The 70,229-nt window shown below is 51.6% G+C and overlaps 2 protein-coding genes across 7 annotated transcripts in view; both read left to right on the top strand.

Moving 5' to 3' along the window:
* The first annotated feature begins 19,888 nt into the window (after positions 1-19,888).
* dpf2 (double PHD fingers 2) lies at positions 19,889-52,418 on the top strand. 2 transcript variants are annotated; one of them, XM_063036532.1, is made up of 13 exons: positions 19,889-19,979; positions 25,781-25,941; positions 27,484-27,591; positions 30,375-30,538; positions 32,874-32,966; positions 36,576-36,660; positions 40,187-40,228; positions 43,652-43,783; positions 46,946-46,984; positions 49,099-49,227; positions 50,354-50,466; positions 51,020-51,101; positions 51,238-52,418. In XM_063036532.1, exons 1-13 carry the CDS (start codon positions 19,930-19,932, stop codon positions 51,318-51,320), a joined length of 1,281 nt encoding a protein of 426 aa, XP_062892602.1. In that variant the 5' UTR covers positions 19,889-19,929; the 3' UTR covers positions 51,321-52,418. The 2 variants fall into 2 exon arrangements, with proteins under 2 accessions (XP_062892602.1, XP_062892603.1); XM_063036533.1 differs by lacking the exon at positions 40,187-40,228 and having other exon boundaries at positions 51,238-52,417.
* A 9,397-nt stretch (positions 52,419-61,815) lies between these two features.
* The window catches only part of LOC134339602 (galectin-12-like), a 23,477-nt gene continuing 15,063 nt past the window's right edge, over positions 61,816-70,229 (top strand). For all 5 annotated transcript variants that reach the window (XM_063036258.1, XM_063036255.1, XM_063036257.1 and 2 more), the window contains exons 1-2: positions 61,816-61,916; positions 62,679-62,767. In XM_063036258.1, coding sequence (XP_062892328.1) covers positions 61,869-61,916; positions 62,679-62,767 — 137 coding nt within the window. In that variant the 5' untranslated portion in view covers positions 61,816-61,868. The remainder of the gene's footprint in view (positions 61,917-62,678; positions 62,768-70,229) is intronic.

Here is a 70,229-nt window from a genome sequence, read left to right as displayed (position 1 = left end):
GGAATCGGAACCAGGTTTAATATCACTGATAAAAGCCGTGAAAGCTGCTGTTTTACGGCTCAACTTACCTACTGGCCATTAAGACGCTGGCATTTAAGGCAGCGATGAAATCTCTGGCGGTGTTCGGGGCCTCCTTCATCGTGTCAGGAGCTTCCTCTCGGTTTTCAGCACTGTCAGTCATGCAAGTCCCGGGTGGAGACTCAGGAATACTGTCACACTCTGATGTAGAAGGATTCTTCATTGCTGTTTCTAGAACAATTTTGTTTGACCAATCAGGGTTGTTAGCCCTGAACCTGGAGGACTGGTGGACCACTCTCAGTCTGACCTCTACCCTTTGACCTGTTTGGCATGGGTGACCCTACCAAGGGCCAAAGCCCTGACTCCAGCCGACATTGCTCTCTGGATCATTGCGGCCCGCAAGCCTCCAAATCCTACGATGAGGTCGTGGTCCTCTCGGAGGACATTGCAATACATAATAATACAAAACTGAGAATTACAGCAAGTGTATTTACCTCAGGAATGGGAAAAGAGATGAGAATTCAGGGTAAGGAGGAGGGGGGAGGGGGGAAAGAAGTACAAGGTGGTAGGTGATTGGTGAAACCAGGAGAGGGGGAGAGGGTGAAGTAAAGAGCTTGGAATTGATTGGCGAAAGAGATAAAGGGCTGGAGAAGGAGGAATCTGATAGGAGAGGACAGAAGGCCATGGAAGAAAGGGAAGCGGGAGGAGCACCAGTGGGAGGTGATGAGCAGGTAAGGAGATAAGGTGAGGGATGGGAAATGGTGAAGGGGGGGCATTACCGGAAGTTTGAGAAATCAATGTTCATGCCATTGGAATGGAGGCTACCCAGATGGAATATAAGGTGTTGCTCCTCCACCCTGAGTGTGGCCTCATCAGGGCAGTAGAGGAGGCCGTGGTCTGACATGTCAAAATGGGGATGGGAAGTAGAACTGGAGTGGGTGGCCACCAGGAGATCTCGCTTTTTCTGGCAGATGGAGCGTAGGTGCTCGGCGAGGTGGTCTCCCAATCTGCTTCCGGTCTCACCGATATACAGGAGGCCACACCGGGAGCACCGGACACAGTATATGACTCCAACAGACTCACCGGTGAAGTGTCGCCTCACCTGGAAGGACTGTTTGTGGCCCTGAATGTTGGTGAGGGAGGAGGTGTAGGGGCAGGTGTAGCACTTGTTCCGCTTGCAAGGATTAGTGCCAGGAGGGAGATCAGTGGGGAGGGACGAGGGGACAAGGGAGTCACGTAGGGGGCAATTCCTGCCGAAAGGGAGAGTGGGAGGGAAAGATATGCTTGGTGGTGGGATCCCTTTGTAGATGGTGGAGGTTTCGGAGAATTATGTGCTGGATGTGGAGGCTGGTGGGGTGGTAAGTGAGGACAAGAGGAACCCTATCCCTGGTGGGGTGGTGGAAGGCTGGGTTGAGGTCAGACATACATAAAATGGAAGAGATGTGGTTGAGGACAGCGTTGATGGTGGAGGAAGGGAGGCCCCTTTCTTTGAAGAAGGAGGACATCTCCTTCATTCTGGAATGAAAAGCCTCATCCTGAGAGCAGATGCGGTGGAGACGGAGGAATTGAGAGAAAGGGATGGTGTTTTTACATGTGGCAGGGTGGGACGAGGTATAGTCTAGGTAGCTGTGAGAGTCCGTCGGTTTATAATAGATAAGCTGTCTCTGGAGATAGAGACAGTGAGATTGAGAACGGTGAGGGAGGTGACGGAAACGGACCAGGTGAATTTGAGGGCAGGATGGAAGTTGGTGGCAAAGTGGATGAAATCGACGAGTTCAGCACGGGTGCAGGAAGCAGCACCAATGCAGTCGTCAATGTAGTGTAGGAAAAGTGTGGGACGGTCGCCAGTGTAGGCTTGGAACATAGACTGTTCCACGTAGTTAACAAACAGGCTGGCATTGCTGGGACCCATGTGGGTGCCCATAGCTACCCTTTTTGTTTGAAGGAACTGGGAGGAGCCAAAGGAGAAATTATTAAGTGTGAGGTCAAGTTCCACTAGGCTGGTTGGGTCTGGTGTCCAGAAAGAAATGGAGAGCTTTGAGGCCTTCCTGGTGGGGGATGGAGGTGTATAGGGACTGGACATCCATAGTGAAAATAAGATGATCGTTGAAAAGATCAAGAATGTGTGAAGTGTCGCAGACGTAGGTGGGAAGGGACTGAACCAGGGGGGATAAAACTGGAGCTGTGGGAGAGTGGCGCACCCTCTCAGTGCCCTGTCATGTGGTGTGAGGTCAGGTGACCACATCATGTGACGTGAGGTCAGGTGACCAGAGTCCAGGCGGGAAGGGCTGCTTTTGGAGGGAGTTGTAGAGGAGGTGGGAGTTCAGACTTCGGACACCTGTCACTGATGGGAATCTGAACAGGGAGAAGGGAGAATTCCTGGGATGCAGAGATCACAGAAAGGTGCAGATGACCGAGGGAACTGATTTATCGGCTCGTTACTACGATGTGCCCCAATGTACAGAAAACCTCATTTCGCACGCCGTCCATACAGACCGTTTCATCTCATTGGTACATGGAAAGAGGGCAAGGGAAAAAACGATAACAGAATGCAGAATAAAGTGTTACAGCTACTGAGAAAACTGTGACAAACTGCTATCGACGTGTGATAGAGAGTGTATTGACTGGCTGCATCACGGCCTGGTATGGAAACACCAATGCCCTCGAACAGAAAATCCAACAGAAGGGTAATGGGTTCGGCCCAGGACATCACGGGTAAAACACGCCCGGCCATTGAGCACATCTACAAGGAACGCTGTGGTAGGAAAGCATCAGAGATCCCCCCCGACCCAGGCCATGCTCTCTTCTCGCCGCTGCCATCAGGTAAAAGGTACAGGAACCTCAGAACTTCCACCACCAAGTTCAGGAACAGTTATTACCCCCTCATCCATCAGGTAGAAGGTACAGGAGCCTCAGAACCCACACCACCAGGATCAGGAACAGTTATTACCCCTCAACCATCAGGTAGAAGGTACAGGAGCCTCAGAACCCACACCACCAGGATCAGGAACAGTTATTACCCCTCAACCATCAGGTAGAAGGTACAGGGGCCTCAGGACCCACACCACCAGGTTCAGGAACAGTTATCACCCCTCAACCATCAGGTAGAAGGTACAGGAGCCTCAGGACCCACACCACCAGGTTCAGGAACAGTTACTACCCCTCAAACATCAGGTTCCTGAACAAAAGGGGATAACCACACTCACTTGTCCATCCATTGAGATGTTCCCACGGCCAATGATGTCACTTTAAGGACTCTTTATCTCATGTTCTCGTTATTTATTGCTATTTATTTATATTTGAATTTGCACAGTTTGTTGTCTTCTGCACTCTGGTTGATCTTTCATTGATTTTGTTATAATTACTATTCTAAGAATTTGCTGACTATGCCCACAGGAAAATCTCGGGGTCGTATGTGGTGACAGATATGTACTTTGATAATGAAATTTACTTAACGGTTTGAGCTTTTAGTTACAGCGAGGATGCAGTGCTGGCAGCCAGTAAGGTTGGAGGGCCACAGCAAGGTAGGATGTGAGGGTCAAAACTTTAATGTACTAGAAGAAAGACTTAAATTGAAAGTAACACACAAGATACTGGAGGAACTCAGCAGGTCAGGCAGCATCTACGGACGGGAATAAACATATAGTCCTGTGCAAATGACTTTTTTTTTTCAGGCATCTGTTAGTCTTGTGAAACCATGGATTTGCGCCTTGGAAGGTTTCCAGGGCGCAGGCCTGGGCAAGGTTGTATGGAAGACCGGCAGTTGCCCATGCTGCAAGTCTCCCCTCTCCACACCACCGATGTTGTCCAAGGGAAGGGCACTAAGGCCGATACAGCTTGGCACCGGTGTCGTCGCAGAGCAATGTGTGATTAAGTGCCTTGCTCAAGGACACAACACACTGCCTCAGCTGAGGCTCGAACTAGCGACCTTCAGGTCACTAGACGAACACCTTAACCACTTGGTCACGTGCTCAACACAACCTGCAAATGACTTAGGTGCGTATATAGCAGGGAGCCAAAGACTTTTGCACAGTACTGTAATTTTATGTATTGCACTGTACAACTGCGGCAAAAAAAAACCAAACTGCATGACATATGTGAGTGATGATAAACATGATTCAGATATGGCTCTCTTATGGAGTGAAGTGAGAAGGAGGCAGGGAGAGGGGGATCTTGGGTGGGGAAAGGGGGAAGGGAGAGGGGAAGGGAGCGGAAACACCAGAGACACATTCTGCACTTCAATTCAAGTTTAATTGGCATTCAACCATACATGAATACAGCCAAATGAGGCAGCATTACCCCAGGGTCAAGGTGCTAAACACAACACCAACAGTCACACACAGCACAAGATCACAATAAGAATCCTCCCCCCTCCCAGAGTGACACCACGGCTTGATGCCCAGTCCCCCGCACATACAAGTCAACAAACTCATATAGAATATCAGTAAAATACTGATGAATCCAGTCCAGATCACCCAGCTACTGATATCACCTCTCGACCAGGCCCCGACTCCCACAAGGCAACTCCGCGGCTTTGAGGCCCAGCCCCCCAGTAGAGCATTCCAGGTTGGGCGCCACTTCCCCAGCGGCAGAAAGCAGGCAACCCCACGGCTTGAGGCCCCCAGTCCACTGAAAACCTGCAGCTGGCCACGACAGAGCCTGTCTTCTGCCAAGCGAAGCCCTGGGAGGGCAGCAACGCCGCGCCAACCCAGTGAAGCGCCAACGGCTTCATCCGCTCACTCCGGCGGTAGTGGGGGGGGGGGGGCTGCAAAGAGGCAGCACTGAGGCTTCGGGCCTAGTCCTCACAGGGAGCTCCCCCCGCCATCTGCCCCCTCGCTCTCATCCGCAAATCGAACTTGCGGAGTATCAGGTTAGCGATGTCCAACACAGGGGTCCTGCCATCACAAGAAAGGCAACCCTGATGGCCGCTCGTTATTTGACTGTAAACCCCCCCCCTTCCTTTTCTCTGCCAACGAGCAACACATTGACGGGGCAGACCTGCGGTACTTTAAGTTCTTAAAGTCCAGCGGGACATGGTGTAGGTCAGAATCAAGCGACCTTTCCCAGTGTCTCAGGGCTGGGTGTGTCTGCACTCCTCCACTGCCACCTGTCCCACACCCCTCCCACCGGCGCCCCACCCTCGCCGCTCCCGCCAGGTTTGCAGACTCGCTCTCCGCTCCACGTTGGCAAACACGGGGCCGTGTGATAAATATTTTCCTGAGAGCATCGGGCAGGACTGCCTGACCTGCTGACCACGTCCAGCACTTTGAACACACTTCTCTGGATCTCCAGCGTCTGCAGGACCTCTTCTGTTTAAAATTAAACATAGTCCGACAAGAATCGAGAAAAAATATATACTGTATTTAAACCCGGATAAAAATAATATTTAGAAGCAGAAATACGAGGAAATCTGCAGATGCTGGAATTTCAAGCAACACACATCAAAGTTGCTGGTGAACGCAGCAGGCCAGGCAGCATCTCTAGGAAGAGGTACAGTCGACGTTTCGTGCTGTGACCCTTCGTCAGGACTAACTGAAGGAAGAGCTAGTAAGAGATTTGAAAGTGGGAGGGGGGAGGAGGAGATCCGAAATGATAGGAGAAGACAGGAGGGGGTGGGATGGAGCTAAGAGCTGGGAAGTAGATTGTCAAAAGGGAAACAAAGCTGGAGACACGGAAGAAAGAAAGGGGCAAGGGAGAACCAGAGGTAGATGGAGAGCAGGCAAGGTCCCTATGTTGGACATCGCTAAACTGATACTCCACAAGTTCGATTCGCGGATGAGAGCGGGGACAGATGGCGAGGGGAGCTCCCTGTGAGGACTAGGCCCGAAGCCTCAGTGCCCCCCCACCAGAGTGATGGAACGAAGCCATTGGCGCTTCACTGGGTTGGCGCGGCGTTGCTGCCCTCCCAGGGCTTCGCTCGGCAGAAGACAGGCTCTGTCGTGGCCAGCTGCAGGTTTTCAGTGGACTGGGGGCCTCAAGCCGCGGGGTCGCCTGCTTTTCTGCCACCAGGGGAGTGGCACCCGACCTGGAACGCTCCACCGGGGGGGGCGGGGGCGGGCTGGGCCTCAAAGCCGCGGGGTTGCCTGGTGGGAGTCGGGGCCCAGTCGACAGGTGATATTGGTAGCTGGGTGATCTGGACTATATTCATGAAATTGTATTTTTACTGATACAGTATTCTATATGAGTGTGTTGACTTGTTTGTGCGGGGGACTGGGCATCAAGCCGTGGTGTCACTCTGGGAGGGGGGAGGATTCTTATTGTGATCTTGTGCTGTGTGTGACTGTTGGTGTTGTGTTTAGCACCTTGACCCTGGGGTAACACTGCCTCGTTTGGCTGTATTCATGTATGGTTGAATGCCAATTAAACTTGAATTGAAGTACAGAATGTATTGTGATTGTGAGAGGGAAAGAGAGAGAGAGAGAAAAATATAATAAATGAATGAATAAATAAATAAAATGGGGGATGGGGTAAGAAGGGGAGGAGGAAACAGACTTTTTATTTTAGATTAGATTATGTGGACACACAGTCCTCTTTTATTGTCATTTAGTAATGCATGCATTAAGAAATGATACAATATTCCTCCGGTGTGATATCACAAAACACAGGACAGACCAAGACTGAAAAAACTAACAAAACCACATCATTATAACATATAGTTACAACAGTGCAACAATACCATAACTTGATAAAGACAGTCTGTGGCACAGTAAAAGAGTTCACAGTCTCTCGAAAGTCCCACATCTCACGCAGACGGGAGAAGGAAGAAAAACTCTCCCTGCCATGCCCGACCACAGTCTGACTCTGAGTCGTCCGAAAACTTTGAGCCTCCGACCAGCCCTCCGACACCGAGTACCGAGCGCCATCTCTATCCGAACAATTCGACCTCAGTCTCGGTCGCCAGCAGCAGGCAAAGCCGGGGATTTTGAGGCCTTCCCTCCGGAAGATTCCCGACCACGCAGTAACGACAGCAGCGAACCGGCGTTTCAGAAATTTCTCCAGATGTTCCTCTGTGCTTTCACGTCCGTCTCCATCAAATCAGAATTGTCCACGGCCCCTATCTAACGGATACAATATCATTTTCACCGGAGAGCTGCGCGCCCGCGTCGCGCTGCTATCTCCTCCTCCCGCCTCTTATTGTAGTAAAAATAATCAAGAAGGCAAGATCCCCAGCATCCGGGCCGTGCCGTCTTCTCACAGCTCCCATCGGGCAGGAAGTTCAGGAGCCTGAAGTGGGGTGCCACCCGGTTCAGGAACAGCGACTTCCCTTCGACCATCGGGTTCTTGAACCGACTGCTGCGTCTGGAATCACCACCTCAGTACTGCTGAAACAGAATTATTATCGCTGACCTGTCGGATGTAAGATTTGTCGTGGCTGCATAGTGCAAAACACACAACATTACTCTACAGACAGGAGAGAATCTGTGGATGCTGGAAACCCAAAGCATCCGTGGAAATGAATAACCAGTCGAGGTTTCGGGCCGAGACCCTTCTTCCGGACGGGTAAAGGAGGGGGAGAAGTCAGAGTGAGAAGGCGGGGAGGGAGGAGGCGAGGGAGAAGCACAAGGTGACAGGTGAGAGGGGGAGGGATGGAGTTAAGAGCTGGGAAGTGGATTGGTGAAAGAGATACAGGGCCGGAGAAGGGGGGAAGACTGACAGGAGAGGACAGAAGGCTGTGGGAGAAAGGGAAGGGGGAGGAGAACCAGAGGGAGGTGATGGGCAGGTAAGCAGATGAGGTGAGAGAGGGAAACAGGAATAGGGAATGGCGAAGTGGGGGAAGTTCGAGAAATCGGTGCTCATGTTATCAGGTTGGAGGCTACCCGGACGGAATACTCCCACCTGACTGTGGCCTCATCGTGGCAACGGAGAAGTCAGAATGGGAGTGGGAAGTTTGCCACTGAAGGCTGATGCAACTTTGTACGGTGGGGAGCGTTCCCACAGGACACACTGGAGCCCGAGGGGCAGGCCGAGCCTGGCGTCGCAGGTGGGCACGATGGTGAAGAGAAACGTCTGGCGTGCCAGCCTTCCCCAGTCGGGGGAGGTGGGCGGGGGTAAGTACAGGAGCTGAGGTGTCGTGTCGGAAGAGGCACAGGCCCCAACACTCGCTGATGTACAAGACATTCCAGAGGCTGTACTGGGAGTGTTGCGTCCGGTTTTGGTCACCTCGTCATAGAAAGGTGTTATTACGCTGGAAGAGTGCAGAGCAGACTTCTCAGACTATTGCCAGGATTTGAGTTACATGAGAGGATCAGAGGGCTGTGACTTTATTCCTTGGAATGTAGGAAATTCACTTTGTTTGATAGTTTTATATGTCACATGTAAAAGTCTCAGTTACATATTATACCTAGGGTGCCTAAGACTTTTGCACAGTACTGCAGTAATTTTATGTATTGCACTGTACTGCTGCCGCAAAAAACACACAAATTTCATGACGTACGTGAGTGATTCTGATACGGGTCTCTATTGTGGACTGGGAGTGGGAAGGGGGCAGGGAGATGGGAATCATGGTTGGGGAGAGGGGAGAGAGCAGAAAGCACCAGAGAGACATTCTGTAAAGATCAATAAACCAATTGCTTGGAATCAAATGACCTTCCTGGTGTCTCAGGGCTGGGAGTGTCTGCCCCCCCATGCCCCCCCCATCACTGCCCCGGCACTTCCCTGACACCTGTCCCACACCCCTCCCGCCGGTGCCCCCCCTCGCCATTCCCGAGGTCCTTTGCTCCCTCCAGATTTACAGATGCTCTCCACTCCACAAGACAGACTCTCTCCCTTTCTCCCCCCTCTCTCCCTCTCTCTCTCTGTCCCCCCCCTCTCTGTCCCTCCAATCTCTGTCCCCCCTCTCTCTCTCCCCCCTCTCTCCTCCCCTCTCTCTCTGTCCCCCTCTCTCTGTCCCCCCCTCTCTCTCTCCCCCCTCTCTCTCTGTCCCCCTCTCTCTCTCTGTCCCTCTCTCTGTTCCCCCTCTCTCCCTCTCTCTCTCTGTCCCCCCTCTCTCTCTCTGTCCCCCCAATCTCTGTTCCCCCCTCTCTCTCTCTCCCCCCTCTCTCTCTCTGTCCCCTCTCTCTCTGTCCCCCCTCTCTCTCCCCCCCCTCTCTCTCTGTCCCTCTCTCTCTCTGTCTCTCTCTCTCTGCCCTCTCTCTCTCTGTCCCCCCTCTCTCTGTCCCCCCAATCTCTGTCCCCCTCTCTCTCTCCCCCTCTCTCTCCTCCCCTCTCTCTCTGTCCCTCTCTCTGTTCCCCCTCTCTCCCTCTCTCTCTGTCCCCCCTCTCTTTCTCTGTCCCCCCAATCTCTGTCCCCCCTCTCTCTCTCTCCCCCCTCTCTCTCTCTGTCCCCTCTCTCTCTGTCCCCCCTCTCTCTCCCCCCCCTCTCTCTCTGTCCCTCTCTCTCTCTGTCTCTCTCTCTCTGCCCTCTCTCTCTCTGTCCCCCCCTCTCTCTGTCCCCCCAATCTCTGTCCCCCTCTCTCTCTCCCCCTCTCTCTCCTCCCCTCTCTCTCTGTCCCTCTCTCTGTTCCCCCTCTCTCCCTCTCTCTCTGTCCCCCCTCTCTTTCTCTGTCCCCCCAATCTCTGTCCCCCCCTCTCTCTCTCTCCCCCCTCTCTCTCTGTCCCCCCTCTCTCTGTCCCTCCAATCTCTGTCCCCCCTCTCTCTCTCCCCCTCTTTCTCCTCCCCTCTCTCTCTGTCCCTCTCTCTGTTCCCCCTCTCTCCCTCTCTCTCTGTCCCCCCTCTCTTTCTCTGTCCCCCCAATCTCTGTCCCCCCCTCTCTCTCTCTCCCCCCTCTCTCTGTCCCTCCAATCTCTGTCCCCCCCTCTCCTCCCCTCTCTCTCTGTCCCCCTCTCTCTGTCCCCCCCTCTCTCTCTCCCCCCTCTCTCTCTGTCCCCCTCTCTCTCTCTGTCCCCCCCCCTCTCTCTGTCCCTCTCTCTGTTCCCCCTCTCTCCCTCTCTCTCTCTGTCCCCCCTCTCTCTCTCTGTCCCCCCAATCTCTGTTCCCCCCCCTCTCTCCCCCTCTCTCTCTCTGTCCCCTCTCTCTCTGTCCCCCCTCTCTCTCCCCCCTCTCTCTCTCTCTGTCCCTCTCTCTCTCTGTCTCTCTCTCTCTGCCCCCTCTCTCTCTGTCCCCCTCTCTCTGTCCCCCCTCTCTCTCCCTCCCTCTCTCTCTGTCCCCCTCTCTCTCTGTCTCTCTCTCTCGCTCTCTCTCTGTCACCCCCCCTCTCTCTCTCCCACCCCCCCCTCACTAATGAGAGGTATTTAGTAGTTTTTGATGGTCTTTCGATCAAGGTCTATGTGGGTTTTTTTTGTTATTTTGCCATGGTGGGGGTAGGGGTTGGTGCAAGTGTGGGGGGAGAGAGTCGATGCTTCTATTGTTGCTTGTGCGTGGGAGGAGGGAGATGGGGGCTTTGGGGTTCCGACGTTCCTATCATTCATTCTCTGGGGGTTGATTTTCTGTTTCGTGGTCGTCTGTGAAGGGTAAGAATTTGAGGTTGTATACTGTATTCATTCTCTGATATTAAATGGAACAATCTGAACCCTTCATGTGAAAACGTTGTGTGGCATGGTTGTGTAGTGGTCAGCACAACGCCTGGCAGTCCCAGCGACCCGGGTTCAATTCCCCGCTAAGGAGTTTGTACGTTCTCCCCGTGGAATGTGTGGGTTTCCTCCGGGAGCTCCAGTTTCCTCCCACAGTCCATCGATGTACCAATTAGTAGGTTAAGTGGTCGTTGTAAATTGTCCCGTGATTAGGCTGAGGCTAAATCGGTGGATTACTGGGTGGCGTGGTTCAAAGTTCGGAAGACCTATTCTGCACTGTATCCCAATAAATAAAGAAATAAAATTAATTTCTTATTCAATCTCCCCCCTTAAACCTGTGCCTTTTGGGTTCCACTTAACTCTTTCACACAGCATGGTTCTCATTTCCAATTCTCTCTCTCACCCTCCCCTTTAAACCCACCCGTAAGGATTTAAGGATTAAAGTTTAGCTTTATTTGTCAAATGTACATCGGAACACACAGTGAGATTTTGTCATTAGGCGGGGCATGAAGGGACACGTGGAGAATGGGGGCCGAGAGGGGAAACTGGATCAGCCGTGATGACATGGCAGAACAGACCCGATGGGCCAAATGGCCTGATTCCGCTCCTATGTACCATTTGGGCCTTATTTTTGGCTCAACAACCAGCAAGTGTGGCCACGCGTCCAGCGCCAACTATTGCGTGCCCAAGACCCTCTCACCCCGAAACCTGTCCTGTACGTCGCTGGGATGCAGGAGGAGCCTGGAGCTCCTGTAAGAAATCCCCGTGGTCACAGGGAACATAGAACACAGAAGAGTACAGCACGGGGGAGCAGGCCATTCAGCCCGCAATGTTGTGCTGAACCAACTAAATCAGATGTAAGGGGGTTTCATCTTTTATGTTACTACGTAAGCTAGTTAAAATGGCTTCTTTGTTATGTTATACTTGGGAATGCTTCTTTGTTATGTTAAGCGCTGAGAAAGTTCTTGTGCTAGCAGCTTGTTTTGGGTTAGAGTGTGATAAGAATATGTTACGAACCAATTGGGATAGTTGTTGTGTTTTTGGTGTATCTAAAGATATTCTACGCGCGGGGTTTTGGGGGCGAATGCAGGAGAGAGAGACAGAGGATGGACCAGGTGCTGTGAGTCCGCTAACGGGGTCGGACCCCGAGTGGGGCGTTCGGCGAGGAGACGGACTCGTGTGGAGCGTCTGGTCGACCACGGTGGTTGGTCCCAGGCGGCTGGTCGAGGTGGTCCGAGGGGTCGCAGGGTGATGAAGGAGGGTCCTGAGCTCCAACTGTTTGTGCACGAAGAGATTGAACTTTGATAAGTGTGGCACCTTTTATTTTCCTTTTATATTTTATTCTCTATTAATTATATAGTTCCAGTAATATCTATAAACTGAGGCTGGCCGGGGGGCTACATAGAAAAAACACCCAAACATTATTCCCCCCTGCCTACCCCGTGTCTGTATCCCTCACATCCACGTGCCTATCCAAACGTCTCTTAAAAGCCTCTGATCTATTTGCCTCTACCGCCATTCCAGGCATCCACCACTCTCCGAGTAAAAAACTTACCCCTCACATCCCTCCTCACACATTCTGGCAGAGCTTGCAGACTCCTCATAGTAAGCAGTGAGTTGAACCGCAATCACTGTCAGTTTATAGCATCGCACTCCCTGCCACTCCGCCGTCCCAGCACGGGACCCAAGGTCGACGAGACCTCCCCGGTCCCCGGGACGGTGAACTTCAGCCAGGCTCCTTCTCGACCCGCAACTCGAACCCGGCAGGACCGTCCACCGTATCCGGCGCTCCCGACGCGGCTTCCTCCACGGTCGGCGAGACTCGCCGCAGATTGGGAGGGACCCGTTTGCCCCGGGCCACAAAAAAAAGAAGAGTGGGATTTCCCAGCGGTCAGCCATTTAAATTCGACTCCCCACTCCCGTCTCAACATGTCGGTCCACAGCTTCCTCTTCTGCGGCGGTGAGGCCACGCTCGGGGTGGAGGAGCAACACCTCCTATTCCGTCTGGGTGGCCTGAACATCGACTTCTCCAACTTCTGGTACTTCCCCCCGCCCCACCCCCAACTCCCCCTTCTATCTTCTTCACTTCCCTTCTTCTCCTCACCTGCCTGGTTCTCCTCCCCTTTCCCTCTCTCCCATGGTCCACTCTCCTCTCCTATCGGATTCTTTCTTCTTCAGCCCTTTATCTTTTCCCGGCTATCACCTCCCAGCTCCTTACTTCATTCCCCCTCCTTCCCCTCACACCTGGCTTCACCTATCACCTTCCAGCTTGTCCTCCTCCCCCCTGCCCCCGCCACCTTCTTATTCTGGCCTCTTCCCCCTTCCTTTCCAGTCCTGTTGAAGGGTCTCGGCCCCGAAACATCTACAGATGCTGCCTGCTCTGCCGGGTTCCTCCAGCGTTTTGAATCTGTCTGTGTGTGTGTCTGTGTTGCTCTGGGTTTCCAGCATCTGCAGAACCTCCTCAGTTAATGCGGGAGATTTCGGCAGCTGGAGGGAGGGTCCCGGCGAGAGGCCGTGTGTTTCTGCTGAGCCTGTGGGACAGGATGTGAGTGGGAGGAAGCAGGGGGGTGAATATAGCCTGGGAAAGTCAGGCTAGGGCACTGATGATCCCAGTTCCTGGAACCGAATCCCAGAGGCCCACAACTTCGGTCTTTAAATTCCATGATTTAAGGAGCATTCAAGCGTGGGGCAGCCAAAGTTTACGGAGATGTGCTCTTTGCAAAGAGGCTCTGGAGGTGCGGGAGGTTGTGTGTGTGTGTGTGTGTGTGTGTGTGTGTGTGTGTGTGTGTGTGTGTGTGCAGTATTTTTCCTGAAGGTTCGGTCCCTGGCCAGAGAAAGTCTTCAGGCTGAGAGAGAGGATGTTTGTGGGATCCCACTGAGCACAAATCGAGTAGTGTGCTTCCTGCAACCGTGAAGTTTGAGTTTATTTAAAACTTACGTCCGTCCCACAACCTGAGGGACTAAAAATCTTTGGGTTATGACTCCGTCACAATGTACAGACATGTGAATTTGTAAGTCTAATGGCTTGTAGAAAGAAGCTGCCCCATAGCCTGTTGGTCCTGGCTTTAATGTTTTGGTGGCGTTTGCCAGACGGAAGCAGCTGGAACAGTTCACGGTTGGGGTGACTGGTGTCCCTAGTGATCTTCCAGGCCTCCTTTATGCACCTGCTACTGTAAATGTCCTCAGTGGAGGGAAGTTCACATCCACAGATGTGCTGGGCTGTCTGTACCACTCTCTGCAGTGCCCGGCAATCAAGGTTGGTGCAGTTCCCACACCAGGCGGTGAAACAGCCAGTCAGGATGCTCTCGATGGTGCCCCTGTGGAACCTCTTGAGGATTTGGGGGCTCATGCTGAACTTCTTCAGTCACCTGAGGTGGAAGAGATGCTGTTGTGCTTTTTTCTGCCACACAGCCGGTGTGTACAGTCCAGGGGAGATCTTCGGTGATGTGTATACCAAGGAACTTGAAACTACTCACCCTCTCAACTTCAGTCCCATTGGTGTTGATTGGGGTGAGCCTGTCACCGTTCCTCCTGTAATCCACAATCAGCTCTTTTCTTTTTTGGACGTTGAGGGAGAGGTTGTCATCTTGGCACCACTGTGTCAGGGTGTGAACCTCGCCTCTGTGGGCTGTCTCCTCACCGCTGGAAATAAGGCCGGCCAATTCAAGAGTTTGCCAAGATTGTGAGTAGTTGAAAGGCTGCAGACAGTGAGACTTTCACAGCACAGAAACAAGTCCTTCAGCCCTTTGACCACGTGAGTTTCTCCTGGGTTCTCCCCAGCATAATTGCAAACATACACATGCAAGCACCCTCTTCATCTCTCTCTCACCCACACGGAGTCACCGACACTGTCTCTCACACATGCACCTGCTGACCAATGTTCCCTCAGGTAAATGACTCTCACAGGGTAGATTATAGATCTTCCCACCCAAAGTTGCCTCACAGGTGGATAGGGTAGTTAAGAAAGCTTATGGGGTGTTAGCTTTCATAAGTTGAGGGATAGAGTTTAAGAGTCGCGATGTAATGATGCAGCTCTATAAAACTCTGGTTAGGCCACACTTGGAGTACTCTGTCCAGTTCTGGTCGTCTCACTATAGGAAGGATGTGGAAGCATTGGAAAGGGTACAGAGGAGATTTACCAGGATGTTGCTTGGTTTAGAGAGTATGCATTATGATCAGAGATTAAGGGAGCTAGGGCTTTACTCTTTGGAGAGAAGGAGGATGAGAGGAGACATGATAGAGGTGTACAAAATAATAAGAGGAATAGATAGAGTAGATAGCCAGCGCCTCTTCCCCAGGGCACCACTGCTCAATGCAAGAGGACATGGCTTTAAGGTAAGGGGTGGGAAGTTCAAGGGGGATATTAGAGGAAGGTTTTTTACTCAGAGAGTGGTTGGTGCGTGGAATGCACTGCCTGAGTCAGTGGTGGAGGCAGATACACTAGTGAAGTTTAAGAGACTACTAGACAGGTATATGGAGGAATTTAAGGTGGGGGGTTATATGGGATGCAGGGTTTGAGGGTTGGCACAACATTGAGGGCCGAAGGGCCTGTACTGTGCTGTACTATTCTATGTTCTATGTTCTATGTTACCTGTGAAAACACCACCCCTTCTCTCAGTTCCTCTGTCTCGGCCGCATCTGCTCTCAGGATGAGGCTTTTCATTCTAGAACGAAGGGGATGTCCTCCTTGTTCAAAGAAAGGGGTTTCCCTTCCTCCACCATCAACGCTGGCCTCAACCACATTTCTTCCATTTCAAGCACGTCTACTGTCACCCCATCCTCCCACCACCATACCAGAGAAAGGGTTCCTCTTGTCCTCACCTACCACATCACCGGCCTCCACGTCCAACACATAATTCTCCGTAACCTCCGCCATCTCCAACAGGATCCACCCCTCCAAGCACACCTTTCCCTCCCCCTCACTTTGTGCTCTCTGCGGGGATCGCTCCCTACGTGACTCCCTTGTCCATTCGTCCCTCCCTACTGATCTCCCTCCTGGCACTTATCCCTGCAAATGATACAGGTACCACACCTGCCCCTACACCTCCTCCCTCACTACCATTCAGGGCCCCAAACAGTCCTTCCAGGTGAGGTGACACTTCGCCCATGAGTCTGTTGGGAGCACTATGTCTTGTGCTCCTGGTGTGGCCTCCTGCATATCGGTGAGACCAGACTTAGATCGGGAGATGCTTCGCCTTTGGTACTTCTCCTCCTCCCTTTCTTCCATGACCTTCTGTCCTCTCCTATCAGATTCCCCCTTCTCCAGCCCTTTATCTCCTTCACCGATCGACCACAGCTCTTTACTTCACCACTCCCCCTCTCCGGTTTCACCTATCATCTACCACCTTGTACTTCATCCTCCCCTCCCCCACCTTCTTACTCTGACTTCTCATCTTTTTTCTCTGGTCCTGATGAAGGGTCTCATCCTGAAACATCGACCGTTTACTCTTTTGCTGGTCAGCTGAATTCCTCCAGAATTTTGTGTGTGTTTCTTTGATTTCCAGCATCTGCAGATTTTCACTTGTTTGTGAATGCTCCCTCTAATTTATTTTTACACACTTGCATGGACCAACCATTGTTCTAAGCAGGAAACTTTTACATGGCCTGATAAATGCATGGGACTTTATAAATGTTATTTTATTGCAATATGACCATCAAACAAACACAAACCACAACTCACAACCCAACAAACAATGTCAGGCAGTCAAAAAGACTGACAAGCTCTATGGGCAAAAGTAAAATGTTTTGGCTAGATGGCATTGGCATACTGTGGGCTGGCAGTTTATTACCAATGAGCTACCGACTTCCATTCTGGGTCTATTGTTACAATTTGTGACATTGTTGTAACTTGAAACACTGATAAAGTAAATATGTTGAAGTTTGTGGTATATTTATTATTTAGAAAATTTATAGATTATATTCATTAACACATAATTAATTACAGATTATTTCACAATTATATTAACACTGTCTGTCTGTCTAGGAACCACATCCGATGCGGACTTTGGTGACCATGGTTTTCCATATAGATCTATCCTTCATTTTTTGGATGACTTCCATTTCCTCGATGTGTAGCTACCTGGCTAGGCTTTTGATGAACATAAGCTGAGGTCTTCCTCTAGGTTTACTCCCCTCAATCTTTCCAGAGAGTATGAGTTTTTCTAGTTCATCTTTCCACATGATGTGTTCTAGGAATCTGAGTTGTCTTTCTCTTATTGTTGGTATGAGTGATCGAACTGCTTGGGCTCTTCTGAGAGCTTCTTCATTTGATGTGTGTGTGGTCCATGATATTCTTAACATTCTCCAGTAGAACCATAATCCAGCTGCTTCTAGTCTCTTTTCCATTGCGGGAGAAATGGTCCAGCATTCACTTCCATAAGTCAGGATAGAATAAATGTAGCACTGCAGTATTCTGTTTTTAGTGTACGTGCTCATCTTTCTGTCTGTTAACATGGTCTTCATTTTTTGGAAAGCTTCCTTCGCCATTGCTGTTCTGTATTTGATATCTGTGTCGCACCTGCCATCACTTGTTATTAGGCTGCCAGGATATTTGAATTTGTTGACTTGTTTGATGTTTGCGTTTCCGATCTTGATCACACAATACTAACACAGATTACATAATTATATTGACATTACATTAAAGAAGATCCGCTGGTTCGAGTCACTGCCATCAGAGGGGCAGCTGGTTTGAGTCGCTGCCGTTGGGGAGGCCGCTGGGTCCCGACGCTCTCGGAGATGTTACCAAAATTCCGAGATTTATGGATTGGACTGTAGTTCATATTAACTGCAGTTCACTTTTGACTTTTTCAGTTCGATGTTATTTTTTCGCATTCCCGCCCATTCTTTCTTGTTGCGGATTGGTAGGCGGGGGGGCGGGGGCGGTTTGGGTCATCTGTCAGCTTTTATGCAAGGGAGGGCTTGGGGGGGGTGGGGTTTGGGATTTGATGTTCTTACTGTCTCTCCATATGGGGATCTGTTAGATTTTGTGCGAGGGAGGGGTTGGGGGTGTTTGGGGTTTGCGAGTTTTTGTTTCTTTTTCTTTTCCGGCGGGAGGCGGAGGTGGTGGGATTGATGTCTTTGTTTTCAACGACTTCTGTGGTTCTCTGTGTTCTCAGAATCAGAATCAGGTTTACTATCACCGGCAGGTGACGTGAAATTTGTTAACTTAGCAGCAGCAGTTCAATGCAATACATAATCTAGCAGAGAGAGAAAAAAATAAATAAAATGAAACATAATAATAAATGAACAAGTAAATCAATTATGTATTTTGAATAGATTATTAAAAATATGCAAAAACAGAAATACTGTATATTTTAAAAAAAGTGAGGTAGTGTCCAAAGCTTTAAAGTCCATTCAGGAATTGGATGGCAGAGGGGAAGAAGCTGTTCCTGAATTGCTGAGTGTGTGCCTTCAAGTTTCTGTACCTCCTACGAGATGGTAACAGTGAGAAAAGGGCATGCCCTGGGTGCTGGAGGTCCTTAATAATGGACATTGCCTTTCTGAGACACTGCTCCCTGAAGATGTCCTGGGTACTTTGTAGGCTAGTACCTGAGATGGAGCTGACTAGATTTACAACTGTCTGCAGCTTCTTTCTACGACTATCCAGAGAAGACAAATCTCAGAGTTGTATTCTGCATGCATACTTTGATAATAAAATGAGCCCTTGAGCCTTTGAAGTCCCAGCTGTGCGGCAACGAAGGCTACGTGCGCGGGAGCATTTCAGGAACCGCGTGGCCGCGCGCCCACGCAGCTTGGAGGGAATGGTGGTGATCACACACACACACACACACACCGATACTCTCTCTCTGTCTTACACACACACACCCTCTCTCACCCGAGGTTGGGATTGAACCCTCGTCTACCCGCCGCCCTCCGTTGAGTGTCGTTGGATCCGGCCCTGATGTAGGCGAGAGGACGCTGTTCTGTAATGCGCCTGATCTGCGGAGGAGACAAGTCACCAGAATCTGCTGGGAACTGGACTCCCCTCTCTGAGTAACTGGTGGGTATTTGTGTAGCGGGTGGGTGGACATTCCTCGGCTAAAGAGTCGAGGGCCAAGCACCAACGAGCGAGGAGGGACGTTCTCGGATTGCTATTGGGTTTGGCTCATTCTTGTCACATGTACCGAGATAGGGTGAAGATCCTCTCCTGCACACTGCTCACACCGATCAGATCACTACACCGCGCATCGAGGCGGAACAGGGCGGGACAGCAGCAGCGTGCAGAGTGTCACAGCGACAGAGAAAGTGCCGTGCGGGCAGACAATGAGGTAGATTGTGGGGCCCATCTCATCCAAGAGCCTGATCTCAGTGGGGTAGAGACTGCTCTGATCCTGGTGGCACACGTTTTCAGAGTTTGGCATTTTCTGCCGGATGGGAGAGGGGGAGACGAGAGTATGTCTGGAGTGGGTGGGGTGGGGGCTCTTTGATCATGCTGGTTGCTTTACTGAGACAGTGGGAAGTGTAGACAGGGTCCACGGAGGGGAGGCGGCTTCCGGTAATGGCCCCCACCCTCTCTGTCATCATTCCCCATTCCTGTGTCCCTCTCTCACCTTATCTCCTTACCTGCCTATCGCCTCCCTCTTGTGCTCCCGCCCTTCCCTTTCTTCCACGGTCTTCTGTCCTCTCTTATCAGACTCCCCCTTCGCCAGCCCCATATCTCTTTCACCAATCAGCCTCCCAGCTCTTAACTTCACCTCCACCCCCTCTCCCGGTTTCACCTTTCACTTACCATTCTGTACTTCTTCCTCCCCTCCCCCCACCTTCTTGCTCTGACCTCTGACCTCTCACCCTTTTTCTTCCCCTCCAGTCCCGCTGAAGGGTCTCGGCCCGAAACGTCCACCGTTTACGCTTTTCCGCGGCCTGCTGAGTTCCTCCGGCATTTTGTGCGTGTTGGTTAGCCTGCTCTCTGTGACTGTACTGTGTTCTCTGCGTTTTATTCCATGCAAACAGTCTTAAAAGTTATTTTAGTTACTGAGAAACACACAAAGGCGCTGGAGAGGCATAGCAGATGAGGCAGTATTTGTAGGGAAATGGCCAGGCACTTTATGTGAACTATATATGATTGTGCTAGCGTCCTCTTTACTTATAATACGTTCAATGAGTGCGCCTGTGTTATTATTTCCCTTTGTTCACAGAGCATTTGTGACTATTAATTAAAATACATAATTAGTCTATATGATTATGGCGCCCAAGGCAAGCTGCGCAGTTTACCTATCAGCCGATAGGCGGCGCTGTAGACCGTCGCCGTAAGGCGGGGAACAGCGGGCGTGAGGGTCACGTGGATCAAGAAGCCAGCACGCAGGCGCAGATCGGCCCGTGCCGGCGAGAGGAGCGCTAGCAGGACGCAGGCGCAGTCCGCCCGGCCCGCCCGACGCCCTATCCGCCGGCAGCGCATGCGCGCCGATGGAAGGAGCGAGCAAGATGGCGGCGGTGATTCAAAACGTTGTGAAGAAGTAAGTTTGTGGGGGTGGGGAGGAGGGAGCGCCGCGGAGATTGAGGGAGCGCGGCGGCGGCGGGGGTGGGGGCAGGGGGAGATGGCGGGCGCGGTGATGTGGGGGTCGGGGGGAAGCAAGGGCGGTCGAGGAGTGGGGCCGGGCTGCGGGACCGGAGCCCTAGGCAACTTGTCGGAGCAACTTGGGTCGGGCCCGCCGAGCGGACGAAGCCCCGGCGGGGGGTGAGTCCCCTCTCCCGTCCTTTCCGCCAATTTCTGCGGACTCCCGGTCTCCAGGCTTCCCAGCCCCGGCCGGAGCCGGAGCCGCCCCGTCCCGTCCCCCCCCCCCCCCATCACTCGATCCCCGCCATCGATCCCGCTCCCTCCCCACAACCCGTCCCGTTGATTCCTTCCTGTCGCAGAGCCCCCCGCACCCTGATTGTTCCCCACCTCCCCGCTGGACTGGCCCCAACCATCATCTCCGGCCCCCACCGCCGGACTTCTCCCGATCCCCGCCGACCTTCCTCCCTTCGTGGCCAGTCCCGGACTCTCCGCCTCTCCCGCCGATTCCCCGGCCGGGCGATCTGTCCGACCAGCTCCCCGTCGCTGACCCCCTTGCCTCCGATCCGCCGGGGCCCCCCTACACCGCAGCCCCGGCATCAACTTCCCTCCAGCCCCTGTCCCCCTCCCCACATCCTCCGCTGATTTCGCAACCCAGCCCCATAACTCTGCCATGCCTCCCCCTCTCTGCTACTCTGTGTTTGTCTCCGTTCCTGAACACCACAGCCCCCGCCCGCACCCCCATTCTCCTCACCCATCCCTCCGAGCTCCCACCCCTACAAACCCGACCTGTTCCCTCGACCCTGACCCAAGCCGCACAAATCCAACATTTACCCCTGACCGTTCACATCTGATGCCCACTCCACCTCCCACGGACTTCCAGCTCCCCACAAGATCCAGCGCCATCTCGTTGAAGTTTATTATTGGGAATTCACTAGAGTTTGGATGAATGGGAAGGGGGGGTAATCTCATTAAAACCTATCCAATATTGGAAGGTCTAGAAGGAATGGATGTGGAGAGGATGTTCCCATTGGTGGGGGAGCCTAGGACCAGCACACACAGCCTCAGAACAGGAGGAGAAATTTCTTTAGCCAGAAGGTGGTGAATCTGTGGAATTCATTGCCCCAGGCAGCTGTGGAGGCGAAATCATTGGGTATATTTAAAGCAGAGGTTGATAGGTTCTTGATTAGTCAGGGCGTCAAAGGTTACAGGGGGGGAAGGCAGGAGAATGGAGTTGAGAGGGATAATAAATTAGCTGTGATGGAATGGCGGAGCAGACTCAATGGGTCTAGTGGACTAATTCTGCTCCCGTGCCGTGAGGCGCTATGGTTATCTAATCATACAGGTATGAGACAATGCTCCTCTGGACTAGAGTGCACAACACAGTACATATAACTCTCACAGAAAGTAATATCTTAGAACATAGAATAGGACAGCACATTACAGGCCCTTTGGCCCACAATGTTGTACCAACCCTCAAACCCTTCCTCCCATATAAGCCCCCACCTTAAATTCCTCCATATACCTGTCTAGTAGTCTCTTAAACTTCACTAGTGTATCTGCCTCCACCACTGACTCAGGCAGTGTATTCCACGCACCAACCACTCTCTGAGTAAAACACCTTCCTCTTAATATCCCCCGTGAACTTCCCACCCCTTCCCACCTATTACCACAATTAAGTTACAAGTTATTTTCTGCCCATAATGCCACTGGTGTTTAGGGCAGCAATGAAATTCCCCCCCCCCCCCAGCTCTGTCTGTCCTTGGCCAATTTTGGTCATGGCGGTGTTCAGGGCTTCCTTCACCGTGCCGGTAGCTTCCTCTCGGTTTTCACCACTGTCAGCCACGCAAGTCCCGGGTGGAGACTCAGGAATACCGTCGCACTCAGGTGGAGAAGGATTCTTCATTGCTGTTTCCGTAACAATGTTGTTTGACGAGTCGAGGTTGTTAGCCCTGAACTTGGAGGACTGGTGGACCACTCTTAGTCTGACCTCTACCCTTTGACCCTGTTTGGCATGGGTGACCCTACCAAGAGCCAAAGCCCTGACTCCAGCCAACGTAGATCTCTGGGTCATTGAGGGACGCGAGCCTCCAAACCCTACAACAAGGGTCTCAGGGAGGAAATTAACAAATACTAAGTTGTATTTACGACCCAAGTTTAAAAAGTAAACCGTATAACGCTGCTGGCGCTCCATTCGCGATGAGACCTGGGTGATGGCGGGGAGTACAGTAGTGTCAGACCCTGTGGTAAGAAAGATGTTTCCCATCCTAACAGTCCTTGTCCTGATGCTACAGTACCCCTGCCTGATGGGGGGGGGGCGGGGGTCACAAAAATTGTTGGGTTGATCATTGGCAGTGCTAAGTGCTCCTGATAAATGTTCTTGTCCTTTATCGTTCTTTCTTTATGTTTGAATTTGCACAGTTTGTTGTCTTCTGCACTCTGGTTGATTTTTCCTCATTGATCCTGTTGCAGTTACTATTTAAATTTGCTGAGTATGCCCGCTAGGAAATGAACCTCGGGGTTGTGTGTGGTGACGTACGTGTCCTTTGATAGTAAAATTGACTTTGAACTTTGGACGGGTGGAAGGGAGACCCCATTCAGCAGTCCCTCGCAGTAGGGACTTGCGATGGTGCGCTTTGCGGTTCCCGTAGCAGACGGTGACGCAGCTGGTCAGCACGTTCTCGATGGTGCTCCTGTAAAAACTGGTTAGAACAGGGAGGGGGTGGGGGGGGGAGTCTAACTCACCTCAACCATCTCGGGAAATGGGGATACTTGACTAAAGAGATGGTGTCAAGGGACAAGGCAAGATTATTGTTATATCAAGCAACACACATCGTGGTTGCTGGTGAACGCAGCAGGCCAGGCAGCATCTCTAGGAAGAGGTACAGTCGACGTTTCGAGCTGAGACCCTTCGTCAGGTCAGAATTCCTCGTGTTTGCATTATTGTTATATCTTTGTTCTGCCCAATTCCATTAATCTCCATGGCCTCTCAAATTAAAATGCGTTCACTGGGCGTCCCTCAGCAGCCTTTATACCACCCTTCATTCTTGCCACCGGCACGCGTTGCCCCACGTTCCTCTGTTAAGTTTCAGCTCTGCTGGGCATACCCGGTTCACCAGAGGCTGACTGAAGGAGCTGAAAACTTCATTAACAGCACTCTACACTGAAGTGGTAGCTTGAATCTTAGGCGCACAAGTTGAATCCGGAGCCTCCTGGTCCGTCTGGGTAGTCTCCAAACTGGCCACCTTCTTAAGCCCACCGCCCCCACTGGAGCGCAGGGCGCCGACAGCAGCTCGGACGAGTCTTTCAAGATCTCACTGTCCTCGGAGATCCGTTCACAGCTTTCTGTTGGCATCTCTGAGGCTCTGGGTCTTTATACAGAATGAGTTTGCTAGCCCTGTGCCCAACCCTCCTCCTCCTCCTCACAGCCGGCTTGGGCCATCTACAGCGGAGTTCCAGCCTGATGTTAGATTTCCTCTAACTTCTGGTAACCACCCCACTCTGTTTCTCTGCCCTCCCCCCCCTTTTTGTTTTAGCCCCATTCTGGAGACCCTCTCACCCCTTCTCTTCCCCCTCCCTGCCCATCAGCTCCCTCCAATTGCCCACCTCCTTCCCTATAGTCCACTGTCCTCTCCTGACCAAATACTGCTGCTACCTCTTCCACCTGTCCCCTGTGTCCGAGTGGCCAAGTTCAACATGTTTTCTCAGAGCTTAGCTTTATTTGTCACATGCACTTCAGAGCACACAGTGAAATGCATCATTTGCGTTAACGCCCAACACAATCTGAGGACTTGCCAGGGAAAGCCACACTTCTGGCGCCAATATAGCACGTCCTCAATTCACTGACTCTAACCCGTAGTTCTTTGGACTGGGGTGAAACCCACGCGGTCACAGGGAGAACGTGCAAACTCCTTACAGAGAGCACCGATCACTGGCGCTGTAAAGCAATGCGCTATCCTGCCGACCCATTATAATGGGTAACAAAGAAATGGCAGAGGAACTAAATGAGTATTTTGCATCAGTCTTCACAGTGGAAGACATTGGCAACATACCTGATAGCCAGACGTCTCAGGAATAGAATTAGGTACAGTCAAGATTACTAGAGAGAAAGTGCTTGGGAAGCTAAATGGACTAAGTCTCCCGGACCGGATGAGGTGCACCCACGGGTTCTGAAGGATGTGGCTTTGGAGATTGTGGAGGCATTGCAAACGATCTTCCAGGAATCAATAGACTCTGGCATGGTTCCGGAGGACTGGAAGGTTGCAAGTGTAGTTCCGCTGTTTAAGAAAGGAGGGAGGCAGCAAAAAGAAATTACAGACCTACTAGTCTGACATTGGTAGTTGGAAAGTTATTGGGGTCGATCCTTGAGGACGAGGTTATGAAATACCTCGAGGTGCATGACAAGATAGGCCGAAGCCAGCATGGTTTCATGAAGGGAAGATCCTGCCTCACCAACCTACTGGAATTTTTTGAGGTAATCTGGAATAAGATTGACAAGGGAGAGGCTGTGGATGTTGTGTATTTGGATTTTCAAAAGGTCTTCGATAAGGTGCCACATAAGAAGCTGCTTAATAAGATGAGAGCCCATGGAATTGTAGGAAAGATATTGGAATGGGTGGAGCATTGGCTGACAGGCAGAAAGCAAAGGGTGGGAATAAAGGGATCCTTTTCTGATTGATTGCCGGTTACTAGTGGTGTTCCGCAGGGGTCGGTGTTGGGGCTGCTTCTTTTTACGATGTATATCGATGATTTGGATTATGGATTAAATGGTTTTGTGGCTAAGTTTGCGGATGACACCAAGATGGGTGGAGGAGCAGGAAGTGTTGAAGAAATGGAAAGGTTGCAGAGAGACTTGGTCAGTTTGGGAGAGTGGGCAAAGAAATGGCAGATGAGATACAATGTTGAGAAATGTACGGTTGTACATTTTGGAGGAAGATATAATCGGGCAGATTATTATTTAAATGGGGAGAAAATTCAAAAATCGGAAGTGCAAAGGGACTTGGGGGTCCTCATGCAGGATACCCTAAAGATTAACCACCAAGTTGGATTGGCGGTAAGGAAAGCGAATGCTATGTTGGCATTCATTTCAAGAGGAATAGTGTATAAGAGTAAGGAGGTGTTGATGAGGCTCTATGGGGCATTAGTGAGACCTCATTTGGAATACTGTGTGCAGTTTTGGGCCCCCTATCTTAGAAGCGATTTACTGATGTTGGAGAGAGTTCAGAGAAGATTTACGAGGATGATTCCTGGAATGCAGGGGCTAACATATGAGGAGTGTTTGTCGGCTCTTGGACTGTTATTCATTAGAGTATAGAAGAATGAGGGGGGATCTCATAGAAATATTTCAAATGTTGAAAGGGGTGGACAGAGTAGATATGGAAAGGCTGTTTCCCTTGGTGGGTGAGTCCAGGACAAGAGGTCACAGTCTTAGAATTAGAGGGTACCCAGTTAAAACAGATGAGGGAAATTTTTTTAGTTAGAGGGACGTGGATTTATGGAATTCGTTGCCAGATACAGCTGTGGAGGCCCAATCATTGAGAGTGTTTAAGGAAGACATTGATAGGTATGTAATTAGTCAGGGTATCAAGGGATACGGGGAAAAAGCTGGAAATTGGAACTAGATGGGAGAATAGTTTAGCTCGTGGTGGAACAGACTCGATGGGCCGAATGGCCTACTCCTGCTCCTTTGTCTTGTGATCATGTGACCCTTCCCCCCCTCCCCGTATGGCTGTCCGCGAATCGTCTGTCCCTCTCTTCCCGCAGCATCGGCGAGCAGTACTACAAGGATGCCATCGAGCAGTGCCACAACTACAACGCCAGGCTCTGCGCCGAGCGCAGTGTTCGCCTCCCCTTCCTCGACTCACAGACCGGCGTCGCCCAGAGCAACTGCTACATCTGGATGGAGAAACGACACCGGGGGCCAGGTAAGGGTCCGCTGTGCCCAAACGCCCACGGCGGAGCCCCTCTGCCTGCCCTGAGTCGATCTCACGAGTGTGATCTGGAGACAACGTAGCAGAGCGGACGGGGCGACGGTGTTTCCAATTGTAGGGAAAGTCTAGGAGCAGAGTGCACAGCCTCGGAGTACAAGTGTGTCCATTTGTAAAGCAGCTGCTTGTGCAGTGGCGTTAACTCCGTGTGAAGGAGTTTCTATGGTGAGGAAGGCAAATGTGATATTGGCATCCACTTTGAAAGGACGAGAATGTAGAAGCAAGGATGTAATGCTGAGGCTTTATAAGGCACTGGTCAGACCGCACTTGGAGTATTGTGAGCAGATTTGGGGCCCTTATCTAGGAAAGGATGGAGAATGATTCCGGGAATGAAAGGGTTAATGTATGAGGAGCGTTTGATGGCTCTGGGCCTATATTTGCTGGAGTTTAGAAGAATGGGGCGGGGAGTTGGTATTTCATTGAAAACTATCAAATATTGAAAGGCCTAGACAGAGTACATGTTATGTGGAGAGGATGTTTCCTATACTGGGGGAGTCTAGGACCAGAGGACACAGATAGAGTGGATGTGGAGAGGATGTTTCCTATACTGGGGGAGTCTAGGACCAGAGGACACAGATAGAGTGGATGTGGAGAGGATGTTTCCTATAGTGGGGGAGTCTAGGACCAGAGGACACAGATAGAGTGGATGTGGAGAGGATGTTTCCTGTAGTGGGGGAGTCTAGGACCAGGGTGGACAAGCCCAGAGTAGAGGGAAGCCCCTCTAGAACAGAGATGAGGAATTTCTTTATCTTTTTCTTCAGTGGGTCCTTCATTAGCCAGGCTGTAATAAGTTATGGGGGAGAAGGCAGGAGAATGGGGTTGAGAGGGGTAATAAATCAGCCGCGATGGAATGGCGGAGCAGGTTCGAAGAGCCGAGTGGTCTTTTTCTGCTCCCACGTCTTATGGTATTACGGCAGCATTGATGTTCCAGCTTCAGTTGCCAAGTTGGGTCCAGAGCACTGATTTAGTGAAATCGCTCTTTTTGAAATGTCCCACCATCAACCGCCACTTGCGGGAGAGTGTGTGGGCTTTCGCTATTGGTGGTGGTTGTCACAGACCAGGGCTGTATTGGTGAGATTGTGTTGTTTGTTCTATTTATTTAGAGATGAGGGCCATGGCAACTGGCCCACCGAGCCAGTACGGCCCAGTTACCCCCATGTGACCGATTAACCCACTAATCCCGGCGCCTTCGGGATTTCGGAGGACCTCCATGCGGTCACGGGGAGAACGTACAAACGCCTTGCAGGCGGTGGTGGGAATCGAACCCAGGTCACTGGAATCCGTCACCGTGTTGCCCATATATACAGCGGAGCAGAATTTAATTTCTGAACTAGCCTCCGCGGGGCTTGAACTTGTTTCTCCAAGAGCTCGTCCAGGTCTCTGGGCTACAAGTCCGGTAACTTAATCACGGTCATGGCTGTGGTGGACGCTCCTCGTACTCACGCTGTGATGATGTTGTCTTTCCCCCGCCCGACGCAGGAATGGCCCCCGGACAGCTCTACACCTACCCTGCCCGCCGCTGGAGGAAAAAGAGGAGAGCCCACCCTCCGGAGGACCCCCACCTCAGCTTCGCGGCCCTCAAGCCAGGTAGTTTTGGGGGCAAGGCGCGGGAACTCGCTGCCCTTTCCGCTCGTGGGTCGGTTAAATAGCGCGCGAGGAGGGTCCCGGAGAGGGCTGTGCTGCGCGGTTCAGAGAGCCGGTTGCCGCGGGGACGCTGCGCCGAGCCGTTCCCGGGTGAGTGGCGTTGCCGCGGTAACCGACGTCAAACGGGGCCTGCGTGATAGGCAGGAGCCTGAGTGCCAGCTCTCCCGGTTGCCTGGGGGATGTGCCCGTGCAGCGTGGGACACGGATAATGTGCCGTTTAATTTACTGAAAGACACTGCTGACTCATGTCCTGAACTTTGAATGTCATCGACACACAGAAACATTTAACCCATCCCTATGTCATCAGTTCCCTCGCTAATCTCGTCCGGTACCTTTTCTGCTGCTGTTTGCTCAAGGAGCCTTCCTCTCCCGTCCCTCCCAGAGCTTCCCCCTCACTGATACGGGCTTTTTGTACGTAGCCCAGTGTCCCGACCTGCCACTCCCACCCCTCAACCACTCAGATCGTAGTGCATTCCGATCTATTAATCCACTATCGGAAACATCCTCACCTCATCCACTCTGTCTAGGCTTTTCAGTATTCCGTATGTTTGAACGAAATCTATCCCCCCCCACCACCGCCATTCTTCTAAACAACAGGCCCAGGGTCATCAAAAACTCCTCAAATGTTAACCCTTTCATTCCCGAAATAATTTGCACGTATCTCCTTTGGGCCCTTTCTACTGCCAGCACCTCCTTTCTCAGATACAGACACAGCCACTCACAATACTTCAAGTGCCTTATAAGGCCTCGCTATTACATCCTCTTGTTTTTATGTTCTAGACCTTTTGAAATGAATTCTCACATTGCATTTGCCTTCCTCACCACAGACTGAACCTGTGTTAACCTTTAGGGAATCTTGCACGAGAACTCCCCAGGCCCCTTGCACTTTAGATTTTTGTATTTTCTCCCTGTTTTTATTTCTTCTGCCAAAATGCATGATCATACACTTCCCAACGCTGTTCCATCTGCCGGTATTTTGTATATCCTGTCTAAATCCTCCTGTATCCTCAACACCACCTGCAACCTTCACATCGTCCGCAACTTGGCCGCAAAGAAGCCATCAATTCCGTCATCCAGGTCTCTCTCTCTCCCCCTCCCCCCCCCAATTGTTGCAAACTCCAGCCAGTACAGGCCATGAACCATCAAACACGTCTTGTGTATTAACCCTTTCATCCCCGGGATCATTCTGGGAAACCTTTTCTGGACCCTCTCCAATCCTAGCACATCCTTTCTTGGATAAGGGGCCCAAAACTGCTCAGGGTACTCCAAATGAGGCCTTACTAGTGCTGTATAAAGGTTACAACAACAAAAGAAGGTCCTATCATCCATCTCTCCCCTGGGCAGGATTGCTCTAGACCTCTTCGTACCTTACTCTGCAACCACCTCTGCCATTGTTCTCCCTACGGGGGGACAAAACTACCCAGCACATCTCCTTTCATTTTCACCCTCCCACCTCAAAGCTTCGTGTTGTACTCAGAGTCGGGGGGTGGGGGGGAGAAGATGCTGCCTGTCTGCACCTCTCATAACCTTATAAACCTCTATCAGATCTCCTCTCAGCCTCTGCTGCTCCAGAGAAAACAGCCCAACTTTGTCCAGCCTCTCGTGATATCACACACCCTCTAATCCTGGTGAGCCTCTTCTGCCCCCTCTCTGAAGCCCCGATACCCTCCCTGTAACGGGGCAACCAGAACTGCACACAGTACTCCGAGTTTTATGCCACTGTAGCGTGATATCCCGGCACGGTGCCTGAAAACAGAGGCAAGCTCGTGAGTCGTGAACTTTGTATTGAAACCGCTTCGATTCTGTTAGCAGCCAATAAGGACGAGCTCGGGGCTGCCTGTGAGTGTCATCGCACATTCCAGCGCCCGCAATGCTCCGAACAACACAAGTAGCAACGAGCTACTAGCCTTGGCTCATCGAGCGCCTGAACCATGACCCTCCATACCCCTCCCATCCACGTACCTATCCAGTCGAGCCCACATCCACCACTTCTGCTGGTAGCTCATTCCACACTTGCACCACCCTGCAAGTGAAGAGGCTCCCCCTTTTGTGTTCCCCTTAAAGTTTTCACCTTTCACCCTTAAACCACGACAGCAAATTCTAATCTCAGCCGGCAGCAGGGGCTGAGACGAGGGCTAGTGCCTGTGTGTTGAGTCCACTGCCTCCCACTGATTGGTCAGGAATGCACATACAGCTCTAGTCAGTCAGCAGCTAGCGCGTATTGCTTCAAAACTTGACTCTGTTTGTCCTCTGCTGACCCTGGGAGTGTGTGAGGGTTTGGTGTGGAGAGAGTTTCACTTTGAGTCTGACCGCCAGGAGCGGGTGATGGGACGGTGTAGAGGAAGTTTCACTCTGTGTCCGACCCCGGCAGTGTGTTAGGGTTTGGTATGGAGAGAGTGTTTCATTTTGTGTCTGACCGTGGTAGTGTGTGATGGGATAGTGTAGAATGAGCTTCACTCTGTGTCTGATCCCGGGAGTGTGTGATGGGACGGTGCAGATGGACCTTCACCCTATGTCTGACCCTGGGAGTGTGTGATGGGACAGTGTAGAGGGAACATCTTACCATTACTGTGTTGTCTTACCATTTTGTCCCTGTCCTGGGAGGGATTAATGCCAGCAGTTCGAAGCACAGCCTCTCTCCATCTCCCACGCTAACCAAGCACAGGTTCTTCGAAGAGCTATCTTAAAGAGCCCCCTGTGACATGTCTTTTCCCTTTAATCTCCAGACCTGGATTTGGGAATGAAGAAAGACAGTCTGGTGTCTCCAGATGGCAGCAGCCTCGAAGCATTGCTACGTGGCGAGGCGCTCGATAAACAGAGGGGTTTGTCCGACCACAGGGACGATGACAGCCTCAATGACTACCCAGTAAACAACAGCAGGGCACGAAAGGTTGGCCAGCATTTTGTCTTTGATTCATGATTCTATTGCTAAATGTTAATTTTCAAAGTAAGTTTACTATGAAAGTGCGTATATGACACCATACACAACCCTGCGATTCGTTTTCTTGTGGACTTGCGCAGTAGATCCAAGAAACACAATAGAATCAGTGAAGGACTGCACCCATCAAGATGGACGGCAGTTGTTGATAATTGGGCAGAGATTTCTTCAAACAAGCCTGATTAAAGTCCCCAGCTATGATTTGAACAGTGTCAGGATAGGCCATCTCGAGTTTAATGTCAGCTTTCAGTGATGTATAAAAACAGTGGTTAGCATCATGCAGAACTCTCTCGGTAAACGGGACGGGGGAGCAAGAGTGCAACAGGTCCGCTGTGTCTGAGAACCACAGAGTTTATCATGAAACTCAGATTTCCCCGACCCCACTTTGCCTTCTCAGAATCAGTAATCTGATCCATCCTGTGTACTGAGAAGCCCTCGGGTCTTGCTGATATATCCAGAATAAGCCATGTCTCTGTGATACAGAGTGTAACAATTCCTGATTTCCCTCCAATACAGCAATCTTGCCCATAGTCCTCAGTCATCTTCTCCAGTGATTGTACATTTGCTAACAAGGCGCTGGGTAAAGGAACCTTCATTCTTCGGCGTTTCATTATGATTTTGCGCCCTTCCCTACTTCCCTCTCTAACGGCCATGCTGATGTACCCTCGTCTGCTCAAAGGCACCGTACCTGCATGCTTGCAGTTACGTAAGTCCACCAAGTCCTTCAGAAGATTGTGAAATCGCTAGTTCATTCAGATGGTTGGAAAGTGAAGGGAAATGAGAGGCTGCTGGTTGCAGTGAGATTAATTCAGAAGTTTTGTAAGCAGCCTGCAGCACGTCTCCATAGTTCACCAGCGCTACCTTGAGGAGAATCGTCTCATTACCCCGTCTGGGGCATAGGTTGCTGACAGCAGCTCACCAGAGTCCTCTGACCTGGGTGAGTCTTTCAAGTGTAGCCCATCTTCAGAGATCCTTCCACTCCCAGGCAGCTACCGTTGGGGTTTCTGTAGCTCTAGGTTTTTACGGGATGGGGTGGCCCAACCCCCCTCCTTTCGCAGCCATCCAAGTCGGCGTTTCTTCATCAAGGGCTGACTCATTCCCTTATCCTGGGCGTTGCCATTGTCAAGATCACCCCCGCAACATCAACATCCTAAAAGGCAACATTTGATCTTTGGGTATAGTTAAAGCAGAGTGGAGAATGAGACCCGGGTGAAATTCTTTAGCTTGAGGTTGGCAGCAAATGCACTGGAGAGCCAACAACTTCAGATACGACCATAAGACATGGAAGCAGGGTTAGACCGCTCAGTCGACATCAACTCCCAACACCCCAGGGAAGGCGGGTGATGCCTTGCTGTTGTAATACAGGCTGGCGGCCCACGGTGAGCTACGGGAGGGCGGAAGAGAGCTAGGAAGAAAGGGGAATATCACTGAAATCTTACCAAATATTGAAAGGCCTAATGGAGTGGATGCAGAGAGGATGTTTCCTATGACGGGTATGTCTAGGACCAGAGATCACAGCTTCAGAACAGAGCAAGGGTTTCCCAAGCTTTTTGTGCCATAGACCCCCTACCATTAATCGAGGGGCCTGCGAAGCCCTGGAATAAGGTGGATGTCCAATTAGGACAGAGGTGAGGAGGAATTTCATTACCCAGAGGGTGGTCAATCTGTGGAATTCATTGCCACTGACAGCGGAGGTTGATAGGTTCTTGATTAGGGTGTCAAGGTTTATGGGGAGAAACCAGGAGAATGGAGTTGAGTGGGATAGTAAATCAGTCATGGAATGACAGCGCAGACTCGATGGGCTGAATGGCCTCATTCTGCTACTGTTTTGTAATGGTGTTAATCTGAAGGTGGTGGCTCTCCAATGCATCTGCGGTACGTGACCCAGTGCAGTGACTTTTTCCGGAACATCCGCTCTCTCTCTGCCGTCACAGCTGAGTTCCGCCAGCAGTTTGCTTGTGATTTTTGCACCAAGTTCCAGCATCTCTGATCGGTTAGTCTTGGCCAGTGTTCCCTTTGAAGATGACGGCTTCCCTCTGCTCTTAGGATTGACATTATTTGAAAATATAAGATCCCAAAGGGACACGCCCTCGACTCGCTAACCCTAACGCGTAGGTCTTTGGAATCGGAGCACCCACGCGATCACGGGAAGAGCAGACAAAATCCCTACAGACCGCAACGGGAATTGAACCGCTGACGCCGCGAAGCGTTACCGTGCCAGACTTTTGGCAGTGGCGTGTTTGGGTGCTAGATCGTGGCGCATGACTCCTCTGGTCTTGGCTTGCAGAGAATCCTGGATCCGGACGATTTCCTGGATGACCTGGATGACGAAGATTACGAGGAAGACCTCCCGAAGCGCCGAAGCAAAGGCCGAGCCAAGGTAAGCCGCGGTGTGCTGGCGGTGCTCGCCGTATCGCCTCGCTGTGAACAGACAGCCGGCTACGGTGGTCGTCATAATTACAGCCATTGCTTCACGTCAGACTGGTGAAGTTGTGGATAGTGTAGAAGGCCAGCAAAGAATACAAAGCATTATAGATCAGTTGCCGACATGGGCAGAGAAATGGCAGATGGAGTTTAACCCAGATAAATGTGAGGTGTTGCACCTCGGTCGGGCAAATGCAAGGAGACAGTACGCAGTTAGGGGCAAGATCCATAACAGTGTAGCTGAGCAGAGAGATCTTGGGGTCCAAGTTCATAGCTCCTTGAAAATGGCGACACAGCTCCAGGTCGATGGGGCGGTTCAGAGGCTTATGGAATGCTTGCATTTATTAGTCGAGGCGTTGAGTTCAGAAATCAAGAGATTTTGTTGCAGCTTTATAGAGCCACATCTGGAGTATTGCACACAGCTCTGGTGAGGTCTTGGAGAGGGTACAGAAGAGGTTCACCAGGATGCTGCCTGGTTTAGAGAGGGTGAGAGGCTGGACGCAGTTGAGCTGTTTTCTCTGGAGCGCCAGGCACTGAGGGGAGATCTGATCAAGACTATAAGAGGCAGAGATAGAGTAGACAGGGAGCGTCTGTTTCCCAGAAATACCAGAGAGCATGAATTGAAGGGGGGGGGGGAATAGGTTCAAGGGGATGTGAAGATTAAGTTTTTTTTACTCGGAGTGGTGGATGACTGATATTGTGTGGTAGAGGTAAATACATTAGAAGCTTTTAAGAGACAGTTAGACACATGGATATGAGGAAGGTGAAGGGATATGGACATTATGTAAATAGGAGGAATTAATTTTGGGGTTTTATAAAAATTTTTAACTGGTTCAGCACAACATTGTGGTCCGAATGGCCCGTTTTATGTTCTATAATCAGTGATCATCATTCAGATCAACTGGTGCCATTACCAGCTCGACCGTGTTGCTGTAATGGCTGGCTGTTTGTGGCCTCGTCACTCTGCAATCTCCTCCTAGGACTTTTCCCTTCAGTGCGAAGGAGGCTGAGAAGTGACTTGATAGATGTGTTGATGAGAGGCATTGATGGAGTGATTCTTTTTCAGAACCGGGTTTAACATCACTGACATACGTGGTGAAGTTTGTTGTTTTGCCGCAGCAATACGTACAGTACTGTGGAAAAGTCTTGGGCGCAGATTATATAGCTGGGGTATCGAAGACTTTTGCACTGTGAGTGAGGCCCCCATTGGTCAGGAGTGACCATGGATATTGTGCCCTAGCTTTCTAGATACGTAAGCCTGTGCAGTACGATGCGGAGAGCAAGCTGTTGCCCGTGTAGCGAGCTCCCCCTCTCCACGCTTCTGACAAACCCAAAGGAACAGTAGGGACCGATACAGTTTGGTACCAGCAGCGTCACAGGAGTTGGCAGTCAGCGTTGAACTCAGTGTCAAACCGCTAGGATTCCAGTTCTGGATTTTCCCTCAGGGTTTACCCCCGAAGCCCTCACCATGAGTGGGTATGGCCGCAAGGCAGCGGAGGTTTGAGAAGTGACTGGTTTTAAGGCACCGGTAATCGGCCTTTACCCCTCCCCCTGTCAGTGACGGCCTTAGTAGCTGAGCCATACGTGAAGGCCAGGAGCTGGACTCGGTTGTCAGAGGCTATTTGAGACACACGCCATTGGGAACTTGTCCCCACTACCACTCCTGCCTATAACGACCTTGAGGAACTGTACTGTAGTAATTTCATGTATTGCACTGTACTGCTGCAAAAAAAAACAAATTTCATGACGTGTGTGATGTTAAACCTGATTTTAACACAGGCCTTTTTTGTGGACTGAGAGTGAGAAGGGGGCCGGGAGAGGGGAATCACGGTCGGGAAAAGGGGAAGGGAGCGGGACATTTTGTAATGATGAATAAACCAATTGTTTGGAATCAAATGACCTTGCCCGGTGCCGCAGTGCTGGGTGGGTCTGCACCCGCCCCAGCCCCTGCCCCTGGCACTCCTCCTCTGCCACCTATTCCACACCCCTCCCAGGGCGTTCCACCCTCGCCATTCCCAACATCCTGTACTCCCGCCGGATTTACAAACTCACTCTCCACTCCATGTTGATAAATACAGTGCTGTGCAAAACTCGTAGGCTTCCTGGCTATCTCTATACATGGCTAGGACTTTTGTACAGGGCTGTTATAACTACAAATTACGTTAAAGAAATACTTACAAAAATAAATTGGTAGTGCAAAAATAAAAGAAAGTAATGAACTTGTCTGTTCAGAAATCTGACCGAGGGGAAGAAGATGTTACTAAAACATGGAGTGTGTATTTCCAGGCTCCTGTACCTCCACCCTGATGGTAGCAATGAGAAGAGGGCATGTTCTAGGCGACCGGGGGGGGGGAGGGATTGTCCTTAATGATGAATATCACCTTTTTTGAGACATCAACTTTTGAAGATGGTGCTGGGGAGGCTGGTGAAATTCGGAATGCGGAAATGTCTATTGGAAGAGCGTAGAACTATTTTAGCTCCCCCCGCCCCCAATATCTAAGGGCAGCTTCGGTGTCTCAGGCAGAGCGGGGTGTGTGGACGTGGTGTTGAAGTGAGGTTGGACTGCGGGGGGCACTGAAGTCAGAAATCCGTGGTGCAAACAGTCCTTGTTCAGGATTTGCTCGAGGTTAAGAGGCATGGATGGAGTGGACATTCAGACAGTAATTCCCGGGATGGAAACAGCTGAAACGAGAGAAGCGGAACTTTAATGTGGAAGCTTTAGCGATGGTGCCGAGGGCATTTAGCAGGACGCTGCCGGATTAGAGAACATGTCTTGTGTCGATAGGTTAAGCGAGCTGGGGCTTTTCTCTTTGGAGTGACGGAGAGTATGAGGTGTCTTGAGATTGAGTGGACAGTTTCCCAGGATTGAAATGACTAATACGGTGGGGCATCATGTTAGGTGATTGAAGGGATGTATAGTGGGCGGGGGGGGGGAGGAGATATTAGAGGTGAGTTTTTTTTTTACACGGAGTGTGGATGTGTGGAATGCCCTGCCAGGGTGGGTGGTAGACGCAGATACTTCAGTGACATGCAGAGATGGGCAGGTGGATGAAAAGAAAATGGAGGGTTTCCTGGGAGGGTACGGTTAGATTGATCTTGGAGCGGGTTAGAGGGTTGGCGCCACATCATGGGCCAAAGGGCCTGTACAGTGCTGTAATGTTCTATGATCAATGTAGGACTTCTGTTCTTCAGTTCCGGCCTCTTGCTTATCCCCCGCCACTCCCTCTCCCATTGCTTTTCCGATGACAGCTGAGTCTGGAATTCCTTCGTTAAGTGTCTCTCTCGCCCTCCTTTCACACATTCCTTGAAACCGGCACCATTGTCTGAGCTTTTGTCAGCCAGCACATTCATCATCTGAGCACCTAGGGGCGTTTTGTATTGAGAACCCTGCCTAAGAGCAAGCTGCTTTCCCGGACTGCCTTGCCGTGACTCCCCATCTATGGATGTCCTTGCATCTAATTCTTAAAATTAAGAGCTCGAGCGGCCCGCTCCTTGGGAGTTTCAGAGTTGGTTTCTATGGCGATTGCTCAGGGCGGCCTGGTCTTGTGTGTGTCTGTCCCGGCAGGGTAAAGGAGTCGGCAGGAGCGCAAGGAAGAAAGCGATGGATGCTGCGGCCATCGAGGACCGTGAGAAGCCGTACGCCTGTGACAGTAAGTCTCCGTGACCTGGCACATGACGGCTCCCTCTCTTTGCTGCGTTTGCCATTGACTTTTTGTCCTCTATCTTGTTCAGTCTCTCTCCCTCTTGTTATCCTGATGTGATTCTTTCTCTTTTTCTCTCTCTCTCTCTCTCTCTACGCCACTGGCCCCCTTCGCCCAGCCCTTCTTCCCCGCCTCTCCCCACCATCCCGACTGTAAGACATAGGAGCAGAATCATCCCAGTCGGCCCATCTGCTCCACCATTCCATCAAGGCTGATTTATTTTCCCTCTCAACCCCATTCCCCTGTAACCTTTGACACCCTGACTAATCAAGAACTTAGCAAACTCTGCTTTAAATATACCCAATGACTTGACCTCCACAGCTGCCTGCAGCGATGAATTCCACAGATGCAGCTCCCTCTGGCTGAAGAAATTCCTCCTCACCTCTGTTCTAAAAGGACAGCCCTTTTCAAAGGCCCTTGCCTCTGGTCCTAGACTCCCCCACTGCAGAACACATCCTCTCCGCATCCACTCTATCTAGGCCTTTCAATATTGGTTTTGTCTTCCCTTATCTCCACATCTTTTTTTCCCCTCTCCAATCCTTCCACCCCCTCCTCCCCACCTCCCTGGTACCCATTCCACCCTCCTCTTCTCTGAGTGAAGAGGTTGTGGCAGCCGTGACTGTGGGGTTCAGTAGCCTGCACAAGGGGAGGGGGGTGGGGGGGGGTGGCAGGACAAATGAGGATCCCAATCTTTGTGGTCAATTTTGGGTGCAGGCTGGTATTTAGCACTCGCTATTTATTGCCCAGCTGGGCTTCCCACCTCTTCCATACCACCCCCCCACCCCCCGGCCCCACCCTTGCTTGAGACCTTCAGGGTGTGGGTGTGGTTATTTGGGACAACTCCTAAAGAACGAAAACTAATTGAGAAGATAACTTTAACAATAACTTTATTTATAGAGCACTTTTCATGCAGATAATGTGGTTCGAAGTACTTTGCAATGGGATAGAAGTACAAGTTTAAAATTAAAATAAAAAAAACAAAAAGATGTGGGTTAAAAGCAAGGTAGCCTATGCCAGTGGTGTCATGGTTTCCGCACCCGGACTTTGGGACAAGAGTTCCCGGGTTCGAATCCGGCCAGCTCCTTTCGCGCTTTCCAGCCGTGCAGGGTTGAGCATCGAGCTAGCAACTTGGCCTCGTAAAACAGACAAACGCTACAGAAACAGCAAGGTGAGGGGAGGAACTGGAAGCAAGGTTAAATAAATAAGTTTTGAGCTGGGGTTTAAAAGTGTCAACTGAGCCTCCATCCCTTATAGTTTTGGGTATCGAATGCCACAGTTCAGGAGCATAGTTCAAAAAAAGCTGGCCTGCCAATTTTCTTTTGAGGGAGATTGTTTAAAGTTAAGAGACCGGCAGAAGAAGACCTGAGAGCTCGAGCAGGACTATGAAAGGAAAACGATTCTGTGATGTACTCCGGTCCCAGGTCATTGAGAGCTTTAAAAAAATCTAGTCAGAGAACTTTAAAATAGCCTGGAATCCCTTTGTTTATTTGGGACACTGTCTGCTTAATTGGGACAGGAGATTGTTGCCAAACAGTCTCTTAGTCACGTGTACGTGTGTGGCTGTTGGACACTACGCCGTGCTTCGAGCGACCGCTTTTTAAATAGCGTCAATTGTGTTTGTGTTCAAAGAGCAGCGATTTCTGTCACTGATGGTGAGAAATAAGCATTCAAAATTAACAATTCAAAACTGTTTTTCTCACTGTGGTTTTGAGCATTCAGGCTTGGAGGTGCCAGAAACGACTGGGAATGAAAATGAAACAATTTCACTACTTCAACAAGTTAGGAACTACGAAGAATTTTACGGTATCAACAGTCAAAATGTACTGGTCCCGATACGTTCTAGTTAACCAGGACACACACAGACACAGTGGCCACTTTATTATGTACATGAGTGGAACCCAGTGTGGTCAATTGCTGCTGTAGCCCATCCACTTCAAGGTTTGAGCATTCAAAGGTGCTCTCCTGCACACCACTGTTGTAACGTGTGGGTATACTTGAGTTACTGTCACCTTCCATCAACTTGAACCAGTCTGGCCATTCTCCTCTGACCTCTCTCATTAACAAGGCGTTTTCACTCACAGAACCCTGCCGCTTACGGGATTTTCTTTCTTGTTTTTTGCACCATCCTCAATGAACTCTTAGAGAGGGTTGTGTGTGAAAACCCAGGAGATCAGCAGTTTCTGAGGTACTCAAACCACCCCATCTGGCACCAACAATTTTTCCACAGACCAAGTCAATTAAGATCACATTTCTTCCCCATTCCGATGTTTGGTCTCAACGACAGCTGAACCTCTTGACCGTGACTGCATGCTTTTATGCATTGAGTTGTTGCCTCATGATTGGCTGATTAGATATTTATATTAACAAATCAGGTGTAACTAATAAAATGGCCACTGAGTGTGTGTGTGTCCCACCAGCTTAAAGACAGCTGGATCTCATTGCAAAGGAGAGGCATTAGTAATCCAGTTGGGATTTGTGACTAACCAAAGGGTTTAATGATCCCTATTGATTTTTAGCCTCTTTTAAAATGGATTTTGAATTCTCCAGGAGTGGCACCTCAGAAAGGGGCCACTGATTGTAAAACCGAGCGGGGTTGAGTAAACACAAACGCAAGGGAATCTGCAGCTGCTGGGAATGCAGAACAGCACCCCCAAAATGCTGGAGGAACTCAGCAGGTCAGGCAGCGTCTATGGAAGTGAATAAGCAGTCAATATTTCAGACCGGGATCCTTCATCAGGGGTGGAGAGGAGGTAGGAAGGAGTGGGAGGGGAAGGGGGACAAGCTAGAAGGTGATAGGTGAAGCCTGAGGGATGGGGAATATAGTAAGAAGCTGGGAGGTGATAGGTGGAAAAGATGAAGGGCTGAAGAAGAAGGAATTTGATAGGAGAAGAGAGTGGACCGTGGGAGAGAGGGAAGGAGGTACACCAGGGGGAGTTGATGGGCTGGTGAGGAGCAGAGAAGAGTGGTGAATTGAAGAAGAGAAGGGGGGAAGGAGAAAATTACCAGAATTTCGGGAAATCGGTGTTAATGATGTCAGATTTGAGGCTGCCCAAGGTGTTGCTCCTCCAACCTGAGTGTGAGAGTTTGAGTAAGAGGTGACTTCTCTAAGCTCTGTCAGATCACAAACAAGAGAAAATCTGCAGACGCTGGAAATCCGAGCAACACGCACAAAATGTTGGAGGAACTCAGCAGGCCAGGCAGCATCTATGTACAGCTGACGTTCGGCCCTGGCCCACTGAGTTCCTCCAGCATTTTGTGTGTGATGCTCTTGTCAAACTTGGGTTAACAGTGCATTGTAATGATAAGATAGTTGACACAATCTGTAGAACCTCCTGCCCAGCCTCCTTATTTCCCTCCTCCCTCCTCCGCTCTCCCCAATTCAGCACCGATTTCAGACTCTCTTCTTCTTTAGAAACTAGATAATAATTTGCCGTGTTAAGATCTTTTCACTCTCTCTTTATCTTCTCTGTTGCAGATAGATGCAAACAAAAGCATAACTCCAAACCTTCTGAAAGAGGTATTCTGGAGCTTCACGCACTTCTGTCTCGGCCTGTGTCTTTTCGCTTCTGCCTGTGACTTTTCTTTGTTCCTGTTTTGTACGCGGTCTGTGGGGGTGGGGGAACTGGCGACGCAGAGCCTCGATGACCAAACCGGCTCGCGCGAGTGAAGATTGCCGAGGCTGTGGATGTGTGGCTTGGCCTCAGAGTGATTTCAGCCCGGTCAAGGGTGCGTGGGGGGGTGGGGGGGGGTGGTTGGACACCTCAGCGGGGACATTACAGGCCACGGAAATGACATTGAACTTCTGGGGGGTTGGGATCTCCAGAAGGGGAGATTGGTAATTGGTTTACCAGGGACAGTGACACGTGCGTTCAGTGCTGAGCGACGCACTGAAGCTTGGTGCAAGGGCTTGGTGGGGAAGGACCATAGTACAGGGTGCACAGATTTTCATGCCATCTGCACATCTATTTCGCATCAGTACGTCAAGTTACAAGGGAAAAGCAGTAAGATCTCAGCAAGGTCTACGTAGCATCCGTGCCAGGGCCGCCAGACTGAAAAACAGTTCCTTTCCCCAAGCAGTGAGGCTGATCAACACCTCCACCCACCGACCCAACCCTCCACCATTTCCTGCCAGTCACCTTGTGAACAGACACTCCTGTGCTGAGCGTCACTTTACGGACGTACGATCGAATCTGTGTGTATATAAGCGACCGATCTGTTTTTATTTAGCAATACAGCAAGGAACAGGGCCTTCCAGCCCACAGAGCCGTGTTGCCCAGCAACCCCCAATTTAACCCTAGCCTTATCAGTTACGTCTTTGGACTGTGGGAGGAAACTGGAGCACCCGGAGGAAACCCACGCGGTCACGGGGAGCTGGAATTGAACTCTGAACTCCACAAGCTGTAATGCTAACCATTACTCTACTATGGTGCCCAAATACGTATTTATTGTTTTTGTTTTAATTATTGTGTTCTTTGTCTTTTTTTTCCTCCCCTGGAGAGTAACAATTATTTGGCCTTCCTTTATACTTGTGTGCTGGAAATGACATTGAGCAATCTTGAATCTTGAGAAGGCTGCACCTGTGGAGGGGACTAAACGGTCGACGTTTCAGGCCGAGACCTTTCACCAGGCCTCGCAGAAGGTGGCGTTCCAGTAGCAGGGAAAGTGCAGTGCAGGTGATAAGGCGCAAGGACCACAATGAGGTCAAGAGGCCGTCTTATCGTACAAAGGTCCTTTCAGGAGTCTGATAACAGCGGGGTAGAAGCCGTCCTCGGGCCTGGTGGGACGTGCTTTCAGGCTTTTGTATCTTCTGCCCGACGGGAGGGGTGGAAGGAGAGAGAATGGCTGGGGTGGGTGGGGTATTTGACGCCGGTTACTACCTCTAGGCAGAGTCCATGGAGGGGAGGCAGGTTTCTGTGACGCGCTGAGCTGTGTCCACAACTTGCTTGCGGTCTCAGGCAGAGCAGTTGGAGTACCCGGTTATGTATCTGGATAGGACAGGACGCTTGTTACGGTGCATCGATTTTACCAAAAATCGATGGTGAGTGTTGTCAGGAAGACTTAAAGAGAGCTGAGGGGCAGATTTTTCACCCAGAGGGTGGTGGGTGTGTTGGAATGAGCTGCCAGAGGAGATGATGAAGGCAGATAAAAAGCCTTTACAAAGCTATGTGATACGGGTGGGGGGGGGGTGTAACAGATAAATGATTAGTTTTAAAAGACAAGGTGGGGTGAAAGGGACCGTGATTACCCATTTAAATCGGGTTCCACAGTAATTTCTTTTGCTCATTGGCACAGGCCGCCAACCGCAGCTCACCAGAGTCCCCTGTCCCGGGCCAGTCTTCCGAGTCGGCCCCAGGTGTAGCTCATCATCCTCACCCAGGGATGAGGTCCTTGGAGCTTCTGGGTTTCTATGGGATAGGGTGCCTCGCCCCGTGCTCAACTCTCCCCTTTCGCAACCGGGCCTGGGACCATCCATGGCTGTTAACTCCCGTTCCTTCCTGTTCACCGCACACTTCCCTCGCCCGCGCCCCACGCCTGCCATTGATCACCGTTGTAACTTACTGGCAGCCAAAGACTTGCATTCACAGCCTCAGGCCGCCTCCCCTCTCGGGGATTTCAATGAGTCAGTGTTATAACCCGTTGGCGCCCACCATAAGCTCTGCAACCCGTTGCAGCTCTCTCTCCCTCGTTGTTAGCCATGCAGACAGTTTCTGTATATTGCCTTTCTAGTGGCGGGATGCTCCCTCCTCGCCGCCCTCCCAACGCTGTGCTCCTGACTTGGAGGCACCGTGCCTACTGCTCCACCCTCCGGCCTCAGAGGAGCGAGTGTCCTTCCGCGAGGCGGGTTGTGTGGGGGGGGGCCGTGCATCGGGGCGGGTTTCCGTCTCCCTCTTCGATGCACCAACGGTCTTCCCTGTGCCCACCCGTAACCCTGCTCGCCTCGGCTTTAACGCGCATTTCTCTGAGTTGTTTAACTATTTAGTGATACAGTGCAAAACAGGCCCTTTCAGCCCAACGAGCTGCACCACCCAGCAACACACCGATTTAACCCTGGCCTAACCACGGGACAATTTATAGTGACCAATTGACCTACTAACCGGTACGTCTTTGGACTGTGGGAGGAAACCCACGCAGTCACGGGGAGGACGTGCAAACCCCTTACAGGCGGCGTCAGGAGCTCAGGCGCCCCGAGCTGTAATAGCGTCACGCTAACCGCTACGGAGCAGCGGGCCACGTGATATAGTTACGGTCGAGCGCGTACGGGCACAGTCCCTAAGTGGCAAGGGCCTGAAGATCGACCGGGTGATATAAAGTGCGAGATGTAAGACAGTATAATGTTACTGAGAAAGAAGCAGTCATTTAAATATGTAAAATGGCAGCAATAAAAGATGAAAAGTGGTGGGTGCGGGGTGAGAGTGTGTCTGTGAGGTGGGGAGTGGGGCAGGGCGTTCAGATAAGGTGTCTGTGTGTGCTAAGAGACAGCAGGTGTTCAGCAGTCTGGCAGCCCGGATGGACGAAGCTGTTAAGAAGGAGAAGAGTTTGGTGATAAGTGGGAGGAAACCCACGAGCAGAGGGGCCGAGAGGCCTGTGTACGTGCTTTGACGTAGTCAATTGTCAGCTCGCGTGGGGCAAATTGACGGCAGCCTGTGGTAGGTACAGACGTAGTTTTATTTTGCCTTCCCAATTCAAACAGTCTGCAGGTGAAAAATAAGCCCTGCTTTGTTGTAACGAGCAGCCAGGAGCATGGCATTCCTGGTCTCGATACCCGCTCAGCCTGTATGAACCCCTCTGGCACTTGGTTGCCTGCAAGTCGGTCAGGTGTTCGATTGCCTGTTTCCCATGTCTTGAATTCTCTCTCTTTGTCTCCTCTCCTACCAACAACCCCCTTCCCCCGTCCCCCTTCCCCCACCCCGCCAATCCCCTCCCCCCAACTTCGTCGCAGTCTGCGGAAAGCGTTACAAGAACCGCCCGGGACTCAGCTATCACTATGCACACTCCCACCTGGCGGACGAGGAGGGAGACGACGACAAGGACCTGGAGCCACCGATTCCGGTGTCGCAGCGGAGAGAGGAACGTAAGTATGTGTGGCGGCGATCGTTCTCGCGGAGGGGCGGGCTTTGGGACAGAGAGGCGACTATGCTACGTGCCCAGTGTGAGTTGGTTTTGAGCAGTTGGCCCCGAATACTATTTATAGACAGAGATTTAGTCTAAAAAGGTTGTGGAAGAGATCACAGAGCATGGTGTTTAATAGATGAAGAGAACTCCGATGGCCTGGGATGAGGGGAAGATTGACCATAAGACATAGGACCATTCAACCAATCGAGTCTGCTCCGCCGTTCGATCGTGGCTGATTTATCTTCCCCGTCAACCCCATTCTCTGCCTTCTCCCCGTAACGTTTGATGCCGTTACTAATCAGAAACCTATCAACCTCCATTTTAAATATACCCAATGACTTTTCCTCCATAGCCATCTGCAGCAACAAATTCCACAGATTCATCGTCCTCTGGCTACACAAATTCCTCCTCATCTTTCTTCTAAATGATTGTCCTTCTATTCTGAGGCTGTGTCCTCTGGTCCTAGACTCCCCTATTATTGGGAACATCCTCTCCACATCCACTCTATCCATGTCCTCTGGTCCTAGAGTCCCCCACTGTAGGAAACATCCTCCCCACATCCACTTTATCTGTGCCCTCTGATCCTAGACTCTCCCACTATAGGGACCGTCCTCTCCACATCCACTCTATCTGTGCCCTCTGGTCCTAGATGCCCCCGCTATAGGGAACATCCTCTCTACATCCATTCTATCCGTGTCCTCTGGTCCTAGACTCCCCTACTATTGGGAACATCCTCTCCACATCCACTCTATCTGTGTCCTCTGGTCCTAGACTCCCCCACTATAGGAAACATCCTCTCCACATCCACTCTATCTGTGTGTCCTCTGGTCCTAGACTCCCCCACTATAGGAAACATCCTCTCCACATCCACTCTATCTGTGTCCTCTGGTCCTAGACTCCCCCCACTACAGGGAACGTCCTCTCCACACCTGCTCTATCTTGGCCTTTCATTATTCGATAGGTTTCAATGGGATCCACCCCCGCCCCCCCCCCCATTCTTCTAAACTCCAGTGAGTACAGGCCCAGGGCCATCAAACACTCCTTGTACGTTAACCTTTTCATCGCCAGGTCGTTCCTCTGGGCACTCTCCCAATGCAGGCACATGGCTTCATGAATGGAAGGGTTATGAGGGGCTGTGGTCCAAGGGTGAGTTCATGAGACGAGGCCAGATAATAGTTTGGTGCAAGCTAGATGGGCCGAAGGGCTGGTTCCTGTGCTGTAGTTCTGTACGACACTATGGCCCGCGACCATGCAGGAACGGCGATGTGTTTCCAGTTCCAGGACGGAGGGGAGCCTGCGGGTGGTGGTGATCCTCTGTCCCCCTGGTGGTGTCGTCTCCCGTGGATTTAGAGATGAAGGGTCGGGCCACATGGTGCGTTCTGTGGACTGTCCTCACTGCTGTCCCTGTGCGGAGGCAGGGAGGGTCTAGCGGGGTGGACGTGTACCGATCGGGTAGGCTGCCTTATCCTGGATGGCGATGGGTTTCTCAAGGGTTGATGGAGCCGCTGTCGCCCGGAGAATGTTCCGTCATACCCACTCGTAGACGGGTTTTGGGAAGTCAAAGGGGCATGTTGCTTTCTGCATGATACCCAGACTCCCAAATGCTATGACCTCCTGCAAAGTGAAAGCAGTTGACAAGGTTTCGCTCCCAGCCGAGCTCCATGCATGCTGTGCTCACCTTGACCATCAAAACGTGGAGGCTGTTTCAAAAACTCCCACAGCCCGGTCCATAGATTGGACTTGCTTTCACCCCATGTTCTCAATATTGATTGCTTTTTGTATTGGCGCAGTTTGTTGTCTCTTTCACACTGGTTGTTTGTCCGACCTGTTGGGGGCCGTCTTTCGATGATTCTGTTGTGTTTCTTTGTGAAAGTGAATCTCAGGGTTGTACACAGTGACTTGGATAATACGTTTGCTTTGAACTTTGAACCAGTGTCTTTGTGACTGGTCTGTTACTCGAAGCTCCACCCTACCTTCCCTCATCTCCGAGGGGTGGTGGTGATGAAGCCCAAACAGAGGTGGTTAGAGTGGTCTAGGTTAGAAAGAGCTAGCATATTCTGATGGGCAGAAAGCTCTCCTGTCATTCTGGTTGTGACAGTCACATGGGTTGGGTGCTACGCTTTCTGTTCCCTCGCTCGTGAGCGATTTCCTGTCTGTTCTTTGGATCTATGCTCCCTAACGTTGATACGTTCTCTGAAAGTTAGTTCGTCCTGATAGGACTGCATTCCCGAGGCACCAGATCTTCTCTCCCTCTGTCAGTGTGTGCCTCTCCTCTCCCCCACCCCCCACGGGCCACCCTGCGATGTGGCACACCCTCTTCACCATCTGCTTGCAGTCCTTGTCCGAGGATGTCCCGTTAGAACAGGGACGAGCAATTTCTTTAGCCAGAGTGGAGAATGTGTGCAATTCATTGCCAGAGGCGGCTGTGGAGTCTATTTAAAGTGGAGAGTGTTTTTTAAAAAATTATTGTATGTTACAATGAGAAATAGGTATTTAAAAGGGTAGATAAATGAGTATTGCAAAAAGAGCGAGCATGAGGACTGTTCAGAAATCCGATGATGGGGGAAGGCGCAGTTTCCAAAATGTTGAGTGTGTGACTTCAGGCTCCTGACGAAGGGTCTCGGCCCGAAACATCGACTGTACCTCTTCCTGTAGGTGCTGCCTGGCCTGCTGCGTTCACAAGCAACTTTGATGTGTGTGGCTCCTGTACCTCCTCCCTGACGGTAGTAACGAGAAGAGGCCGGTGGGGGTCTTTAAAGATAGATGCTGCTTTTTTTTTGAGGCATTGTCTTTTGAAGGTGTCGTTGATGTTGGGGGAGGCGGGCGCCCATGATGGGGCTGGCTAAGTTTACAGCTTCCTGCTGCTTTCTCCGGTCCTGTGCCGTATCGGATGGTGATGTAGGCAGTCAGAATGCGCTCAGTGGTACATCAGTAGAGGCTCCCCCCCCCCCCGCCGTCCCCGTCCCTTCCAAGCACGTGCTTCTGGGCCCGGTGGCAGTGGTGGGCCTCGGGTGCTCGGTGTTTAAGGGAGAACGGGTGTTGGGGGCGGGTTGTTAGCGGGGTGGGGAAGTTGGGGGGGGGGCACTGGTCTGTTCTCACTCTCCACTTCTCTTCGTTACAGTGGGTCGACCTCCAGGCGACTTGAGAAAATTGAAAGCAGGTCTGCAGCCAACCTCTCTTACTTGCCTTGCTGTGCGTCAGGGGAGGTGGGGGGGGGGGCGGGGGGGGCTGCGGCGTGGGAGTCGTGTCGCTGAACAAGCCTTTGTTCCTCGTCTGGCGATCTTGGCCCGAGGAGACCCAATGCTGAAGGGGTAGAATGCAGAATTACCAATCCCTTCACCTGTCCCGGCCTTGACAGTGAAAACCACCTAAAACTAGACAATAATTAACTAGTTCTTCCTCTGCTTCACATAATTTCCATAAGACGTAAGTATAGTGTGAGGCCATTCGGCCCTGTTCTGCTATTCCATCATGACTGACTTATTATCCCTCTCAACCCCATGCTCCTGTCTTCTCCCCGTAACCTTTCAGCCCCGGCTAATCAAGAATCTGTCAACCACTGCTTTAAATATACCCAATCACTTGGCGTCCTCAGCTGCCTGTGGCGATGAATTCCACAGATTTCCCCCCCTGCCCTCCTTGGTTAAAGAAATCCCTCCTCATCTCTGTTCGGAAGGGACATCCTTCTATTCTGAGGCTGTGCCCTCTGGTCTTAGACTCTCCCACTGCAGGAAACATCCTCTCCACATCCACTCAATCCAGCAGTTTGCTCCATCCAGTCTCCAGTCCCTGTAAGTTTACTGTTCATGGTAAAAGCACGCAGACAAGCGCACACCTCTTGTCTCCCCCCTCCCTCATCTCCAGAGTTCTGTCTTCCCCAGGTCCACCCCCCCCAAGAGAAGTTTTTGAAACCACCCATGAAAGGCAGAGTAGCTGGGGAGTTTGTTCTTCTCCAAGCATTTGGGAGTCACTTGTGCTTTATTGCCCCTTCCTAATGACTTGCTGGACCATTCCAGAGGTCAGTGGTTGTCCGTCGTATCTGACGACGACAGGGTATCAATGCAGAGGAGTTGTCTGGGTCCAGTGGTATGAGTAGTCGTCACGAACTTGGGTCTTCCCCGGTCGCAGTGGATGACCGTGTCTGCTTCTGTGCCTCGCTCTCCACGGAGCGTTGCAGAACCGGCTCCCTGGCCGTTCGATCTCACTAGATCTCATCCGCCCAGTCCGCCCCGCCGGAACTGACTTCACATGCTGGGACAGGCATTGCCCTATCTCACCGGGGGGGGGCCGCTGTCGCCCAAACAGCTGCTTGGAGCCGCAGGTCACGGCCAAGTGTCCGCTGGGGACTGAAGGTGAGTGAGCTGCCCCAGAATGGACACGGCGAGACCCTTCACCAGAGGTGCTGCCCCTCCCTGGACACCCCATGCCACAGGGGGCCAGTGTCAACTTTCACCTTGTACGTGGCCTGGCCCGGTTAAGGAGGGGAGACGTTCTTCACTGAAGGTTGGGCTGCAAGGGACGTTGGGGGAGTCTTCAAGGGCCAGGGAAGTCTCTAAGCAAGTAGCAAGTGTGGGGAGGGGAGAGAGGGCCGTGGGGGGGGAGGGGTGCGGGACTGAAGGGGTTAACATATGAGGAGCATTTAATAGCTCTGGGCCTGTACTCGCTAGAGTTTAGAAGAATGGAGGGAGGGGGTGGATCAAATTGAAACCCTATCAAATATTGTAAACCCCGGATGGAGTGGACGTGGAGAAGGTGTTTGCTGTAGTGGGGGAGACTAGGACCAGAGGGAACAGCCTCAGAATGGAACAGAGATGAGGAGGAATCTTTTTTTAGCCAGGGGGCGGTGAATCTGTGGAATTCATTGCCACAGGCGGCTGTGGAGGCCAAGTCATTGGGAATATTTAAAGCCGAGGTTGATAGGTTCTTGATTGGTCAGGGTGCCAAAGATTACTGGGAGAAGGTGGGAGAACGGGGAAAATGATCAATTGGCAGAGCAGATGGACCCAATGGTCTAATTCTGTTTCTGTGTCTTTTGGAGACGGTGGAGGGGAAGGAGGTGGCTCTGGAGAGAGGGGGGCCTGGCAGGAGGGGGGTAGGAGACGGTGGCACTGGAGGGAACAGTAAAACTCTCCCCTCTGTATGATTTTCCGGTTTATTGCTAAGTGTGTTGATTGCTTGGCCGGCGATCTATTCAGTAACTTGCTGGCCGTGCGGCCTGGCTCTCTGAAGTCTCCAAGCGTCCCACCTCCGCTCTTTCCTGCTTTCACTTTGCAGCTAAGAAAGGTCCAGACGGCCTGGCTTTACCCAACAACTACTGTGACTTCTGCCTGGGCGACTCACGCCTGAACAAGAAGACGGGTCAGTCAGAGGAGCTGGTGTCCTGCTCGGACTGCGGCCGCTCAGGTACCCGGCTTCGCTCGTTCCTTGGGGCACTTTCACGGGCAATCTCACCCCCCCCCCACGCCGTCTCGGCGTTCGTAGCCCACGCTGGGCCGTACCGCCATCGTGCCCTGCCTATGCTGCCAGCAGGAACGCCTTCTGTTCCTGCTCTCTGCAGAAAGCTGTTGCTCTCCCCCAAATTGTGGTTTGATTTATTCGGCGCTACCTCGTACCTGTGGGTCCCCTCGCTCTGGGTTTTGCCCCACCTAACCCCCAGGCTCATTCCCACTCGGAGGCAGGGGTGGGCTCCCTCCCACTGCGAGCCAGACCCTGCGTCGGGTGCCCTTGAGTCGATTGATAGGACTTGCCAGTCCAGTGCTGTTTACTGCCCTGGGGTTTTAATGTTCACGTCGTATCACCGTCTGATCGGTGCGATTTAACATGTCAGCGGCGATTGGATACCTGTTTAGAATCTACCAGAAGCGCCGCACTGCGGGAGGGGCGGCAAGCGAGGGAGCATCACACTGTAGGAGGGAGTGCGGCACCCCAGGAGGGGCGATGGGAAGGGAGCACCGCGCTGTGGGTGGGGTGGTGAGCGGGGGGGGAGCGCTGCGCTGCGGGGGGGGTGCCGCGCTGCGGGTGGGACAGTGAGCGGGGGGTAGCGCCATGCTGTGGGAGGGACGGTGAGCGGGGGGGGGTGCCGCGCTGCGGGTGGGACAGTGAGCGGGGGGGGAGCGCCGTGCTGCGGGGAGGGTGCCGCGCTGCGGGTGGGACAGTGAGCGAAGGGGGAGCGCCGTGCTGCGGGTGGGGCGGTGAGCGGTGGGGGGTGCCGCGCTGCGGGCGGGGCGGTGAGCGGGGGGGGGTGCCGCGCTGCGGGCGGGGCGGTGAGCGGGCGGGGTGCCGCGCTGCGGGAGGGACGGTGAGCGGGGGGGGTGCCGCGCTGCGGGAGGGACGGTGAGCGGGGGGGGTGCCGCGCTGCGGGTGGGGCGGTGAGCGGGGGGGGTGCCGCGCTGTGGGTGGGGCGGTGTGCGGGGGGGTGCCGCGCTGCGGGTGGGGTGGTGAGCGGGTGGGGAGGGGGGGCTGCCGCGCTGCCGAGTTTGGGTGCTGTCGGTGAACGGCGGGGACGGTAACACCATTGATGCTGTTGCAGGACACCCCTCGTGCCTGCAGTTCACGCCGGTGATGATGGCAGCGGTGAAAACCTACCGGTGGCAATGCATCGAGTGCAAGTGTTGTAATCTGTGCGGCACCTCGGAGAACGACGTGAGTACGGGGGCGGGTGGGGGGCAGGGGCAGGAAGGTTGGAAGTGGGGAGCAGGAGGGGGGGAAACGGGAGGCAGGGGAGAGCCTGGCGCAGGCGTTCTGAGTAATTTGTCCTCGGGGGATCGATGACTGGACCGCGTTCCTACTGCCTCCTCAGAACCCTCTGATAAAACGCCCCAGTGTGGCATTGGCTGTGCTCTCATTCCCGCTGCTCAGGTCTCCGGGAGGGGCGCTGAGGGGGCACTTAGCGCGGTGGAGAGAGAGTGCTGCGCTGCGGGACGGGCGGGGAGGAGGGGGCACTGTGGGACGGGCGGCAAAGGGAGCTCTGTGCTGTGGGACGGGCGGGGAGGAGGGGCAGTGTAGGGAGGTAGAATCGTTCTGTGGTGCTCCTGTACTTTTGGGTTCCCTGCGTTAACACCAGGACATCCGTGGACTCGGCAGGTGTGGGAAGATTCGTGACGTCTAGAGAAGGCGGGAGGTACCTGAGAGAGACCCGTGGGGGTGGCGGGGTGGGGGGATGAATTCCTGCTGACCTTCCCTCTGCTCCCTGCAGGACCAGCTGCTGTTCTGTGACGACTGTGACCGCGGCTACCACATGTACTGCCTCACCCCGCCGATGTCCGAGCCGCCCGAAGGTGAGGCTTCAGCATCCTTCGTTGTCATCGTCCTCCCCTCTCGCTCTCCGCCCGCCCCCTCCCCCCCCGCCACCCTCCTTCCCCACCTCTCCGCACTGGGGTAACCCTCTGCTCTCTGTCCCTCTGTCCCTCGCAGGGAGCTGGAGCTGCCGCCTCTGTCTGGAGACACTGAAAGAAAAGGCGTCAATCTACCAAAATCCGAACCCTCCCCCCTCCTAACTGGCCTGGCCCACGGAGAACGGGGCCTCCCGGCGGGGCATCAGCAGGGCTGGAGGGTGAGGCGGGGTCGGGTGAGCTCCCACGAAATCTCAGTGGCAGGAGTGGTCCACACAGTTCCTCTCGAGTCACTCACCCATAGAACAGGTCTTTGTGTGTGTGTGTGTGTGTTCGCGCCTCTGTATGCACATGCAAGCCTCTGTATCTACATACACGTGTGTGTGTGTGTGTGTGTGCATCTGTCGTCTGTGTGCACGTTTGTATGTGTGTATACGTTTGTGTGTGTGAGAGAGATTGGGAGGGAGAGAGATGGATCTCTTAATTCCCCTGTGGGAACACTACAATGTTAAGTCTGAGATGGCTGATGGGACCCGGTGTGATCTCCCCAACCCAGTCCTGTCGGAACCCCCACTGGGCTCAGTCCAGATATCCAGGGGCTGGGGCAGGAGCCCTTCACCTTTCCCAGTGCGCTACCCTTCGCCCTGACTGTACCAGGCTACCTCTCCGACCACCCTTCTCCCTCCTCACCCAGCCCCCTCTCTCTGCCTGAGGGGCACTGTGGGTTCCTGCCCCCTTCTCCACCCACGATCCCGCCGTAAGCAAGACCGGGGTGCCTAGGCGCGTTCAGAAGAAAGTGTGTTGGTGCGGGTTGTTCCTGGAATAGCTGGGGGTTGGGGGCGGGCTGGCCCTGCTTCCCATCTGATCAGGTTGTTTTCTCCTGCTTGTCTCCGACCTCCCGGTATGGGGGGGGGGGGGGGCGGGGGGGGAATGGGTGTATATCGTTCGAACGGTAACTTCACTCCAGTGTGGTTCTTGGCTGTCTACCCCCCCCCCCCCGCCGTCCGAATCAGTGCTGTTTGTTCCTTCCCATCCCGCTCACCGTGTGATACACACTTCCAACGCTGGGGGAGCTCGGCAGGTCAGGCAGTGTCTATGGAGGGGAATGAACAGTCAGACATTTCGGGCCAAGACCCTTCATTGGGACTGCAAAGGAAGGGGCAAGAAGCCCAGAATAAGAATTTTGGAGGGAGGGGGAGGAGTACACAATTGCAAGTGACAGGTGAGACCAGGTGAGGGGGAAGGTGGGTGGGTGGGAGAGAGGGGGGATGAAGTGAGACACTGGGAGGTGATAGGTGAGACCAGGTGAGGGGGAAGGTGGGTGGGTGGGGGAGACGGGGGATGAAGTGAAACACTAGGAGGTGATAAGTGAGACCAAGTGGGTGGGTGGTAAAATTTACTGGGTTTGAGAATGGAAATGGAGAGGAGAGGTGGGATAATGGTAATTTCTTCCTCCTCTCTTTCCATTCTCTATTCTGGTTCTTCCCCACTCCTCTCCCCACCTTTTGCGTCTCACCTGCCCATCACCTCCCTCTGGTTCCCCTCCTCCTTCCCTTTCTCCCATGATCCACTCTCCTCTCCTATCAGATTCCTCCTCCTTCAGCCCTTCACCTCTTCCATCTATCACCTCCCGGTGTCAAATTTCATCCCACCCACCTTCCCCCTCACCTGTCACCTTCCAGTGTCTCATTTCATGCCCCGTCCCCCCCATCCCCCTCACCTGTCACCTCCCAGTGTCTCACTTCATGCCCCCTCTCCCCCACCCACCCACTTTCCCCCTCACCTATCACCTCCCAGTGTCTCACTTCATCCCCCCTCTCCCCCACCCATCCACCTTCCCCCTCACCTGTCATCTGCCAGTGTCTCACTTCATCCCCCTCTCCCCCACCCACCCACCTTACCCCTCACCTGGTCTCACCTATCACCTCCCAGTGTCTCACTTCATCCCCACTCTCCCCCACCCACCCATCACCTGCCAGCTTGTCCTCCTTCCCCTCCCTCCCCAGCTGCTTTGGCTGCTTCCCCCTTAGTTCTCAGCCCTGATGAAGGGTCTCAGCCCGAAACATCGACTGCTTATTCCCCTCCATAGGTGCTACCTGACCTGCTGAGTTCCTCCAACATTTTGCGTGTACTGCTCTGGATTCCCAGAATCTCTTGTGTATCTGCTCAGCTCTTAGCGTTCTTTCCCTCTGACTGTGCGGTGATCCCAGTACTCCGACAGGATGAGCTGACCCCTGCGGGAACCCACCTCAGTATGGCTGGAGCTGATGTCAAATCCCACTCACAGTGCACCAAATCCCAGTGGGAGTCCTGCCACCCAGCCCTGTGGCTTAAAACCAGAAATCTCCTTCCAGGGCAGTTTGAGCACCACCCCCCTCTCACCCGGCCCCCAACGTGTCCCACCATTCACTCCGGCGGCCACTGATCTGTGAGCTCCATTTCCCATCGCACGCCACCTCCAAAACGAGATCGTCCCACATCAGTCCGCAATCCGACGCAGACACACACCCCTAGTGCTTATGTTGGAGCTGGCTGCGTTTATAACTTTCTGCCACTTTTTCTGATCCTGTGCAGTGGCCCCTCCGTACCAGGCAGCAGTGCAACCAGTTACAATGCCATCTACAGCACACCTGTAGAAATTTGTGGGAGTCTTTGGTGACGTTCTGATTCTCCTCAAACTCCCGACGAAATTTCACCGCAGTGTTTTGTGTGTGTGTGTGTCCGTTGCTCCAGATTTCCAGTATCCGCAGAACACCTTGTGTCAGAGTGCATCTCCCTGACCTGGTCCGGGCCGGACCACACCCGCCCCCACGGGTTTAAATAAGTTCCCTCAGTGTGTGAGTGAAGGCTGGAGTTGGTGGAAATTTGTGGGAAAGTAAGATAGGATCAGTTCAAATAGGTCAGCAGGGTGTTGGTGGGCCAAAAGGCCGGTTTCCGCCCAGCCGTGGCTGACGGTACAACTTTGGCACTCGAGCGATTCAGAGCTCCGAGTCACGGTGAACCAGCTTAAAATGGCTCAGGCACAAACGCAGGTCTCTTGGTGTTCAGAAATCTGTTGTGGGGGTAAGGAGTCTGATGTTGGGCTGTACTGAATGGAGCCGGTCTCCCAGGGGACTCCGACGCCCCCTTGGTGAAAAAGACATGGATGTCTGGGACTGGAAGGTCTGAACGATGTCGACCACTGTGCGACAGGTTAACCAGACTCCCCTGGGTTAATCAAGCCACTGTAGAGCACCCGTTTAGGGAAGGCATTTCCTGTTTTGTTTTCTTAAAACAAAAGGCTTCTGTTCACCAACTGTGCACAAAGCCTTATCGCTTGTGCTCTGGTGTCGGCAGGAACCGCAAGACAGAGGAGCAGAAGTAGGCCGTTCAGCCCATCGAGTCTGCTCCACCATTCCATCATGGCAGAGTTATTACCCCTCTTAACTCCATTCTCCTGACTTTTTCCCCATAACCTTTGACGCCCTGACTAATCAAGAGCCAATCAACTTCCACTTTAAATGAGCTGGGATCACATCCAAATTTGCACCACTCCTGTTCGTGGAGAGGATGTTGCCAATAGTGGGAGAGTCTAGGACTGTGGTCCCCAACCTCCGGGCCGTGGACCGATACATTGCCGTGAAGGATGCAGCGGTACAGCGGTAGCCAGGATGCACCCAGCACATCTTTAAGAAAAAAGCCGAAATAAACAAGCTAATTAGTTAGGCGCCGCCTGGCACGTAAATGTCGGCCCAGATCAGAGATGACGCAATGGGCAATCGCCACTGATCTGTTCTGGCTACTGCTGTACCGCTGCATTCTTCGTGGCAATGTATTGGTCCGCGGCCCGGAGGTTGGGGACCACTGGTCTAGGACCAGAGAGCACAGCCTCAGAATACAAGGAAGTCCCTTGAAAACAGAGATGAGGAGGAATTTCTTTAGCCAGAGGGTGGTGAATCTGTGGAATTCATTGCATATATTTAAAGTGGAGGCTAATGAGTTCTTGATTGTGTCTTATGGTTACTGTATATCAAAGACAGAGAGAGATGCTTTTGTAGTGTAGGAGCAGAGGTGGACATTTCACACAGGGAATGCACCATGCTCACAAGTTCCTTCTGCCTCCCTGTCCAGGACAATTGTTCGGGGTGGGGAGGGTGGTGCTTGAATTTCAGACGCCCAGCTTCTCTGAGGAGAAGATGGTTCTCTCTGCTGGCTAAGTGCCAGGTTCTCCAATCCCACTCCCCTATCCCCCAGCTCTTCCTGGTTGAATCCTTGCCCTCGTTTACGCCCTTGAATTCCCCGTCTGGCCAGACTGAGGTTCCCGATATTTAACGTTGTAATATAATTTTCTTATCTTGCCTGTGTTTTGTGTTAGCGTGTGTGAGCCTGGGTGCTTGGGGCTGTACATGAGACTTTGTACGTGTAGGTGCATGTGTATGTGAGTCTTTTTATGCGTGCACGCGAGTGTGTCCCTGGTGCACAAGGCTGTGCGTGCGTCTTTATATATATGTGTGTGTGTGTGTGCGTGTGTGTGTGTATATGCGTGTGTGTGCAGGCACTGTCCAGCTCAGGAAAGTGCACTGCCTCTCAGCCGTGCCTGAGGCGGGAAGGGGCATGGGTTTAAAGCTCCTTCCTCTCAGCACCAATGTGCCTCCACAGATTGTCCTCCAGCCACACCAAACCCCCTGCCCTCCAACTCTTGAGGACTGACCGCTGACCTACTCTGTGGCATGTTACAGATTCCTAAACCCAAGGCTGCGTTGCATTTGGTGGGGGGGGGGGGAGAGGAGTTCTTTTGTCCATCACCTTTTCTAGGGCATAGGCCGCCGACAGCAGTTCGCCAGAGTCCTCAGTCCTGGGCAGGCTTCCAAGTTGCCCCTAGGTATCTTCGAAGACCCTTCCCGGCCCAGCGATGAGATCTTTAGAGCTTCTGTTGGCGTTTCTATAGCTCCGGGTTTTTTACGGGTTGGGGTTACTCGCCCCATGCCCAACTCTCCTCTTTTCGCAGCCGGGCTTGGGTCCGAGTCGAGGGGGTTCCTGATCCAACCCTACAGCCCGTGACTGACATAACCCCCCCCCCGGGCTCGTGATTCCGCTCCTGTTGGTCCTCCTCCTCCTCAAACGTGTCCCAACACCAAGTGCTTCCTTTCTCGCCCCGAGGGAGCCTCGCGGCCAAGCGGTGTCGAGGAGAAGCGGAAAATCTCCAGTGAAGTAACTGTCTCCTCTGAAATGAGTTTTACTGAGTGCGCAAGCTATTTGCACAAGAGGTTTTAGATGCGTGATTCCCCGAGAATGGAGCCCGTCCTGTCCTCTGGGGTGAGGTATTTTTTTAATCTATAGATATATATCCACACTTTAGTTAGAAGAGTAGAGACTAATATCTCATCCTTTTGGAGAATGTTACTAATTTTAAAATGGAATTGTATCGTATATTTGAAAGGTTATTTTCCCTCCTCACGTTTATCGCAACAGAGTATTTTTCCAATGTCATAAGGGACAGGCCACAATCTTTTTCCAGTCTAGTTTTTTGATACTTCTCTTTTTTTTTCCTGTTGTTCTTTTACCGGGGTAAAGGGTGGGCGGGTTGCTGGTCTCCAACAGGTTAACACACTGCTTCTTTTCGATGTTAATTAAAGTTTCCACAAAATTAATCTCTCGTTTGTCCCCCAGTGGTTCCTCGCACGCACATCCTTTGCTACTAGCGCACAAAGGAACTTAAACTGCATTTAAAATGGTTGTCGCCCTCTACTTTGTTGGCATGTTAAGTGTATTTCACAATCGTACACCGTTGCATTTCCTTTTCCGGTTTCTGAAGCGGACAGTGTTGACAACGTGGAATTTGCAATGATTTCTCTGCAGATTTTAGAACTGGTTTTTATACTGTTTTTATTGAAGAAGTTACTGATTCACTGTGTTGAATTCCACAGAAGCAAAGGTCATGTAGCGCAAAGGAACTGCTAGTTAATTTAAAGTGGAATGACTTAATGAAACGGTAGAAACTGCTACACCGAAAGCTCATGAGGTCAGGAATGTGCGCCTACGGGAAATATTTATGTACAATACAGAAACTGGTGTTACCTGCATGTATTGTTGCGATGCAAAAGTGGCTGGAGAATTTGCAAGTGGGAAGAAGGGGAGTGATATTTGGAGACTTGGCTTTTTAAAGTGTTATTTCGCAAGCAAATCGCATGTGGAGGGTGCACAAAAGGTCCAGTGAGAAAATCCTTCATTACCCGCAACAGGCCTACTACATGTTTTGTGTTGGCAGAACAACGAAGTGGACCTGGTAGTTTTTTATCCTTAGAATAGCTTCAGATTTACTTCCACTGAAAAATTCAGTGCACACATGTTGTTGTCACTGGGCAAAAAAATTGCACAGCACAAGATTTTTATGCACACTGGTCTTTACAAGTTAGAGGGGATATTGTTCTCGCCCGCCCCAGAAGAGGCTCAAGTACTCAGAGCTGGTAGCAGAGTGTAAGGATATCGGCTGGAGGACCATCATCTACCCTGTGGAGGTCAGATACTGGGGCTGCGCTGGTCATCGACGACAAGGTGACTGGAGCGAGGCTCAGGAGGGCCACCGCAGAGTCGGCTGACGAGGCAAAAAGGGGCAGCTTTTGGCTGAGGAGGAAGGGCAGAGACGGGGGGACTGACTAACCCCACTGTAAACTGTGGGGTTGGGGGGGTGCAGGGAACAGAGGTTACTAGCTGTTAGCCCAACGCTGTTACAGTCTGGGGTGTCAGTCAGTTTGTACGTTCTTTCCCGTGTGCGTGTGGGCTTCCTCCGGCTCCAAATGAGGTCCCCATTAGTAGGATAATTGGTTGTTGTAGGTTGTCCTGTGTGGCTCAAAGGGCCGGGTGAACTTGTTATACACTGCGGCTCTAAATAAAACGAATACACGCACACCCGGTATCAAACGCAAAGACACACACACACACACACACTACTTCTTCGGCTGCCCATCGATTTTCGATGTTGACTGAGGCCTGGGCAAGGTTGTATGGAAGACCGGCAGTTGCCCTTGCTGCAAGTCTCCCCTCTCCAGGTCACCGATGTTGTCCAAGGGAAGGGCATTAGGACCCATACAGCTTGGCACCGGTGTCATCGCAGAGCAATGTGTGATTAAGTGCCTTGCTCAAGGACACAAACACGCACCCATTTATCATACCTATGCCTAGTATCAGTGTGATCACTTGAGTACATTGTTTAATGTGGGAAGGCTGTTGCATGGGCAGCCCCCATAAGGCCCTTGACAAATCAGGGTCAGGGTTCAACGGCGTGGAATTCAAGATGACTGGGGACCCTTCACTGCCATTATGATATGTCAACATCTGCCAGATCCACCACTGAGGTCTTGGTTGGATTGTTCTTTGCCTGGAACCTCCCCCGTGACCTTACCAGGACCTAAGCTCAGGCCTCTCCACCACGGCGAGGGGGCGATTACACACCCTGCTGACAATACAGAATGTCGGAGGAACTCAGCAGGTCAGGCAGCATCCATGGAAAAGAGTAAACAGCCGAGAAGATGGGGGAGGAAGAGATACGAGGTGGCGGGTGAAACCGGGAGAGGGGAAGGAGTGAAGTTAAGAGCTGGGAAGTCGATTGAGATAAGGGCTGGAGAAGGGGGAATCTGGTAGGAGAGGACGGAAGACTGGAAGATGGGAAGGAGGAAGCTCTGAACTCAGACCCCGAGCTGTGGCAGGGTCGCGCTAACCGCTACGGCGGCTGTGCGATTGTGTTCCTTGTCACAGAGATGAAGCAAGTTGCAGGGTTATAAAATCAGTCAGCTCCATCACGGCCACTAGCCTCGGCGGTGGAGAGTTGTTCCCACTGACAGGTGAGACGAGAACTAAAGGACATGGCCTCGAGATTTGGGACGGGATGAGGAGGAACTGCTTTTCCCAGAGAATGGTGAGTGCGGAAGTCTCTGCCCGATGAAGCAGTGGCGGCTACCTCAGTAAATATTATTGATAAGGTTGAATCGATTGTTGCATAGTAGGGGAATAGGGGAAACTCAAGGACTCAATCACTTTTGCACCTGCCTACAGAAAATGACATTAAACAATGTTGAATCTCCATGTTCTGGAAAAGCAGGTCGCAGGGGATCAGCGAACCCATCCCACGGTGAATGAGTTGTGCGGATATAAAGACAAACTAACACCTTTGCTGACAAATACATTCCGAGCGAACAGAAACACAACCCCTACTTTTAAGACCTGTGGATAGGAAAGCTTTCAAAGCTGGAAACAAATTTGTTATCGAAGTACAGCATATCACCGTAGATGGAGTGGGCCTAGTGACATCCCACTGGCCAAAAGAATCAGGCGGTTCCTCAAGGATGCATCACCCCGCCTCCACCCCCCGAGTAACGACGGAGCAACACAATAAAACACTGGGGGTCGCGCAGCACCTATGGGTTCCGGGCTGAGGCCCTTCCTGATTCCCAGTGCTATGTCTCAACTTCGCTCAAAGTTTTAAAGCGTTTGAGCACAAGAGGTTCTGCAGACGTTGGAAATCCAGAGCAACACACGCACACACACAACGCTGGAGGAACTCAGCAGGTCAGGCAGCGTCTACGGAGGGGAATAAACTGTGGACGCTTCTCTCTTATTCCCGGTTTCTCTCACGCTCTTCCAAATCAGGATCGGGCTTAATACCACTGGCATATGTCGTGAAATGTGTTGTTTTCCAGCAACAACGTCTCTCTTTCTCCCTCCCCTCTCTCTCTTTCCCTCCTTCCCACCTTTCTCACTCTCTTTCTCTCCATCGCACCTCTCCTCCCCTACCCATCTTTCTCTCCTTCCCCTTTCTCCCCTCTCTTCTTCCTTCCCTCCCTCTCCCTGCCTCCCTCTCTCTCACCTTCCCTCTCCCCTCATACCCCCCTCCCCTGTCAATCTGTAGTCACTTTCTTTTATCCTTTATACCACACAGTTGTTCAACTTCTTCCCATCACCCAATAACCATTTAGTAAACGTGTGCCTAACTGGCTGTCTTTTTTATTTGTAACACGGAGACCGATTATAGTATTAATGGTAAGACACTCGGCGGTGTGGAGGATCAGAGGGATCTTGGGGTCCGAGTCCATAGGACACTCAGATCTTCTGCGCAGGTTGATAGTGTTAAGAAGGCGTATGGTGTGTTGGCCTTCATCAACCGTGGGATTGAGTTCAAGAGCTGCGAAGTAATGTTATACAAGACCCACTTGGAATACTGTGCTCAGTTCTGGTCACCTCGACCAGGGTTGAAATGGCTAACATGAGGGGTCACAGTTTTAAAGTGCTTGGAAGTAGGTACGAGGAGGATGTCAGGGGTAAGTTTTTCACACATAGAGTGGTGGGTGTGTGGAATGCACTGCCAGCGACGGTGGTAGAGGCAGATCCAACAGGGTCTTTTAAGAGACTTGGATGGAGCTGAGAACAGATACAAGGTAGGTTACATGGTCGGCACAACGTTGTGGGCCGAAAGGCCTGTAATGTGCTGTAGATTGAGCCACGGGAGACCGCAGATGCTGGAATCTTAGAGGGCACAGTAGGCCCTTCCGGCCCTTTGAGCTGGGCTGCCCAGCAATCCCCTGATTTAATCCTAGCCTAATCACGGGACAATTTACAATGCCCAATTAACCTACCAACCGGCATGTCTTTGGACTGTTTGAGCACCCGGACGGTCTCGGGAAGAATGTACAAGCTTCTTACAGGCGGCAGCAGGAACCTGGAGCAATGCACAGTCTGCTGGGGGAACTCAGCCATGACGGAACGGCAGAGCAGATTCGATGGGCTGAATGGCCTGATTCTGCTCGTGTGCCTGATGGACATTTCGGGTCAAACCCTGCGTCAGGAGGGTGGGTGGGGTGAAGGGGGAGGGAAGACTGGGGGGAGAGTAGAGTGGGGAAAAAGGAACGGTGGAGGAAGGAGGGAGGGCGGGGAGTGGACAGATGGAGGGAGGGGATATAGGAGGGAGAGTGGGGGAGATAGAGAGGGTTGGTGGAAGGGAGTGTAGTGGAGATTGGGGGAAAGTAGAGAGTGGGGTAAGATGGGGAGGGTGGGACATGAGGGTTGGAGGGATGGAGTGCAGTATGGAGGGAAGGTGAAAAGAGGTAGGGAGGTGGAAGGAGAGAGTAAAGGAGGGAGAAACGGTGAAAAGGAGGATGGAAGTAGGGAGGGGTGTAGAGAGGGAGGGTGGAAGGAGGGGTGAACGATGGAAGGGGGCGGAGGGTGGAGGATGTTTGTGGCTCGGTCTCTCCGCGGATAACACCGTGTGTCTGTGGGGATGGTGGACAATTTCGGTCGGGGTTTTGTGGGTTCCTCAAGGTTTTTGAGGGATTCCCAGGCTTCAAAGGCCAACTCTGATCCCAAAGGCCCCGGCCCGGCAAGGAGAGCCACATTCCTGGCATTAGAACCGGGATTAAACCCAAAAGTCCCGACGGCTCTTTAAACACTAATACTTTAGCCCGGTGGACACAGCGACGCTAACTCCACCAGACTCCACAGGGACCCCACACACGAGCACTTCACGCTGACAGAATGGGTTCGGTGTAGACTGGAGGTCAGCACGGCCACGACGGGCCGAAGGGCCTGTTGCTGGGGCCAATGGCAACGGGTCCGAACGGTGTGACCCACCCGAGAGGACGTCACTTCCGGCGGTGTTCAGGGGGCGGGGTCAGAGGCGAGGGGTGGGGTTAAAGGGTTTAAAGGGGCCGAGAATGTCTTTCTCCCTCCTTCCCACCCCTGGTAATGGCGGCCCCTCCCAGCACCCTACTGCAGCCGCCCGTGTTTTACCCGGTGAGGAGGGCTCTTTGAGACTGGGGGGGGGAGGAAAAAAGTGAGGGAGAATAGGGGAGGGGTATGGAATGGAGAGTAGGAGGAGGGCAGATAGGGTAGGGGAGGGTGCAGGGAAGAGGAGGGGGAAGGTAGGGGAGGGTGCAGGGAAGAAGAAGAGGAGAGGTTGGAGGAAGGAGGAGGTAAGATGCGGAGGGTGGAGGGTTGGGGAGCGTAGAGGGAAGGTAGGGGACAGGTGGAGTGTAGGGGAGGGGGGAGGGAAGGTACGGGACAGGTGGAGGGTAGGGGAGGAAGGAAGGTAGGGGACAGGTGGAGAGAAAAGGTGGGGTAGTAGGCGAGAGTGAGGTAGTGGAGGAGGGAAGGGGAAGATGTGGGTCAGATGGAGGGTGGAGAAGGGTATGTAGGGGAGGGGAGGGTGGATGAGGGAAAGTAGGGGATAGTGGAGGAGAGAAGGAGGGAAGATAGGGATCATAGAGGGTAGTGGAGGGTAGAAAAGGAAGGAGTGAAGGTAGGGGACAGGTGTAGGAGAGGGAAAGTAGGGTCAGGTGGAGGGAAGGTAGGGGACTGGTGGAGGGTGGATGAGGGAGGAGGAAAGGTAGGGGAGAGTGGGGAACGTAGTGGTAGGGAAAGGTGGAGGGTAGCTGAGGGGGGAGGGATGGTAGGGGAAGGTGGATAGTACGGGAGATGGAGGGTAAAGTGGTTTCCTGGGAAATTCCTCTGCACTGTCCACCACCTCCCCACCCTGACGCTGGCTGTGGTCCACAGGTTCTGCCCTACATCACCACCGTGTTCGGAGGCCTGAGCCGGGGTAGGATGGTCTGCATCGAGGGCACGGTGCCCAGAAGCTGCAGGAGGTACAGGACGATGGGTTGTGGGATTGAGATGGTTAAACCGTCAGGGCTGGACATGGCGGGGGTGAGAAGGGTTGTCGGGAAAGGTGGGAGGTGTAATTAGAAGCTGGTTTGTTATTTTTATGCTAAGATTGTGAAAACTTTTGCCTCAGACTTGGGAGCAGAATTAGGCCATTCAGCCCATCAGTTCTGCTACACGGCTCTCCCCATAACCTTTGATGCCCTGGCGATATCAGTCTCCAGTTTCAATATACCCAGGGATTTGGCTTCCACAGCAATATAAATTCCACAGATTCTCCACCCTCTGGCTAAAGAAATTCATCCTCATCTCTATACTAAAGGGATGTCCCTCTACTCTGAGACTGTGTCCTCTGGTCCGAGACTCCCCCACTATAGGAAACATCCCCTCCACGTCCACTCTATCTGTGTCCTCTGGTCCTAGACTCCCCCACTATAGGAAACATCCCCTCCACGTCCACTCTATCTGTGTCCTCTGGTCCTAGACTCCCCCACTATAGGAAACATCTTCTCCACATCCACTCTATCTGTGTCCTCTGGTCCTAGACTCCCCCACTATAGGAAACATCCTCTCCACGTCCACTCTATCTGTGTCCTCTGGTCCTAGACTCCCCCACTATAGGAAACATCCTTTCCACATCCACTCTATCTGTGTCCTCTGGTCCTAGACTCCCCCACTATAGGAAACATCCCCTCCACGTCCACTCTATCTGTGTCCTCTGGTCCTAGACTCCCCCACTATAGGAAACATCCTTTCCACATCCACTCTATCTGTGTCCTCTGGTCCTAGACTCCCCCACTATAGGAAACATCCCCTCCACGTCCACTCTATCTGTGTCCTCTGGTCCTAGGCTCCCCCACTATAGGAAACATCCTCTCCACATCCACTCTATCTGTGTCCTCTGGCCCTAGACTCCCCCACTGTAGGAAACATCCTCTCCACATCCACTCTCTCTAAGCCCTTCGATACTCAGTAGGTTTCAATGAGATCCCTCTTCATTCTTCTAAGCTCCAGCGAGTACAGGCCCAGAACTGTCAAACTCTCCTCATAGGTTAACCCTTTCACTCCCAGGATCATTCTCATAAATCTCCAATGCCAGTACATCCCTCCTCAGGCAAAGGTCCCAGAACTGCTTACAGTGCTCTAGGTATGAGACGTGAATTAGCTCAGATAGACTGGCAAATGACACTTAAAGGATTGACGGTGGATATGCAATGGCAAACATTTAAAGGTTGCATGGATGAACTACAACAATTGTTCATCCCAGTTTGGCAAAAGAATAAATCAAGGAAGGTAGTGCACCCGTGGCTGACAAGAGAAATTAGGGATAGTATCAATTCCAAAGAAGAAGCATACAAATTAGCCAGAGAAAGTGGCTCACCTGAGGACTGGGAGAAATTCAGAGTTCAGCAGAGGAGGACAAAGGGCTTAATTAGGAAGGGGAAAAAAGATTATGAGAGAAAACTGGCAGGGAACATAAAAACTGACTGTAAAAGCTTTTATAGATATGTAAAAAGGAAAAGACTGGTAAAGACAAATGTCGGTCCCCTACAGACAGAAACAGGTGAATTGATTATGGGGAGCAAGGACATGGCAGTCCAATTGAATAATTACTTTGGTTCTGTGTTCACTGAGGAGGACATAAATAATCTTCCAGAAATAGTAGGGGACAGAGGGTCCAGTGAGATGGAGGAACTGAGCGAAATACATGTTAGTAGGGAAGTGGTGTTAGGTAAATTGAAGGGATTGAAGGCAGATAAATCCCCAGGGCCAGATGATCTGCATCCTAGAGTGCTTAAGGAAGTAGCCCAAGAAATAGTGGATGCATTAGTGATAATTTTTCAAAACTCGTTAGATTCTGGACTAGTTCCTGAGGATTGGAGGGTGGCTAATGTAACCTCACTTTTTAAAAAAGGAGAGAGAGAGAAACCGGGGAATTATAGACCGGTTAGCCTAACGTCGGTGGTGGGGAAACTGCTGGAGTCAGTTATCAAAGATGTGATAACAGCACATTTGGAAAGTGGTGAAATCATCGGACAAAGTCAGCATGAATTTGTGAAAGGAAAATCATGTCTGACGAATCTCATAGAATTTTTTGAGGATGTAACCAGTAGAGTGGATAGGGGAGAACCAGTGGATGTGGTATATTTGGATTTTCAAAAGGCTTTTGACAAGGTCCCACAAAGGAGATTAGTGTGCAAACTTAAAGCACACGGTATTGGGGGTAAGGTATTGATGTGGATGGAGAATTGGTTAGCAGACAGGAAGCAAAGAGTGGGAATAAACGGGACCTTTTCAGAATGGCAGGCGGTGACTAGTGGGGTACCGCAAGGCCCAGTGCTGGGACCCCAGTTGTTTACAATATATATTAATGACTTGGATGAGGGAATTAAATGCAGCATCTCCAAGTTTGCGGATGACACGAAGCTGGGCGGCAGTGTTAGCTGTGAGGAGGATGCTAAGAGGATGCAGAGTGACTTGGATAGGTTGGGTGAGTGGGCAAATTCATGGCAGATGCAATTTAATGTGGATAAATGTGAAGTTATCCACTTTGGTGGCAAAAATAGGAAAACAGATTATTATCTGAATGGTGGCCGATTAGGAAAAGGGAAGGTGCAACGAGACCTGGGTGTCATTATACACCAGTCATTGAAAGTGGGCATGCAGGTACAGAAGGCGGTGAAAAAGGCGAATGGTATGCTGGCATTTATAGCAAGAGGATTCGAGTACAGGAGCAGGGAAGTACTACTACAGTTGTACAGGCCTTGGTGAGACCACACCTGGAGTATTGTGTGCAGTTTTGGTCCCCTAATCTGAGGAAAGACATCCTTGCCATAGAGGGAGTACAAAGAAGGTTCACCAGATTGATTCCTGGGATGGCAGGACTTTCATATGAAGAAAGACTGGATGAACTGGGCTTGTACTCGTTGGAATTTAGAAGATTGAGGGGGGATCTGATTGAAATGTATAAAATCCTAAAGGGATTGGACAGGCTAGATGCAGGAAGATTGTTCCCGATGTTGGGGAAGTCCAGAACGAGGGGTCACAGTTTGAGGATAAAGGGGAAGCCTTTTAGGACTGAGATTAGGAAAAACTTCTTCACACAGAGAGTGGTGAATCTGTGGAATTCTCTGCCACAGGAAACAGTTGAGGCCAGTTCATTGGCTATATTTAAGAGGGAGTTAGATATGGCCCTTGTGGCTACAGGGATCAGGGGGTATGGAGGGAAGGCTGGGGCGGGGTTCTGAGTTGGATGATCAGCCATGATCATAATAAATGGCGGTGCAGGCTTGAAGGGCCGAATGGCCTACTCCTGCACCTATTTTCTATGTTTCTATGTTTCTATACAGCCTTACCAATGCCGTTTTACAAAGCTTCTGCTCTGTTGATGATGTTTGTTCCAGTACAGAGCTGTCGGGAGAAGCCCAGGCTGTCCTTGTGTCATAAGCAAGTTCTGTTAAACGTGTTCATGGTGGAAAACAGAGAGAATGAGGGGAGAAACACACACACACACAAAATGCTGGCGAAACCCAGCAGGCCAGGCAGCCTTTCTGGGGAAAAAAAGTACCGTCGATGTTTCGGGCTGAGATCCTTCAGCAGGACTGGAGGGGAAAAAGAAAAAGATGAGGGAAGGGAGAAACACAAGGTGGCAGGTGAAACCAGGCTGGGAGGTGGGTGTTGAAGTAAGGAACCGGGAAGTTGATTGGTGAAAGATATACAGGGCTGGACAAGGGGGAGTCTGACAGAGGAGGACAGAAGGCCATGGAAGAAAGAAAAGGGGAGAGGAGCACCAGGTGGAGGCAATGGAGATGAGGTGAGAGAGGTGTGGGGGACATTACCAGAAGTTCGAGGAATCGATGCTCACGCCATCAGGTTGGAGGCTACCCAGGCGGAGTATAAGATGTTGTTAATCCAACCTGAGTGTGGCCTCATCGCGACAGTAGAGGAGGCCAAGAATCAGTAGAGGGGAGCCCATCCCCTTCCCCCCCACCTCTCCTTATCTTCTTGCCTACCTTTCGCCTCCCTCTTCCCCCTTTTCTTTCTTCCATGGCCCTCTGTCCTCTCCTATCAGACTCTCCCTTCTCCAGTCCTTCACCGATCAACTTCCCGCTCTTTACACCAGGGGTCCCAACCTTTTTTGCTCCGCGGTTTAATATTGTCAATATTCTTGCAGACCGGCCGACTGGGTGGGGGTGTGGGGGAGGTGCTCAAACTCACCTCAACCTGAAGGTTCCCTGATACAATGAGATGGACTCTTAACCTTGTAATCTACCTCGTTATCATCTTGTACCTTATGGTTTACCTGCACTCACTTCCTCTGTAACTGTTGCACTTTATTCTGCATTCTGTTATTAAAACATAGAAGAGTACAGCACAGAAACAGGCCATTCAGCCCACAGTGTTGTGCTGACCCGGCTAAAAATCATATCAAAAAACACCCAAACACTAATCCCTCCTCAACACAAAATACTCTGCAGATGCTGGGGTCAAAGCAACACTCACAACATGCTGGAGGAATTCAGCAGGTCGGGCGGCATCCGTGGAAACGATCAGTCGACGTTTCGGGCCGGAACCCTTCGTCAGGACTGAAGAGGGAAGGGGCAGAGGCCCTATAAAGAAGGTGGAAGGGTGGAAGGAGAATGCTGGTAGGTTCCAGATGAAAAACCAGTAAGGGGAAAGATAAAGGGGCAGGGGAGAGGAAGCAGGGAGGTGATAGGCAGGAAAGGTGAAGAAAGAATAGGGGAAAACACAATGGGTAGTAGAAGGAGGCGGAACCAAGAGGGAGGTGATAGGCAGCTGGGGGAGGGGGCAGAGTGAAATAGGGATAGGGGGAGGGAATTACCAGAAGTTGGAGAATCCCTCCTACCTACACCATCTTCCTCACAACCATGTGCCTATCCAAATGTCTCTTCAAAGCCTCTAATGTATTTTCCTCTACCACCACACCAGGCACCCACCACTCTCTGAGTAAAAAACTTTACCCCTCACATCCTCTTTGAACCTACCCCCCTCACCTTCAATGCATGCTCCCTGGTGTTAGACATTTCAACCCTGGGAAACAGATACGCCCTGTCCACTCTCCCTATGCCTCTCATTGTCTTATAGATCTCGATCAGATCTCCCCTCGGCCTGAATCTCCCTCCAGGCACTGGGTAATGATCTGATTCTGTGTGAACAGTGGGCAGGACAAGCTTTTCACTGTAACTCAGTACATGTAACAATAATCGAGTCAAGTCAAGTTTGTTCCCGTTTAACTCTATACGCGTCAAATGGGATGACGTTTCTCCGGACCAGGGCGTAAAACACAGTAGGACACATAATACACGATAACTTTGGGAAAGTAAGAGTTAAATCTACAGATGACTCACACATAAATAACAAACTGAAGTGCCCAAGTTAAATATTGTCAGGTACGGAACAGGTTAACCAGTGAATTAACTTCGAATGCGATGCGGCAGGGAGTTCAGAAGCCTAATGGCTTGAGGGAAGAAACTGTTTCCCATCCTGACCGTTCTTGTCTTTACGCATCAGAGTCTCCTGCCTGATGGTAGAAAGTCAAAGAGGATGCTGGATGGATGGGTGGGATCCCTGATAATACTAACGTCCCTGCGTACGCAGTGCTCCTGATAAATGACCCTGATGGATGGTAGGGAGACCCCTGTGATCCTCTCAGCCGTTCTCACAGTCCTTTGTAGGGACTTCCAGTCCGATGCTCGGCTGCTCCCAGACCAGATGGAGATGCAGCTCGTCAGGACGTAATTAAGCGATTCCCATTCCGGCAAAGAAAGACCTATTATTGAAATTCAAGAGGGAGTGGGCGAGTCATGCTTTAGAAACAGGCCCTTTGGCCCATTTCAGCTGTGCTAACCAACCTGGCAAAGTGATCAGATTGTTTGCATCTGTGTTTACTCAGGAGTTGGCTACAGAGTCGACAGAACTAAGGCGATTATCGATATTACAGAAGAGAGGTGCTTGCTGTCCTGAGGCAAGTTAGGATGGGAGGGCTATGGTCCGGGTGTTGGTCTGCTGTGGCTTGAACAAGGTCACCAGGGAGACACTGAAGTTAGTGGAGATGGAAGTGTTTTATTCAACAAAATGAGACACTCCTGGAGGTAGAGTCCTGCTCCCCCCAATATTACATGATGTTTTTATACGCTAAAGAAAATGGGTAACAGCTGGATAATCCTCCAGTTACAATGCATCTACAATGCTTCCTTTGGATTACATACAGTTTCACATACCACCTTCTTCACACCCACACTCCAGACACACAAAATGAACGTTAATCAGCACTTTCTGCTTTTCAATGATCTGTTTTCCATGGTTACAGGAAACGAGACTGCTTTTTAAATTTAATCTACCCTCCATGTAGGTAATCATTTATCAAAACTCTCTAGACTCTGGGCAGGTCCCGGCAGATTGGGAGACAGCAAATATCACTCCATTTTTTAAAAAAGGATGTAGGCAAAAGACGGGCAACTATAGGCCAGTTAGCTTACATCTGTAGTTGGGAAAATGCTTGAAGCTGTCATTAAGGAAGAAATAGCAAAACATTTAGAAAGGAATGGTTCCATTAGACAGACGCAGCATGGATTCAGCAAGGGCAGGTCCTGTTTGACAAAACTACTGGAGTTCTTTGAGGACATAATGAGTGCAGTGGACAGAGGGGAACAGGTGGATGTTCTATTCTTGGATTTCCAGAAGGCGTTCGATAAGGTGCCGCACAAGAGACTTATAAATAAGATACGGATGCATGGAGTCGGAGGAAGTGTATTGGCATGGTTAGTGGATTGGTTAACCAATAGAAGGCAGAGAGTTGGTATAAATGGGTGTTTCTCCGGTTGGCAGTCAGCGGTGAGTGGGGTGCCGCAGGGTTCGGTGCTGGGCCTGCAGCTGTTTGCCATTTACATTTATGATTTGGAAGAGGGTACTGAGTGTAACGTAGCAAAATTTGCTGATGACACTAAACTGAGTGGAAAAGCAAATTGTACAGAGGATGTAGAGAGTCTGCAGAGGGATATAGATAGGTTAAGTGAGTGGGCCAAGGTCTGGCAGATGGAGTACAATGTTGGTAAATGTGAGATAATCCACTTTGGAAGGAATAATAGAAGAGCAGATTATTATTTAAATGGTGAAAGATTGCAGCATGCTGTTGTGCAGAGGGACTTGGGAGTGTTTGTGCACGAATCGCAGAAAGTTGGCTTGCAGATACAACGGGTTGTTAAGAAGGCAAACAGAATGTTGGCCTTCATTGCTAGAGGGATTGAATTCAAGAGCAGGGAGGTCATGCTGCAACTATACAGGGTACTGGTGAGGCCACACTTGGAGTGCTGTGTGCAGTTCTGGTCTCCTTACTTGAGGAAGGATATACTGGCTTTGGAGGCAGTGCAGAGGAGGTTCACCAGGTTGATTCCAGAGATGAGGGGGTTAGACTATGAGGAGAGA

This window comes from Mobula hypostoma, chromosome 30, assembly GCF_963921235.1.
Source record: "Mobula hypostoma chromosome 30, sMobHyp1.1, whole genome shotgun sequence".
NCBI lineage: Eukaryota > Metazoa > Chordata > Chondrichthyes > Myliobatiformes > Myliobatidae > Mobula > Mobula hypostoma.
The sequence above is the reverse complement of the archived record's forward strand: the minus strand, read 5'-3'. Positions and strand labels throughout refer to the sequence as shown.

Bases quoted from the DNA above. Each gene is read 5' to 3' on its own strand.
- dpf2 (XM_063036532.1), top strand. From the start codon at position 19,930: ATGGAAGGAGCGAGCAAGATGGCGGCGGTGATTCAAAACGTTGTGAAG. The intron at 49,228-50,353 runs GTACCCGGCTTC...ATGCTGTTGCAG, and splicing joins CTCGGACTGCGGCCGCTCAG to GACACCCCTCGTGCCTGCAG. The intron at 51,102-51,237 runs GTGAGGCTTCAG...TGTCCCTCGCAG, and splicing joins GATGTCCGAGCCGCCCGAAG to GGAGCTGGAGCTGCCGCCTC.